At 46.9% G+C, this 72,089-nt stretch overlaps 2 protein-coding genes across 2 annotated transcripts; one reads left to right on the top strand and one right to left on the bottom strand.

The window, feature by feature from the left end:
- Positions 1 to 44,980: 44,980 nt before the first annotated feature.
- Positions 44,981 to 49,046, top strand: LOC123119407 (DEAD-box ATP-dependent RNA helicase 9). The gene is made up of 7 exons (XM_044539211.1): positions 44,981 to 45,476; positions 46,205 to 46,332; positions 46,439 to 46,847; positions 47,374 to 47,472; positions 47,577 to 47,801; positions 47,934 to 48,095; positions 48,176 to 49,046. The coding sequence occupies exons 1-7, from the start codon at positions 45,072 to 45,074 to the stop codon at positions 48,551 to 48,553; spliced, it is 1,806 nt and encodes a 601-aa protein (XP_044395146.1). The 5' UTR covers positions 44,981 to 45,071; the 3' UTR covers positions 48,554 to 49,046.
- Positions 49,047 to 49,382: 336 nt separating this feature from the next.
- Positions 49,383 to 54,089, bottom strand: LOC123119408 (uncharacterized). The gene is made up of 5 exons (XM_044539212.1): positions 52,952 to 54,089; positions 51,510 to 51,591; positions 50,479 to 51,007; positions 50,078 to 50,176; positions 49,383 to 49,576 (listed from the first exon to the last, which is right to left on the bottom strand). The coding sequence occupies exons 1-2, from the start codon at positions 54,069 to 54,071 to the stop codon at positions 51,548 to 51,550; spliced, it is 1,164 nt and encodes a 387-aa protein (XP_044395147.1). The 5' UTR covers positions 54,072 to 54,089; the 3' UTR covers positions 49,383 to 49,576; positions 50,078 to 50,176; positions 50,479 to 51,007; positions 51,510 to 51,547.
- Positions 54,090 to 72,089: the final 18,000 nt, after the last annotated feature.

The raw sequence follows: 72,089 nt of genomic DNA on the forward strand, positions 1-72,089 counted from the left end.
ACGCGCGATTTATCGTCATGGAAGTGGACACTTCCGTGATGATAATTTTGGTAATGTCATGGAACACTTCTACGGCAGCACGGGTATGACTATCTTGATTCTGTCATAAAATTGTCATGGATGTACATGCATGACAGAAAACGTGACCTACTGTGACAAACACGTATCATCACGGAAGTGTCTTTTTTTATAGTGTGACCAGGCCCTTCTATGTGCAGTGCAATTTTAGTGCCAGCTTTCAGTACATAAAACTTTACAATTTCATTCCAAAAGCCAGTGCCAAAAATAGGAGTCACCACGTTCATCAAGTCTTACAGTAGCAACGATTGTAAATCCATGGTTTGTGCGCCGTATGACATTCGTGGAGCCTTGATGTATGTAAAGGGAAAAATTGTGCACTACATAATCTGTTGCATAGCGAGGGGTGTCCTGCAGAAAATGGTAGGATTGTTAAAGAAAATATGGTAACATGCAAATATGGGCCCAAATTGAAAGAACTGTACAGCAGTTGAAATCGAGGGACAAAAGTCTATAATTAAACAGATAGGGTAAACATGATGTCATGGATATATGAGAGTAATCAAAAGAACAATACATCATTAATTTGCCTAATATAGAAAGAAGAGGGGGGAAATCCCCTTTGACGTATATGGTGCATGTGGCAACTTTTATCCAAATGTAGCAATATTTAGAATATGTTCAGGAAAGTAGGCCATGCCAACCGATTAAGGGTGAGATTGAACATACCGCGCGCGTCCTCAAGTTATCTGGTACAATGAGATGGAATCTCTGGCGGCGGTCGCCAAGTCCTGAAGTATCGGCGCACTGTACATTCTATGAATGAAAGAAAACCCTCAAATCAGCTCGAATAAAAATGAATTCACGGCGATTTCCGCCGGGTGATTAAAGGAGGCAGATGAACTGGGATAAGAGATGAGATAATATCTCGTTAAATTAGTTACCTTGTCATCCATGAGAAAGAACCCTCAGTACGGCAGATTCCCCAACCGAGCGGAGTTGGGTCGACCGCGAGGAGCGTCGAGAAAGTCGATGGTGATAGGCGGCGGCAAGCGGAAGTGGCGAAAGTCGATGGCGATAGGCGGCAGGCGTCGAGCTAAGTGTTTACCGCCGCGATAGGCGATGTCATGGCATAGACGCGGAGGAGCTTGTGCAGGTGTGAATGGGGAACGTACCGGAGGGGCCAAGGGGGTGGCGGGCGGGGTGAGGGTTTTGGTGACGTGGGGATGGTGAGGGTTTTCTTTTTTCTTTTTTGAATTGGGTGGTGAGGGTTTTCTGTCCCACAAAGAATTTTGGGGGCGACGGTTTGCTAGAGCGAACCGTGTGTGATTGACGCAGCAGGCAGAATGATAGTCATTGCACACGGTTCCAATTTTGGGAACCGTGTGTGATTGACATACTACCTCCGTCCTGGTTTATTGGTCCCCCGTTGTATTTTTTACCAAAATTTGGCGAAATATTTAACATACTCAGACATAGATAATAAGCATACACGTACATAAGCATAGTTCAACCATAAGTACATAGTTCAACCATCATTAAGCATACTCAAGCGTACATAGTTCGATCCATCCCACATCTCATCTCACATGCGGCCGGCACGATCCTAAAGCTTCTCTAGGTACTTGGCGTATGCGTCGTGTGCCACCCTGCGGGAATACTTCTGCTTGAAGGAGCCAACGGACCGTCCTCTTGCATGCGCCATAACACTTAGATACGCGTCATGAATCTTGTGGTTGCAAAATGGGCATCCATAGCCGTCGTTCCAGGTCCTAATACGCCTGTTATGCATTCCCGCATAAAGCTCCCTCAGGATTCACCTCTTGTACCTCCTCTGGGCATCTTCATCCTCGCTGTCCACATCGTCAGACAGCACCTATACATATAGTAAAACAAATTTGGCATCAAATCACTGATTACATGTCGTGAAGTAGGATTAGGAATTTATGGCTATTTATTTATACATATTCAGAGATTATGGTTCGATTTTTAAGCACATTCGTCTATGTACAGACCAATCTTGAAGAAAATAATGGCACAAACATATGTAGATCATTCAAAATCAATTGTCAAGTCCTGGCTAGGAATTATTAGCACGAACACTAACCCTAGTCGGATTACTAGCAGAAATCATGTGCACAGATGAAACAACTAATCACTTATCACCTGTACCATTCAAACAATCAATACACTACACGGATCTAACGAAACTTACTCAGATTTCATGGATTGGGAGAACATAACCACAGGATTTCTATTCCAAAAAGGGGGAGGCAGGAGTAACCAGAGAAACCCTATGATCTATTCGACACATAAATGGGTATAGATGACTAACCAGCTAACCGTCGTCGTCGGAGTCATCGCCGGAGTGGTCATTAGAGTCGGTGTGGAACTCCGCCTCCAGCTGTGGAAGCTCGACACCATCGACGACGTCAGGGTGTAGCGATAACTCACCGGCGGTGACGGCAACCTCTATCTCCATCTCCACGCCGTGCTCCGGTGCTTTAGCAGCCCCAGCGTCGCCACTCTCTCCGATGGGGTGCTTCAGTGGCATCCTCATACACTGACGGCTTTGAGGACTGAGAGCGGCATCGAGGATGCAAGCGAAGAGAGAGGATTGTGTGTGCGTAGCGAGGATGGGGGGTGCGGCCGCTCGGGCGCACCATTAATATGGAGTAGTGGGAGTTGTGGGAGAGAGGCGGGCGGCGGTCAAACCGATGGCTCGCCTCCCGGTGAGCCTGCGCACCGGACTGCTGGCATGCCTACCAAAGTTTCACACAGCTACTCGCACGCCTCCCAATGACACTGTGCAGCGAGCACGCCTCCGTCAATTCACACACCTGCACGCACGCCTCCCCATTTGCCTGCGCGGCGGACTGCTCGCATGCGTCCCGTCAACTCACGGCTGCTCGCACGCCACACAGGTCGCGCGGCGGCACGTATATTGTTTTTCTATTTGGATGATTAATGCTGCCGCTTTATTGCTTAACCGAAGCATGGCATGTATCCATTATTGGTCTAACGCTCACGGTTCGAATAAATAATCCGTTTGGGATATTGGTTCCCAATTATTAATAATCTCCCGTCTGTAATTAGATAAAGATTACATCAAAATTGGTCTCAAATTTGACCAAAAAAAGTACAATGCCACTTTGTATTGGTGTCCATATGAAAACACGATAAGTTTCATGAACTTCAAATAAGTTTTGGATGTACTAGAATTTAAAAATCAAGATTCTCAATGTTTGAAATTTTTTGCACGGGAACTAAACATGCACCTAGTGAGACACATGTGTTTTTGCAATCCATTTAGGTGCACTATCACGTGTGCATGTAGCTCAAATTTGATTTTTGCACATTATACCCATAGAAAATCAATCAATCAATGTACCAAAACGTCTTAATGATCTATGCGATTTTTTTGAAATTAAAACGTCCCTCCTTTGGTAACATGTATGTTCACCGCGGGATAATTAATTTAACATGCATCGTAGTTGCGGTGGATTCGTGGTGTGTGTGTGGGTGTGTGCGTCTGGGGGTGGCGGGTGGCTCGCAGTACACTACGAGTTGTGAGCCACCGTGTGGGTTGGCCGTTTTGTTAGGCAGGCTCTTGCCACATCAGAGTCGTGAAATTGTTATTTAAAACATTACACAACCCTTTCATACATAAATGTTTTGGCCACATGCAGTTGATGGTTGTCCTACATGACACTCGATACTCGCGTGTGACGCTTTCTGTGGGCCCGCGAGGTCGTCGTCCATCACTTTGAGGAACAGCCGGCAGTGAGGTTAATTTGACCAGCAAGGTAGAATCTTTTTTATTTGTGTAGTACGCGTCGAAGAGGTGGGAGGGGACTAGCATATATACTATACGTATGCGTTCGTGAACAAGTACACCTCACTCAGTGTCGGGACTTTTTGGTTACCGAGGCACGTGCCACATCAAAATTGTGAAATTGGTTATTCAAACATCACACAACACCTTTTTGGGCCACATGCATATATATCCTAGTTAGGACACTCACGTGTGACGCTTCCATCTGTGGGCCCACGAGGCCATCGTCGATGCATGCATGCATGCATCACTTTGACCTACATTGGGAGAGGTTAATTAATTTCACTATTGATGAGGATTCTTTTGGGTTGTACATATATTACGGCAGGAGCATATAGTATGCAGTGAAGAGGGGGGAAGGGGACCATCATATGTAGTACGCTTGATATGAACCTCGCTCTGTGTGGGTGCATGGTTTACGGTTTTTGAGGCATGTGGCACATCAAAGTTGTGCATTTTGGGTATTCAACATATATATGTTTGGCCCACATGAAAAGCGGTGGTGGTTGTCCTCTCGCACCCACTTAAGCGGTTATCAGCGATATCGATCCTTTCCATCTGTGGCCCCGCTTGGTCCATCACTTCTTTTTGCCTAACAACAAGAGAGGTTAATTTTACTTAGGAGGGGATTATTATTTTTTCTCTGGGATGACATGCATGATACACTTTGAGCACACACACATGCATGTGTACGCATGAATCCCTCCCATCGAGTCAAAGTGGTTAGTACAACGACACCATTATGAACCGATCTCGCTCTGTGTGGGGAGCTAGTGTACGATTTTTGACACACGCACCAGATCAATGTTGTGTATTCAAACATGCATGCACGCATCACCTCCATACATATGCATGTGGTGGTTGCCTTCGAACGATACACTCCCTCGCGTGATTATCGGCGACAAGCCTATATATTCGTGGGCCCGTGTGGACATCCATGATCACCTTGACCAACAACAAGATAGGTTACCATGGCGGATTCTTCAGTTGGTTCGTGTTATCGTAGTCTAGGTCATGGTGAGATTCAGACCTAATTAAGTTTGAGCGCATATACTATGCACGCATGCATGCATATATGAATCCCCGTCGTTGGCTTGAAGTGTGGTGTAACATACATATGCATCGTCAACCTAACCCTCACTTAGTGTGGGGATTTCTAGTTCGAAATCACGGTGCCACGTCAAATTTGTTCATTGTTACTCAAAAACACACCTCTCCATACATATGTTTGGGCCACACGCATGCAGTGGTTGTCTTCGGGGACTAGCTACTTGTGTGATTATTGGTGAGCTAGCCCATCTCCGGGGTCGCATGGACGTCCATCACTTTGACCAACAACAAGAGAGAGGTTGTATGACCAAGGTGGATTATTCTTGGTTCGTTTTACGGTCCATCTTGGTGAGATATATGCCTCTCTGGCCTGCCGACTGAAAGTGTGTGTGTGGGGGGGGGGGGTTGCTACATCGCACTTTGCTAAGTGAACCTCGGTTGGGGGGCATGCATTCATAGCTTAATTAGGATTCCCTTCGTGGCGACACGAGGAGGGTGGGGGCTGCTAGCTACTTCGCACTTTGCTAGGTGAACCTCGGTTGGGGGGAGGGGGCATGCTCATAGCTTAGGATTCCCTTCGTGTCGACACGAGGGGGCTGCTAGCTACTTCACACTTTGCTAGGTGAACCTCGGTTGGGGGGCATGTGCATTCATAGCTTAGGATTCCCTTCGTGCTGACATGAGGGAGAGGTGGCTGCTAGCTACTTCGCACTTTGCTAGGGTGAACCTCGGTTGGGGGGAGGGCATGCATTCATAGCTTAGCTAGGATTCCCTTCATGCCGACACGAGGGAGGGGGGCTGCTAGCTACTTCGCACTTTGCTAGGTGAACCTCGGTTGGGGGGGCATGCATTCATAGCTTAGGAATCCCTTCGTGCCAACACGAGGGAGGGGGGCTGCTAGCTCTACTTCACACTTTGCTAGGTGAACCTCGGTTGGGGGGCATGCATTCATAGCTTAGGATTCCCTTCGTGCCGACACGAGGGAGGGGGGCTGCTAGCTACTTCGCACTTTGCTATGGTGAACCTCGGTTGGGGGGGCATGCATTCATATATAGCTTAGGATTCCCTTCGTGCCGGCACGAGGGAGGAGGGGGGCTGCTAGCTACTTCGCACTTTGCTAGGTGAACCTCGGTTGAGGGGGAGGGGCATGCATTCATAGCTTAGGATTCCCTTTGTGCCGACACGAGAGGGTGGGAGCAAGCAATACCGTGTGCTTTGCGAGAGAGGTGCCACATCGAAGTTGCATTTGGTATTTGAAAATCAAACCACCCTTTTGATACATAAATTTGGTCCACATGCAAGTGTGTTCGTGTTCTGACCCTCTCACGCGTCATTTTTCGCCAAATTTATGAACATTAGACAAGTCGGATGACGGAACAGACACGGTTCACTCAAACTAACCGTGTGCCACGCCGGTGCACCTATCACGCACATCCGCACAGTACATTGGACTCCACGAGGCTCCCCCTCTCAAAAATATCTGCCCGCTTCTAGGGTTCTTCTGTTTCATAACACACGGTTGTTATCTCCGGACCGTGTGCCATGTTTCTTGTTCCCTATCCCGTCTGCATCAAAAATAGCTGCCCGCCTCAAGGGTTTTTCTTTTTCATAACACACGGTTGTTATCTCTGGACCATGTGCGATGCACTATCATCAAAATTTTCAATAGCCCGGCATTTCACTCCCACGTTTGACTCCCGCGTAGTAAAATTTTCAGTACCCGCGTCATTTCCTCAAACACCCCGCGCCCCCCCTCCAAACACACACACACACACCAAAACCTCCTCGGGCGTGCGCGCGCGCACACACACACACACACCTCCCTCGCTCGAACCCTAGCAAAGTCCCCGCCGCCGCTGCCGCCGCCGCCGCAAGGCCACCATTGTCAACATCTGCCGGTTTGCCCGTGTAGCTTACCCACCGATCACCATACCCAGGCCGCCCTGAGTTTCTTAGATGACGCCTGCCAAACGCCCCCTTTCCCACAGATCCCCATCCCTGTTGGGGATAGTACTACTGAGTATAAACCGGCCAGGAGGGGCCGGGTTATGCCCATAAGGAGTTAGTCATATTTGAAGCCCATGAAGGCAAGGAGTATGGCGCTTTATGGAGGAGATATAACATGGAGGCCCAGGGCCCAAATGCGGATTAGGGCCCGTAGACATAAACCGCCAGGTGATATGTAACTTGTGTTGTAAGATAAAAAGGGTAGAAACCGAGCCGGACACGTTTATGAGCTGGCCTCGGGATTCTGCAAACCGCCGGGCGTCAACCTGTGTATATAAAGGGACGACCCAGCGGCGGTTTAGGGAGAACAGACAACAACTCGAGAGCCAGGCATAGCGGATTTGCTCCCTGGTCATCGAAACCCTAGCAATTCCACAACAACTGGATTAGGCCTTTACCTTCACCGCAAGGGGCCGAACCAGTATAAACTCCTTGTGTCCTTTGTCCCGCTTTAGCCCCTTTAAGCTAACCCATCGCGATGGCTCCACGACTAAGTCCTTTCACTAGGACATCTGCCGTGACAAAACCATGACAGTCGGCGCCCACCGTGGGGCTATCGCACGATGGTTTCAAGTTCTTAGAGGGCAGCTTCGAAGGGCTGAAGGGATACGCGGTGGGTCGGATGACCAAGAGTCGTCGCGGCAAGCTCTACATCGATGGCGTAGGCTGGGGCCCCGAGGCCGGCTCAATTTAGTACGGGTACTGGGTCCCCTTCAGCGGCATTCATGTCTTCATTGGCAAGATCGGCGAACCGGGCCCTGAGCTGGACATCTGCACCGACATCGTCGAAACGGCTCAGCGTGCAAGACCCGCACGGGTTCAGCCTGCTATGAAACGTGCCTTCGTGGGAGTTATCCACGGAGCGGAATCTGAGGATAGATCGGCATCTGGTGGTGAAACCGTCGTTTACTCTGATTACGAGTCATCTACCGGAGAGACTGAGTCATTGTACCAGCTGCAAGATGGGCGGTTTGGGGGCTGTTCCGATGGCGACAGTATTCCGGACCCCTTTGATCCGTCGAGCCGGGTTGCGATCTTCATGGCCGGTACACAACCTGCGCAGCACTCTTCGACCGCGGCAGCAATGATTTCCGAATCAGTAGCAGCGACAATAGCCGGGGCAGGAGGCCCTGCACGATCGCCAGCTCAGGTTTTATCCGACTTATTTGACGCTTTGGCAACGCTACTAGCGGCAGAAGTTAATCCGGTGAATCAGGATGAGCATAACGCGGAAGTTGCAAAGTTGAAGGATCAGATAGCTCGGGCCAAGGCAGACCTGGCAGCCGAAGACACCAGGATGGCCGCAGAGCGGGCCGAGCTGGAGGCACAGGCTTACCGGCTTATGTTGGACCAGTGCGCGTCAAACGATGTCATGAGGAGAAGGTACCGGTCTCACCTGCCTCCGGTTTATGAGGCAAGGAATCTCTTTAACACACCAGGAGCAGGAACCAGTAATCAGCCAGTGGTAAACCGGGTGAAGGCACCTGGAACGGGGGCGCCGGTTCAGCCGCGCCCGATGGATCTGCCTCGTCAGAACAATGTTCTATCGCCGCACGTCCCAACACCACCGGGTCATTACTCTAACCCGTTGGATAACATTGTTGCCGCCGCTTCACGGTTGACAGCTCTCCCGATCGAAGGCGAGTCTCCAGTAGCAGTTGAGACACGACGGGCTAGGGAGCTCCTTCAGACAGCCTTGACTCAGCAGCAGGCTTATTCATACAGCCGCGAGAGGATTCATTCCACTCCTCGCCCAAGCCGGAGTTACAGCAGGCGCATTGATGAACCGGCTGTGTCAAGCAGTGCGCGGAACCGTAATCCACCTCATGGCCATAACCCGGCGGGTGGTGGTGCTGATGCTCAGAACATGGTGGACCAAAGGAGAGCATGTCAAGAAGCCGAGTTAGCGGCGCAGTACACGGCCCGTCAGCTTACTCTGGTTCGTCCAACAACTTCGGTGGAGGCAGGAGTTACCTCCAGTTCTTTGGGGGTGTCGTGTCTCACCCCGGCTTTACGTAATGTACGGCTACCCAAGGATTTCAAGAGTCCGCGAAAAGTGCCCAATTACACCGCCGATTTATCCCCTGAGTCATGGGTTGAAAGCTATGAGATGGCAATGGAGATGCTGGATGTGGATGATGCGGCATGTGCAAAATACTTCACCATGATGTTGGAAGGAACAACTCGCACTTGGTTGAAAAACTTGCCAGCTAACTCCATTGGGTCATGGGCCGAGTTAAGGGCCCGGTTTATTCAAAATTTCAAGGACATGTGCAAGCAGCACATGTCAATTGTGGACTTAGCTGCCTGTGTGCAGGAGGAAGGAGAGTCGACAACCCATTGGGTGCGCCGGGTTTCAGAAATTTTGCATTCATCGGACCGCATCAACGCTGATACCGCAGTTTTAACGTTGGAAGGCAATTGCCGGTTCACACCTCTAAAGTTGAAGTTGGGACGGCTCAAACGTCACTGCAATGACATGGGGACGCTTATGGCAGCTCTGGTCAAGTATGCCGACTCTGATAGTACCAAGGACCCTGAGTCTAACGAGGAAAAGACGGGAAAGGGAAAGAAGAGTGTTGGGTAACGTAGCAATAATTCAAAATTTTCCTACGTGTCACCAAGATCAATCTAGGAGATGCTAGCAACGAGAGAGAGGGAGTGCATCTTCATACCCTTGAAGATCGCTAAGCGGAAGCATTACAAGAACGCGGTTGATGGAGTCGTACTCGCAGCGATTCAAATCGCGGAAGATCCGATCTAGCGCCGAATGAACAGCGCCTCCGCGTTCAACACACGTACAGCCTGGGGACGTCTCCTCCTTCTTGATCCAGCAAGGGGAGAGGAGAAGTTGAGGGAGAACTCCAGCAGCACGACGGCGTGGTGGCAATGGAGCTCGTGGTTCTCCGGCAGAGCTTCGCTAAGCACTACGGAGGAGGAGGAGGAGTTGGAGGAGGAGAGGGCTGCGCCAGGCCAGGGGTGTGGGGCCTTGCCCCCACTACCCACGTTCATGTGGGTCCCCCCATGCAGGTGGGCCCCACTTCGGAACCTTCTAGAACCTTCCCGGTACAATACCGAAAAATCTCGAACATTTTCCGGTGGCCAAAATAGGACTTCCCATATATAAATCTTTACCTCCGGACCATTCCGGAACTCCTCGTGACGTCTGGGATCTTATCCGGCACTCCGAACAACTTTCGGTTAACCGCATACTAATATCTCTACAACTCTAGCGTCACTGAACCTTAAGTGTGTAGACCCTACGGGTTCGGGAGACATGCAGACATGACCGAGACGACTCTCTGGTCAATAACCAACAGCGGGATCTGGATACCCATGTTGGCTCCCACATGTTCCACGATGATCTCATCGGATGAACCACGATGTCGAGGATTCAATCAATCCCGTATACAATTCTCTTTGTCAATCGGTACGTTACTTGCCCGAGATTCGATCGTCGGTATCCCAATACCTTGTTCAATCTCGTTACCGGCAAGTCACTTTACTCGTACCATAACGCATGATCCCGTGGCTAACTCCTTAGTCGCATTGAGCTCATTATGATGATGCATTACCGAGTGGGCCCAGAGATACCTCTCCGTCATACGGAGTGACAAATCCCAGTCTCGATTCGTGCCAACCCAACAGACACTTTCGGAGATACCTGTAGTGCACCTTTATAGCCACCCAGTTACTTTGTGACGTTTGGTACACCCAAAGCATTCCTACGGTATCCAGGAGTTGCACAATCTCATGGTCTAAGGAAATGATACTTGACATTAGAAAAGCTCTAGCAAACGAACTACACGATCTTGTGCTATGCTTAGGATTGGGTCTTGTCCATCACATCATTCTCCTAATGATGTGATCCCGTTATCAATGACATCCAATGTCCATGGTTAGGAAACCATAACCATCTATTGATCAACGAGCTAGTCAACTAGAGGCTTACTAGGGACATGTTGTGGTCTATGTATTCACACATGTATTACGGTTTCCAGTTAATACAATTATAGCATGAACAATAGACAATTATCATGAACAAGGAAATACAATAATAACCATTTTATTATTGCCTCTAGGGCATATTTCCAACAATCTCCCACTTGCACTAGAGTCAATAATCTAGTTCACATCACTATGTGATTGTAATGAATCCAACACCCTTGGGGTTTGTTCATATCTCGCTTGTGAGATAGGTTATTAGTCAACGGGTCTGCAACATTCAGATCCGTGTGTGCTTTACAAATCTCTATGTCATCTTGTAGATGCAGCTACCACGCGCTACTTGGAGCTATTCCAAATAACTGCTCTACTATACGAATCCGGTTTACTACTCAGAGTCATCCGGATTAGTGTCAAAGTTTGCATCGACGTAACCCTTTACGACGAACTCCTTTTCCACCTCCATATTCGAGAAAATTCCTTAGTACACTAGATACTAAGGATAAGTTCGACCGCTATCATGTGATCCCTTCCTGGATCACTATTGTACCCCTTGACTAACTCATGGCAAGGCACACTTCAGGTGCGGTACACAGCATAGCATATTGTAGAGCCTACGTCTAAAGCATAGGGGACGACCTTCGTCCTTCCTCTCTCTTCTGCCGTGGTCAGGTCTTGAGTCTTACTCAATACTCACACCTTGTAACACAGCCAAGGACTCCTTTGCTGATCTATTTTGAACTCCTTCAAAATCTTGTCACGGTATGTATTCATTTGAAAGTACTATTAAGCGTTTTTGATCTATCCTTATAGATCTTGATGCTCAATGTTCAAGTAGCTTAATCCAGGTTTTCCATTGAAAAAACACTTTTCAAATAACCTTGGATTCTTTCCAGAAATTCTACATCATTTCTGATCAACAATATGTTAACAACATATACTCATCAACAATTCTATAGTGCTCCCACTCACTTCTTTGGAAATATAAGTTTCTCATAAACTTTGTATAAACCCAAAATCTTTGATCATCTCATCAAAGCGTACATTCCAACTCCGAGATGCTTACTCTAGTCCTTAGAAGGATTGTTGGAGCTTTGCATACTTGTTAGCATCTTTCAGGATTGACAAAACCTTCTGGTTGTATCACATACAACCTTTCCTCAAGAAAATCATCGAGGAAACAATGTTTTGACATCCTATCTGCAAGATTTCATAAATAATGCAGTAACTGCTAATATAATTCCAACAGACTCTTAGCATCGCTACAAGTGAGAAAGTCTCATCGCAGTCAACTCCTTGAACTTGCCAGAAAACATCTTAACGACAAGTCGAGCTTTCTTAATGGTGACACTTACCATCATTGTCTGTCTTCCTTTTAAAATCCATCTGCACCCAACAGCCTTACGACCATCAAGTAGTTCTTCCAAAGTCTATACTTTGTTTTTATACATGGATCCTCTCTCGGATTTTATGGCCTCGAGCCATTCGTCGGAATCCGGGCCCATCATCGCTTCTCCATAGCTCGTAGGTTCATTGTTGTCTAGCAACATGACTTCCAAGACAGGATTACGTACCACTCTGAAGTAGCATGCATCCTTGTCGTCCTACGAGGTTTGGTAGTGACTTGATCCGAAGTTTCATGATCACTATCATAAGCTTCCACTTCAATTGGTGTAGGTGCCACAGGAACAACTTCCTGTGCCCTGCTACACACTAGTTGAAGTCATGGTTCAATAACCTCATCAAGTCTCCACCATCCTCCCACTCAATTCTTTCGAGAGAAACTTTTCCTCGAGAAAGGACCTATTTCTAGAAATAATCGCTTTGCTTCTGGATCTGAAATAGGAGGTATGCCCAACTGTTTTGGGTATTCTACGAAGATGCATTTATCCGCTTTGGGTTCGAGCTTATCAGCCTGAAACTTTTCCACATAAGCGTCGCAGCCCCAAACTTTTAAGAAACGACAGCTTAGGTTTCTCTAAACCATAGTTCATACGGTGTCGTCTCAACGGAATTGCGTGGTGCCCTATTTCAAGTGAATGCGGTTGTCTCTAATGCCTAACCCATAAACGATAGTGTAATTCGATAAGAGACATCATGGTATGCACTATATCCAATAGGGTGCAGTTATGATGTTCAGACACACCATCACACTATAGTGTTCCAGGTGGTATTAGTCATGAAACAATTTCCACAATTTCTTAATTGTGTGCCAAACTCGTAACTCAGATATTCATCTCTGTGAACATATCACGGACATTTTATCCTCTTGTCACGATGATCTTCAACTTCACTCTGAAATTACTTGAACCTTTCAATAATTCAGACTTGTGTTTCATCAAGTAAATACACTCAGCATCTACTCAAATCATCTGTGAAGTAAGAACATAACGATATCCACTTCATGCCTCAGCACTCATTGGACAGCGCACATCAAAATGTATTACTTCCAACAAGTTGCTTTCTTGTTCCATCTTACTGAAAACAAGGCCTTTCAGTCATCTTGTCCATGTGGTATGATTTGCATGTCTCAAGTGATTCAAAATCAAGTGAGTCCAAACGATCCATTTGTATGGACTTTCTTCATACTAATAGACATGGTTCGCATGTCTCAATCTTTTCAAAAACGAGTGAGTCCAAAGATCCATCAACATGGAGCTTCTTCATGCGTTTTATACCAATATGACTCAAATGGCAGTGCCACAAGTATGTGGTACTATCATTACTATCTTATATCTTTTGGCATGAACATGTGTATCACTACGATCGAGATTCAATAAACCATTCATTTTAGGTGCAAGACCATTGAAGGTATTATTCAAATAGACAGAGTAACCATTATTCTCCTTAAAATGAATAACCGTATTGCGATAAACATAATCCAATCATGTCTATGCTCAACGCAAACACCAAATAACAATTATTTAGGTTTAACACCAATCTCGATGGTAGAGGGAGCATGCGATGCTTGATCACATCAACCTTGGAAACACTTCCAACACATATCGTCGTCTCACCTTTAGCTAGTCTCCGTTTATTTCGTAGCCTTTTATTTCGAGTTACCAACACTTAGCAACCGAACCGGTATCTAATACCCTGGTGCTACTAGGAGTACTAGTAAAGTACACATTAATATAATGTAGATCCAATATACTTCTGTCGACCTTGCCTACCTTCTCATCTACCAAGTATCTAGGGTAGTTCTGCTTCAGTGACCGTTCCCCTCATTACAGAAGCATTTAGTCTCGGGTTTGGGTTCAACCTTGGGTTTCTTCACTAGAGCAGCAACTAATTTGCCGTTTCATGAAGTATCCCTTCTTTCCCTTGCCCTTCTTGAAACTAGTGGTTTTACTAACCATCAACAATTGATGCTCCTACTTGATTTCTACTTTCGTGGTGTCAAACATCGCGAATAGCTCAAGGGTCATCATATCTATCCCTGATTTGTTATAGTTCATCACGAAGCTCTAGTAGCTTGGTGGCAGTGACTTTGGAGAACCATCACTATCTCATCTGGAAGATTAACTCCCACTCAATTCAAGAGATTGTAGTACTCAGACAATCTGAGCACATGCTCAACGATTGAGCTTTTCTCCCTTAGTTTGCAGGCTTAAGACACTTGTCAGAGGTCTCATACCTCTTGACGTGGGCATTAGTCTGAAATCCCAATTTCAGTCTTTGGAACATCTCATATGTTCTGCGACGTTTCAAAACCGTCCTTGGTGCCACAATTTTAAACCGTTAGCATCACACACTGAACTATCACGTAGTCATCAAAACGTGTATGTCAGATGTTTCATAACATCTACAGACAACGCTCAAGGTTCAGCACACCGAGCGGTGCATTAAGGACATAAGCCTTCTGTGCAGAAATGAGGACAATCCTCAGTTTATGGACCCAGTCCGCATAATTGCTACTATCAACTTTCAACTAAATTTTCTCTAGGAACATATCTTAGTAGAACTAAAGCGTAAGCTACGACATAATTTACAAAGACCTTTTGACTATGTTCATGATAATTAAGTTCATCTAATCAAATTATTTAATGAACTCCCACTCAGATAGACATCCCTCTAGTCATCTAAGTGATACATGATCCGAGTCAACTAGGCCGTGTCCGATCATCACGTGAGACGGACTAGTCATCATCGGTGAACATCTCCATGTTGATCGTATCTACTATACGACTCATGTTCGACCTTTCGGTCTCTTGTGTTCCGAGGCCATGTCTGTACATGCTAGGCTCATCAAGTCAACCTAAGTGTTTCGCATGTGTAAATCCGGCTTACACCCGTTGTATGCGAACGTTAGAATCTATCACACCCGATCATCACGTGGTGCTTCGAAACAACGAACCTTCGCAACGGTGCACAGTTAGGGGGAACACGTCTCTTGAAATTTTAGTGAGGGATCATCTTATTTATGCTACCGTCGTTCTAAGCAAATAACATGTAAACATGACAAACATCACATGCAAATCATAAAGTGACATGATATGGCCAATATCATCTTGCGCCTTTGATCTCCATCTTCGTGGCGCGGCATGATCACCTTCGTCACCGGCATGACACCATGATCTCCATCATCGTCTCTTCATGAAGTTGTCTCGCCAACTATTACTTCTACTACTATGGCTAACGGTTAGCAATAAAGTAAAGTAATTACATGGCGTTTTCATTGACACGCAGGTCATACAATAAATTAAGACAACTCCTATGGCTCCTGCCGGTTGTCATACTCATCGACATGCAAGTCGTGATTCCTATTACAAGAACATGATCAATCTCATACATCACATATATAATTCATCACATCCTTTTGGCCATATCACATCACATAGCATACCCTGCAAAAACAAGTTAGACGTCTTCTAATTGTTGTTGCATGTTTTACGTGGCTGCTATGGGTTTCTAGCAAGAATGTTTCTTACCTACGCAAAAGCCACAACGGTGATATGCCAATTGTTATTTACCCTTCATAAGGACCCTTTTCATCGAATCCGATCCGACTAAAGTGGGAGAGACAGACACCCGCTAGCCACCTTATGCATCAAGTGCATGTCAGTCGGTGGAACCTGTCTCACGTAAGAGTACGTGTAAGGTCGGTCCGGGCCGCTTCATCCCACAATGCCGCCGAATCAAGATAAGACTACTAACGGTAAGCAAATTGAACAAATCGTCGCCCACAACTACTTTGTGTTCTACTCGTGCATAGAATCTACGCATAAACCAGGCTCATGATGCCACTGTTGGGTAACGTAGCAATAATTCAGAATTTTCCTACGTGTCACCAAGATCAATCTAGGAGATGCTAGCAACGAGAGAGAGGGAGTGCATCTTCATACCCTTGAAGATCGCTAAGCGGAAGCGTTACAAGAACGCGGTTGATGGAGTCGTACTCGCAGCGATTCAAATCGCGGAAGATCCGATCTGGCGCCGAACGGACAGCGCCTCCGCGTTCAACACACGTACAGCCCGGGGACGTCTCCTCCTTCTTGATCCAGCAAGGGGAGAGGAGAAGTTGAGGGAGAACTCCAGCAGCACGACGGCGTGGTGGCAATGGAGCTCGTGGTTCTCCGGCAGAGCTTCGCTAAGCACTACGGAGGAGGAGGAGGAGTTGGAGGAGGAGAGGGCTGCGCCAGGCCAGGGGTGTGGGGCCTTGCCCCCACTACCCACGTTCATGTGGGTCCCCCCATGCAGGTGGGCCCCACTTCAGAACCTTCTAGAACCTTCCCGGTACAATACCGAAAAATCCCGAACATTTTCCGGTGGCCAAAATAGGACTTCCCATATATAAATCTTTACCTCCGAACCATTCCGGAACTCCTCGTGACGTCCGGGATCTCATCCGGGACTCCGAACAAATTTCGGTTAACCGCATACTAATATCTCTACAACTCTAGCGTCACCGAACCTTAAGTGTGTAGACCCTACGGGTTCGGGAGACATGCAGACATGACCGAGACGACTCTCCGGTCAATAACCAACAGCGGGATCTGGATACCCATGTTGGCTCCCACATGTTCCACGATGATCTCATCGGATGAACCACGATGTCGAGGATTCAATCAATCCCGTATACAATTCTCTTTGTCAATCGGTACGTTACTTGCCCGAGATTCGATCGTCGGTATCCCAATACCTTGTTCAATCTCGTTACCGGCAAGTCACTTTACTCGTACCGTAACGCATGATCTCGTGGCTAACTCCTTAGTCACATTGAGCTCATTATGATGATGCATTACCGAGTGGGCCCAGAGATACCTCTCCGTCATACGGAGTGACAAATCCCAGTCTCGATTCGTGCCAACCCAACAGACACTTTCGGAGATACCTGTAGTGCACCTTTACAGCCACCCAGTTACTTTGTGACGTTTGGTACACCCAAAGCATTCCTACGGTATCCGGGAGTTGCACAATCTCATGGTCTAAGGAAATGATACTTGACATTAGAAAAGCTCTAGCAAACGAACTACACGATCTTGTGCTATGCTTAGGATTGGGTCTTGTCCATCACATCATTCTCCTAATGATGTGATCCCGTTATCAATGACATCCAATGTCCATGGTCAGGAAACCATAACCATCTATTGATCAACGAGCTAGTCAACTAGAGGCTTACTAGGGACATGTTGTGGTCTATGTATTCACACATGTATTATGGTTTCCAGTGAATACAATTATAGCATGAACAACAGACAATTATCATGAACAAGGAAATACAATAATAACCATTTTATTATTGCCTCTAGGGCATATTTCCAACAAAGAGCGGCAGCACCAAAGGGTAGCAGCATAACCCGGCGGGTCATGGAAACAGCGGTAAGCGTAAAGCGGATAACAGTTTAGATTTTGTGGCAAACACCAACACGCAGGATAATGGTCAGCGTCGTAAGGGTAAACCGCCCCCGCGGGGTGGAGGGTCAGGTCCCAATCTTGAGCGCCTGCTAAACCAGCCTTGCCCAAAGCACGGGTCGCGAGAAAGGCCAGCCACGCACCTCTGGAAGGATTGCTTTATTATGCGGGAGTTCAAAAATTCGGATCTTTTCCGATATGATCATGGACCGTCCGGCGGTTCAGGACCCAGTTCTCATGGGCCGGGTTATGGTGGAGGCAGTTCTGGCTCAGGATTTCAAGGTAATCAAAGCGGACATGGCAATCAAGGCAGTCAGGGCAACCAGGGTGGCTATAATCATCAGGGGAGTCAGTAGCAGTAGCAGCAGTCGGGTTACCAGAGCAACCCGAAGCAGTTGAATAGTGGGCAGTATCATGTCTTCACCACTAGCATGTGCAAGCGCGATCAGAAGCTTCATAAAAGGGCAGTGAACTCCGTTGAACCGGCGGTGCCCCATTACTTGCGCTGGTCGGAACAACCCATTGTGTGGAGTCGCGAGGATCATCCACCCCGGGTTGATAATCCGGGTCATCTAGCATTGGTGGTGGTGCCTCGGGTTGGAGGATATAAGTTTACCAAGGTACTCATGGATGGGGGGAGTGGTATCAACATCCTTTATTATGAAACCTTCCGTCGCATGGGGTTAACTGATAAAAATCTTAAACCATCAAACACTGTTCTTCATGGTGTGGTCCTTGGTAAATCGGCGTATCCAGTTGGTAAGATAGCTCTGGAGGTTGCTTTTGGAGATGAGCATGATTCAAGATCAGAAACATTGATTTTTGAAGTGGTGAAAATCAAGAGCCCGTATCATGCCCTGTTTGGACGGCCGGCTTATGCCAAGTTCATGGCAAGGCCCTGTTATGTTTATCTGCAGCTCAAGATGCCGGGTCATAAGGGGACCATCATAGTACATGGGAGCCGTAAGATCGCTTTGGAATGTGAGGAAGGTGATGCGGCTTACGCGGAGTCGGTTTGTGCAATAGAGGAGTTGAAGTTCTACAAGGACAATGTTGATCCGGCGGATATGACTTCTTTGAAAAAGCCAACTACAGAGCATGATCCGGCCTTGAAGTTTAAGTCGGCTGATGAGACTAAGCTAGTTGATTTTGTTCCTGGCGATTCATCGAAGCAGTTTAGCATCAGCGCTAACTTGGATCCGAAATAGGAAGGCGCGCTCATCGAGTTCATCCGTGAGAACCGGGATATCTTTGCATGGAAACCTTCTGGCATGCCAGGTGTACCAAGGGAACTCGCTGAGCACACTCTTAATGTCGATCCCAAGTTTAAACCGGTCAAGCAGTTTCTCCGCCGATTCAATGTAGAAATACGCAAGGCCATTGGTGAGGAGGTATCCAGGCTCTTGGCGACTGGGTTTATCATTGAAGTATTTCATCCTAAGTGGTTGGCTAATCCGGTGCTAGTACTTAAGAAGAATGGCACTTGGCGTATGTGTGTGGACTACACAGATTTGAACAAGGCTTGTCCAACGGATCCTTTTGCTCTCCCTCGTATTGATCAAATCATTGATGCTACGGCGGGTTGTGAGCGTTTGAGTTTTCTGGATGCTTATTCTGGTTATCATCAGATCAAAATGGCAATTAAGGACCAGGAGAAGACATCTTTTATAACCCCCTTTGGAGCCTTCTGTTATGTATCTATGCCTTTTGGGCTCAAGAGTGCCCAGGCGACTTATCAGCGCTGTGTGCAGAATTGTCTTCATAATCAGATCGGGTGCAATGTTCATGCTTATGTGGATGATATCGTGGTAAAGTCCAGGAAAGAGGAGACATTGATAGATGATTCGAAGGAGACTTTCGATAATCTCCGGGTTTATAAGATGATGCTTAATCCGGCTAAGTGTGTTTTTGGTGTACCGGCGGGCAAGCTCTTGGGGTTTTTGGTGTCTAACAGGGGCATTGAAGCTAATCCGGAGAAGATCAAGGCTATTACTTCTCTAGCTAAACCAAAGTGTGTCAATGATGTTCAACGCTTGGCAGGTCGGATTGCAGCCTTAAGCCGGTTTATCACTCGCCTTGGGGAGAAAGCCATCCCTTTGTATCAGATGCTGAAGAAGACGGATGACTTCGTCTGGAGTGATGCCGCCAATGAAGCGTTTGAGGATCTAAAGCGGCAGCTAGCTGAGCCGCATGTCCTTGCTGCTCCTGTTGATAAAGAGCCCTTGTTGTTATATGTGGCTGCTAGTGCCCGGCTGTTAGTGTGGCTATTGTGGTGGAGCGCAAAGAGGCTGGAAAGGAGTATCCGGTTCAACGGCCGGTTTATTATATCAGTGAGGTGCTTATTGAGTCCAAGCAGAGGTACCCACATTGGCAGAAGCTGGTGTATGGAGTTTTTATGGCGAGTCGGAAGCTTAAGCAATATTTTCAGGGTCATCCCATCACTGTGGTTAGTTCTGCTCCTTTGGGGGATATAATCCAGAACATGGAAGCAACTGGCCGGGTTGCCAAGTGGACCATTGAGCTTGGACCTCATGGGTTAAAATGTATGCCTCAGACGGCAATCAAGTCCCAAGTGCTGGTGGATTTCATCAATGACTGGACAGAGTTACAGGCGCCAGAAGAGAAGTCGGATCATACTTATTGGACTATTCATTTTTATGGGTCCAGGCAATTGGAGGGCTCGGGGGCTGGAGTCGTATTAACTTCCCCACGAGGTGATAAGTTTTGTTATGTTCTCCGTTTAATGTTCCCTTGCACTAACAATGCTGTTGAATATGAAGCCTTACTCCATGGTCTTCGAATGGCTAAGGAGATGAATTTAAGCCGGGTTAAGTGCTTCGGTGACTCGGACCTGGTGGCTCAACAAGTGTCTGGTACTTAGGGTCGTCGAGAGGTGGATATTGTTGCAGGTCACTTCAAAGGTTCAGGTTAGCCATGTGGACCGGTGAAAGAACGAAGCGGCGGACGCTTTAAGCCGTTTGGGTTCCCAACGTAAACCGGTTCCACCCAATGTTTTTCTGGATGTGTTACATAATCCGTCAGTCAAGCTCCCCATAGAGGAGGATCTGGCTGTTCCTGATCCGGAGGCTCAGTTGGTGGCGGCTCTTCACATCATCCCGGAGTGGACGGTCCCATATTTGGCGTATATGAACTGGGGCGAGTTACCGGAGGATGAAACTTTGGCCAGGCAGATAATCCGGCGGTCCAAGTCAATGACTATTGTCAATGGAGAATTGCATCATTGCAGTGTGACAGGGGCGTTTCAGCGTTGCATGTCTCCTGAAGAAGGCCGTGAGATTTTGCATGAGATCCACGAAGGAGATTGTGGTCACCACACCGGTTCAAAGTATCTGGTAGCCAAGGCCTTTCGTCATGGCTTCTATTGGCTAACGGCTCATGCGAATGCTGAAGACTTGGTCAAAAAGTGTGATGGCTGTCAAAAAATTTCACGCCGAGCTCATGTTCTGGCTCAAGAACTGAGGATGATTCCAATCACTTGGCCATTTGCAACTTGGGGGCTGGATATGGTTGGGCCCTTTAAGAGATCCAAGGATAAGAAGACCCATCTTTTGGTGGCGGTTGATAAGTTCACTAAGTGGGTGGAAGCAGAGCCAGTTAGTAATTAAGTGTGATGCAGCCACGGCGGTTCAATTCATCAAGAAGGTGATTTTCAGGTTTGGTTTTCCACACAGCATCATAACTGATAATGGCACTAATCTGTCCAAGGGTGCTATGAAATAATTTTGTCAGCGTGAGCACATCCGGCTTGACGTGTCATCAGTGGCTCACCCCCAATCTAATGGTCAAGCGGAGAGGGCCAATCAAGAGATCCTGAGAGGCATCAAGCCCCGGCTTATGGTTCCCATGCAGAGGACGCCGGGTTGTTGGGTGGAAGAGTTACCTTCCGTGTTATGGAGCATTAATACCACCCCAACAGATCTATGGGTTACACGCCTTTTTTCATGGTTAACGGAGCAGAGGCGGTTCTCCCTAGTGACATCCATCATGACTCGCCTCGTGTGGGTGCCTCTTGATCGCCGCAAGGCCGCCAGGGACATCACTTGGGGGCTTGGTCGTATTCAAACCATAGCTACACCTCTTGATCGGCGTAAGGCCACCAGGGAAATCACTTGGGGCCAAAGAGAGTGTTGCAAAAGCACAACTCAAACATAGGCACCCACTGAGCACAGCTCAAAATATTGCTCGGGGGATCTTTGTTTCTCAAAGAACAAAGAGTCTACACCCTTGTAATAGGCTTTCAAGCCAGGCTTGGAAGCCAGGTGTATTCACCTAAAACCTGGGTTATCCTGCCTTCTTTAAGTAAGCCACTCCGTCCAGGTAATCCTGGTATGACCCGCCGAACGTTTGGCAAGTCAATCTCATAGACCCTGAACTTGTCAAAGTTAAAACGACGATCGGTTAATGTGAGGTCCATCTTAAAAGGCTTTGTAAAATGGTTTAACTCAGTGGCCTGGCAGCCCAAGAAAAGCCTCGATTTTGGGCCTGGCAGCCCATGAAAAGCCTCACATGTTCTTTTTATGCTTTGGTTTGTCAAAGTTTTTCTCTTTTGATGAGGTTTATAATATTTTATGATAAACCGGCGTTTATTGACCCGGCTTGGCATTCAACTACAAGTTGTTAGTACATGATCAGTTATAATCCGGCGCTTATTGACCCGGTCTGGTTTCGACTACAAGTCGCCAGTGTTATATATGGATAATCCGCTGTTTATTACAACCCGGTACGGTTTTATCATAAGTCGGCAATATATGGAAGGAGTTATCTGTACTCAAGATTGGGGTTATCACCCTTACTACAAAAAAGTTGGTCAACCAACGATGTGATTCAATGTCACAGGTATCATCTATTTCATATTTGATTATTTTCAAATACAGCCTTGGTTATCAACCCTGGCTATATATTTGGGCATCATGACCCGTCCGGCGGTAAACCGCCAGGACACTTTTCAACTTCTTGTATGCAGGAACAGCTTGAATAAACCGCTACGGATTATTAACATAATATATCCTAAGCATGGTGGATTAACAGTGTCAGGCAAAATAAATATGTGCGATGGCATAGCAGACCAAGTGTTTGAACTAGCCTATTACAAGGCGCTTTAATGCCCAAAAGAATAATTGTTTTCAGCAAGTGTTGCAGTACGCAAAAGGCTAAACCGGCCTCCGGATCATGACTCGTCACCGGGCTGACTTGATGGCTGTGGATGATCCTGCGCCGGTTCATCCTCCTCCTCTCTACCCAGTGGCTGGAAGTCAATGGTTGCCCAATCGATCCCAGTTAGGGCTTGGAATATAGCCTCATCGCTTATAAGTGTGGACGGTTCAACGTCAGGGGCATAGGTATGCTTACGGATTGGTGGGATAAGATTTTGAGCATCAGGAGTTGGTGCAGCAACTCCTTTGTTGTTGACGTCATAAGTTGCCTGATAGTGTGAAAGATCACTTTCTTCAGCCAATTGGCAAGCCAGTGGACGCATTTCCCTGGTTATGGCTCGGAGGTCATCATTGTCAAAGTCTGATCCGTCTTCCCTTAAGCTTGGATAGCCTTTACCCACATCCTCCGGATCAAGATCAGGCACCTATGCTTTAGCCTGGGTTAGCGCGGTCAGAGCACCTGCCCTTGCAGCCGATATTTTTAACTCTTCAACCTGGGCAGGCAGCATTGACAACCTTTCTAAGGTTTCCTTGATTAAGGTTGGGGCGGCTTGTTATGAGAAGCAGTGCATATGATCCGTTGCGCGCCGGTATATAATTGCTCTATAAGAGTATAGGAAGCCTTCAATTTCTTCTGCATGTCAGAGCCCAGATGGGTAATGCGAGTTCCTACATCATTACGAGCGTCAGTAAATCGGCAACTGATGGGATAATATATGTTAAAAACTTAAAGCGAGGATATTTACCAAACACAGCAGTGGTCATGGCATTTATCTGCCGCTTTAAACCAGTCAGCTCTTCTGCCACCGGTTTAAGGGTTGCTTCTGCATTCTCAGCTCTCTTTTGCAATGTGGTTTTCTCTATGTCCCAATCCGCCCGCTCCTTCTTGAAATTTTCCTTCAGCTTCTCCATGGCTGCTAAGGCACTGGTCAGCTCATCTTTGGCTTTGGAGGTTTCTGCTTGCTGGGACTTGATGTTTTCTTGAGGATCAGCGGTTTGGGCTTCCTTTTTGCTCAGATTAGCCTATAAGAGACAGACATATCATGAGTTGGCAGTACACATTTGAAGTACCAAGCACATAACAAGTTAGACACTTGGTACTTGGGGGCTAATGCCTATTCGCTTGTTATCAGAAATTTTTACAAGTCCCAAGCACAATACAAGTATTATTCTTGGCACTTGGGGGCTAATGTATATTTGCTCAAAGTAACATTATGGGTAAAAGTTTCGGTCCAGCTTCAAAAGATAAACCAGCCCTTGGGGACTACACAGGCGAAAGTTACAAGATTACAATTCTAAAGTACCGGTTCATCTTAAAAAGATAAATCGGCCCTTGGAGGCTAAGCACGCAAAGTTGAGGTATTACAAAGTCCCGGTTTAGATTGACATCATAAACCGGCCCTTGGGGGCTACTGGAGTTAATATTAGAAATTGGACACACGAGAGAAACAGTTATGCAGTTACCTCATATCGCTCTTTCATCAGATTCACTAAACCGGCTTCATAGTCGCGGCTTGTATACAGACGGTTCAAAAAACCAAAATGAATGTCTTGGGTGTTGAGGTGGGCATAGCTTGACAAATCTGCATTCCATTTTCCTTTGCCCATAGCAGAAAGCTCTTCCTTGGCACTATGCTTTGATAAAGCAATAAGATTGCCAGGGGTGGTGTGGCCAAAGCCAGTAATCATAATGTCATCCTCCTTGTCATCAGCAGCCTTCACTGGAGTTGACGGTTTATCAGCAGCCTTAGTTGGGCTTGACGGTTCATCAGCAGCTCGGATTGGGCTTGTCGGTTTATCGGCATGGACCGTTGGATCAATTTCCACTTGTTCAACAAAAATGTCATTATCTTGCGGTGGCGGATCATTAAGCATAGCGTCAGTATTGGTCCCTTCCGGTTCTGGAGTTCTTTCCGGTTCAATGACCACATTGTCATCAGCCGTTTTATTTAACTTGGCCTTTTTGCTAGGTCTAGGCTTGGCACTGAGAAGAACAAACATAAAGATCGGTACAGTATGCAAACATAACATATCAAGGATAAAATTAAAGCATAACTCACCCAGGGACCGTCTTGAGGGTTGGAAGTTGTGTGGCCATTGACTCGCCAGAGGATGAATGAGGTGTTCCCTGATAATTTGAATCAGACGGATTAAGAGGTTGTCGGAAACAACCCGCCTTGGGGTAAGAAGTATCAGGAATATAAGAGACCTCTGATCGACGTTTCCGGACAGGAGTGTTCGGTAAACCGGCTGAGGTGACTACCTGGCCGCTGTGCCGGGTTGTGCGGCGAGCTTCGTGTTGCTGCTTCTTCAAAAGAAAGTTTGGGTCCAAGTGAGCTAGGGGTGAGAAAATCTTACTTTCCAGTTTGCTTGACGGATTTTCTGTGTTGGCAGAGGATCTGAACCGGAGGAAAGAATAATTACCTCTACATCATCAGCATGGCTGGCTTCAGCGGCATCCTGATAATAGTCATTGTCAATGAGGTGTATGAAAAAGGAGCCAAGTGAGTCAGGTTCTACCTCTGATTCCGGGTTTTCCGGATCATCATCAACATTTGGTTCAGAGGATTCAGTGGTTCTCTTCTTGGCAGGTTTTTTGGTAACCTTGGTCTTTGGGCGAGGTGTCTTTGCCGGTTTATCCTGTGGTTTTTTCTTCCAGAACAGATCATCACCCTGTCAAAGATGGACAAAATTTTGAGGGAATATTTAAAAAGGATCAGGTTAAAACAAAAATTATATGATTCTTACAGTCGGCGGTTTATTTGAAGCACAGAAAGGACTTAGCCCTGTCTTGCTGCAGACAGCCTCCGGTTCATTCAATATTTTCTTGACAGCCTTAGTAATTTCGGCTTGTGTTAGCTGAATGTTGATATGCCGTTGAGGGTCTTTTAAGTCCCCTGTGTACTCACACAGTAAACCGGGGCGCCGGCTTAAGGGCAGAATGCTCCAGGAGATCCAGCAACAAACAAAATCAACGCCTGTTAACCCGTTCGCAACGAAGGCCCGAAGCTTTGAAAGCTGTGGAGCATACTTGGATCGTTACTTGGCGCTAAGTCGTTGGGGAAATGGATGTGTATTACTAAGCCGGTGAGGACGATAACCCGGCAGAGGATTCTCATCAGTTGGAGACGTATCACGGCAATAAAACCAAGTCTGATTCTAGTCCTTGGGGTGACTATGAAGCTTGGCGTGAGGGAAGCTGACATCTTTCCTCTTCTGAATAGCCATTCCACCAAGTTCAGTATTGGGTCCGTCTATAAACTCGGTACGATGGTTCAAGTAGAAGAAATCCCTAAACAGTTCAACTGTGGGCTCCTCTTGAAGATAAGCCTCGCAAAATACTTGGAAATTGCAAACATTGGACACAGAGTTTGGTCCAATATCTTGAGGATGGAGTTGGAAGCTAGCAAGCACATCGCGGAAAAATTTTGATCCGGGAGGGCTAAACCCTCGACCCAGATGATCAACAAACACAACCACCTCTCCATCCTTAGGCTCAGGAGGATTTTCTAGACCTAGGGCCCTCCAGTGGATGACTTCCTTTTTTGCTAAAGCGCCGGTTGCGACGCATCCGTTTAGTTGCTCTTCAGTAACCCGGGAGGGGACCCAGTTACAAGCATAAGATTGTTTGGCCATTTCAATGAAAAGCTGGAAAAAGATCAATGCCGGTTTAAGACTCATGACTGACAGGTATAAAGCGACGCAAGATCAGAAAGAGAAGACAGAGGCGTATACACATTGTTAAACCGGAGTCTGACATTGGAGGGGTTATAAAGATAAACGAATCGGCGATTTAAGAGGGAACTAATGGTACCTCTGGATTATCATTTTCTAAAAAGTTAAACCGCCTATTTTGGTATGGAAGGTACAGATCTAAAATATCTAAGTAAGGGAAAAACAAGTTTCACAGATTGATATGGTAGTTTCAGATCTGCAGCGCGTTAGTAAACAAAACATATTCAGACCTAAGATACAGGTGCTTAAGCAGTTCCTCAGATCCAGATGAGATCATTTTATACAGAGAGGATGTGCTAAAAAGGAAAAAGGGGATTATAACTACGACCGCACGGGAAAATATAAGATCTAAATTTGCCATTTATGCCATGGAGAAGAACAGGGAAGAACAACTTCGAGCTTCGATGAACGCCGAAACCCTAATTGCGGATTTAGAGCAAGGAAAAGAGAAACTTACTGTTGCTGACGGAACAGCGAAGGCACGCCGCGTTTCTCTGGTACGTTCAGGTTGATGCAGCGGCCGGAGATGAGGTCGAGGGCGGAGCTTGACGACGGCGGCCGTGCGTGAGGGTCAGGTCCGCGCAAGGAAGAAGAAGATGCGAGGAGGCACAGGGGGAAAAATGAAAAGGACCCCCCCCCCCCGGTCTTATTTATAAGGCGAAGGGATAAGATGGCAAGCACGAGAATCGAGGAGCCCAAAAAAGGATATGTAACAGAGCTGTCGCCTCGATTTTCGAAGGCTCATTAATAAAAGTAAGGTATATACGGTTTTTTAATAACAGGTGACGTCATGGCGGTTTATTACGATATTGGAAGATGACGTCATGGCGGTTTACAAGGTTTATGCGAAGGCGCTAAAGGAGGAATTTTCCTAAGTGTTGAAGATTGACATGAACAGGTTCAAATCAATTTGGGGCCTAATGTTGGGGATAGTACTACTGAGTATAAACCGGCCAGGAGGGGCTGGGTTATGCCCATAAGGAGTTAGTCATATTTGAAGCCCATGAAGGCAAGGAGTATGGCACTTTATGGAGGAGATCTAACACGGAGGCCGAGGGCCCAAAGGTGGATTAGGGCCCGTAGACATAAACCGCCGGGTGATATGTAACTTGTGTTGTAAGATAAGAAAGGGTAGAAACTGAGCCGGACACGTTTATGAGCCGACCTCGGGATTCTGTAAACCGTCGGGCGTCAACCTATGTATATAAAGGGACGACCCGGGGGCGATTTAGGGAGAACAGACAACAACTCGAGAGCCAGGCATAGCGGATTCGCTCCCTGGTCATCGAAACCCTAGCAATTCCACAACAACTGGATTAGGCCTTTACCTTCACCGCAAGGGGCCGAACCAGTATAAACTCCTTGTGTCCTTTGTCCCGCTTTAACCCCTTTAAGCTAACCCATCGCGATGGCTCCACAACTAAGTCCTTTCACTAGGACATCTGCCGTGACAAAACCACGACAATCCCCATCCCCATCCCCCACTCTAGAGCGTCGCAGCCTAAGCCCGACTACGCTTCTCGTGGAGCTCGAGGAGCGACTGGCCCAAAAGAGGTGTATAGCGGTCTCTTCGCCCGACGTCGCCGAGGAAGCTGACGACCATTACTGGCGGCAGACACTACGCAGCGGGCTAGAGTATGCAGGCATGTCTCGTCCGCCGGCTACGACACCGAGGTCATTGACAGCGACGCCCTGAGGCAAGCTGTGTCACAGGTTAAGTGGCCCACCCCCAACCCCTCGGGTTCAACCGCCGTCGATCTCATCCATGGCCCCGCCGCTGATCTCCTCTGGCTCGCTATCAACAATTTGCCATTCTACATCGCCATTGAGCCCCTTTTGTCATTTCTGAAGGACACGTTCTGCGACGCTGGCTTGGGATGCACAGCTTCCAAGTCAGACCTCATCGACGGCGACCACGAGGAGGGCACCCTCTCCAGCTCTTCCAAGGGGAAAGAGCCCATCTGATCTTCCAAGGGGAAAGCGCCCGTCTGCGACTTCAGGGAGGGCACCCTACAGTCGTGCTCTTCCAAGGGGAAGGAGCCCATCTGCGACAACATGGAGCACATCTAGGGTCCGTGCTCTTCCCACGGGAAGGAGCCCATCTGTGACAAGTGAGGAAACCCATGATTTGTTTATTTCAGTTGTTCACAATGTGATGCTCTATATGTGCAATTATTTAATGTGCACTACATTTCATCAATCCAGTTTTAAACATACCGATAGGAATGCATATATTTGCTTGCTGTTAAGCCTGTTATAGCTAGCATATGCCTCTTTTAAAGTTTTTTGATTGTTCGGTTGTTTGTAGTTAGCATATGTTCAGTTTCAAATGCTATCTTTGGTTGTTCATAGTATGCCCTGTTTATTTCAGTTATTCACAACGTGATGTTCTATATGTGCAAGTTTGAACTGTGCAGTTCAATTTCATCAGTACCAGTTTCAACAATACCACTATGAATGACTACAATTGGTTGCTGCATCTTGTAGTTAACACGCCTTTCCATTTTTATTTAACCATAACCAGTGTACTTAGACCGGCACAATACCCGTTTGAATAACCATGTTTGCTTGTTGTTAAATGTTAGGCCTGTTGCAGTTAGCACACCTTTCCACTTGTTTTGCTTTACTAGCGTGATAAAACCTGCACACTGCAGCTATCTTTTGGAGATTATTTTGTCTGCCATGTGTTATTTTGGTTGATGTTCAGCCTGTTGTGCTTAACATGCTTCTTGATGTACCTACACAGGACAATTTTGGGAACGACTGCTGTTTTCCATCGAGGTTAGTTTCATCCCATGGCTTATATCTGCTCACTGATATCCGTAGCTGGTACCATACAGGCCGGCGGCTGATAAGGGACTAATCGGTGAGTCGGACTTTTAACTGAATATATCTTCAACCCATTTTTCCTTAGGTTAACTAGGGCCATATGTAATATATCTGAGGCTACATAGCAACATGCACTGTACAATCCTAGGCTACATAGCAACAAGGAAGAGTGTTACATTAATGTTCTAATGATGTCTAGATATACGTAGAAGAGCAGCAACAACACAGCATTGTTTGGATACTCAACTTAGCTAGAGGTCAGAGTTAGTTTCTAGCTCATTACTAACCCTGAACTAACTCCATCCAAAGAGTTGTTTGGATGCCAGGGTTAGATTGACAATAAATGCACTAGGAGAACTAGCTCCAATTAGCACCTCTTGGGTTGGATACTAGTTTTTTTGGTGGGTTATAGATGCAACTAGCTCAAACTAGCCCTCATGTTTATATATACTTTAGGGCTATTTGAGCCCAGACTAACTCAAACTAACTGTAACCCGTGGATATAGCAGCAGATAATTTTTAAGAATGAACTAAACTCCTTCCGGCCCATAATATAAGATGTTAATTCATCTAATATGTGAGTATATTGGATGCTATAAGATACTCCCTCCGTTCCTAAATATTTGTCTTTTTAGAGATTTCAAATGGACTACCACATACGGATGTATATAGACGTATTATAAAAGAGTGTTGTACTACATCATTGTGCAATTGCTGTTTAGCTTCTAATATTAACTTGGTGCTTTTAGGTACATATGTCATTGGTAAAGATCCGCGTTTCGACCCTTTCTGCGTATGGGGCAATGAGATATCGATGAACTAGCATCAAGTGAGGAAGTTGATAAAGATTGTTAGTAAAATGGATCCAAAGATGGCAATTAAACTATTTCTTTACACTTTATCCAAGACAACAACGAACTGTAGGATGGTAAGTAAGAACTCTGCAGCCTTCTTTTTACTACCCATATTGAGTTGTGTTAGATGACAATGTCTGAAATCTTATTCCTTTGCAGTGGTTGCCAAAGCAGTTTACTCAAGATTACCTCTCAAACTACATGATTGGTGGGCATGCAAAGGTTAAAGTATTTCTACCAGAACACGATGATTATCTAGATGTTTTCATGAAGACCGTGAAGGATGGGCGGTTGGCCATCACAAGGGGTTGGACTAGAGTCGTGCGTGCCTTCTGCATGGAGGAGGGCACAATATGGGCATTCCGCTTCACCTTGTTCAGCAACCAGAATATATTTCGCCTCTTTCTTTACCGTCTTTAATAGTACAAGTATACAACTGTAGTTCATCATTCTTTATTTGGTTCTTATGTAATTCTTGAACATATGTACCTATGAATCGAATAATGCTTGGTTGTTTGAACCTGATGGGTATGAATAAAGCTGTAACATACATTCAGATTCAAATCCAAATCCGCTACAATTTGGAAAAGCAGCAATTAAATTACGGTGAAATTACGCTCTACAGGTTGTTATGGCACACATGGTTGGTAAAACACATACGTTTGCGATATGCACCAGAATCCGAGACGGTTCACGGAGAGGAAACTTGTGCAAGCATGCACACAGTTGCTGTTTGCAAAGCGTGTGCGATGTCAGACAATATCACAAACGGTGCGGGCAAACTAAACGTTTGTGTTAGTTGCCTTATCGTACACGATTCGCAACCATGAACTGTTTCTGATGAAGTATGCATCGTAAACGTTGCACCACAGAATAGCGTGTGCGATAGTTGTCGTGTACGACGATGTTACGATGGTCCGACGTTTCGTAATCCTGTCCGACACTCGTACGACGATTAGCTAATCACTACAGGAAACAGCTATTTTGCCGTCTTCCATGGCGGACGGCAAAGGCACGAACGGCGGACGGCAAAGGCCTTTGCCGTCAGCCGCGGACGGCAAAAGGCTCCGGCAAAGTAGGCTACGGTAAACAGCTGCTTTGCCGTCTGCTTCCTGGCGGTTGACGGCAAAGGCCCTTTGCCGTCTGCCGCGGACGGCAAAGAGAGCGGACGGCAATAATTGCGCTGTCAGTCCGTTAAGTGGCTAACTGCAGGCGCCGCTGACGGCAAAATTTCTAGTGTCTTTGCCGTCCGCCGTATGATGTCATCTACACGTCACTAGATGGCAGGTTCTTTGCCGTCTGCCACTGATGGCAAAGTGCAGGTTCTTTGCCGTCTGCCACTGATGGCAAAGTCTTTGCCGTCTGCCACTGTAGGCAAACTGACCAAATGGGTCAGCTCCCAGGAAGCACAGTTGGCTGCCACGTGGCTTCTTTGCCGTCTGCGGCTGACGGCAAAGAGCCCGTTGCCGTCGGTGGCGGACGGCAAAGAGCCTGCATATTGGCTCTTTTTTCTGTTTTTTATTAAATCCAACAATTTTCATCACAAATATATATGACATATATAGATATATTTCACAGCAAACATATAAGATATATATGATATATATGACAACAATTTTCACAGCAAAGTGCAAACATATAAGATATCCATCCAACATGCAGAGTTCCATCATACATAGTTCCATCACATATGTTCCATCCAACTAGCAAGTTCCATCATACATAGCATAGTTCATCCAACTACCAAGATACATGCATAGTTCAACGATACAAAAGAAACAGAGAAAGGGATAAGGAGCACTCCATCTATGCAAGCTTTCGTCAAGTGAATGAAATCTGCAAAATGAAAAATAAGAAAGTTAGAAATAGGTGACTAGAACAAGAAGAAGACTAGAACAAGAAGAGTATGTCATTTATGGGCTAACTTACGTGAAATGGATCATATATGAGCTAACTAAGTTGAAATGGGTCGTTTATGCGCTAACTAAGGTCAAATGGATCGTTTTTGAGGTAACTAAGGTGAAATGGATCGTTTTTTAGCTCACTTAGGTCAAATGGATCATTTATGAGCTAACTTAGTTGAAATGGATCGTTTTTGAGCTAACTTTGTTGAAATGGATCATTTTTGAGCTAATTTAGTTGAAATGGATCTTTTTGAGCTAACTTTGTTGAAATGGATCATTTATGAGCTAATTTAGTTGAAATGGATCTTTTTGAGCTAACTTAGGTGAAATGGATCATTTAAGAGCTAATTTAGGTGAAATGGATCGTTTTTTAGCTCACTTAGGTCAAATGGATCATTTATGAGCTAAATTAGTTGAAATGGATCGTTTATGAGATAACCTAGGTAAGATGGGTCATTTTGGAGTTAACCTAGGTGAAATGGGCCATTTTAAAGCTAACGTAGGTAAAATGGATCATTTAGGAGCTAATCTAGGTAAAATGGGTCATTTTTGAGCTAACTTGGATGAACTGCATCATTTATAAGCTAACCTAGGTAAAATGGGTCATTTTGGAGGAAAAGAAGCTAACTCTAGGTCATTATGGTAAGCATATTGGAGGAAATAAAGCTAAGTCTAGGTCTTTATGCATTTGTTAAGCAAAACACTAGAGAAACTTACCGTGATCAGGGAGGTGTAGGAGCGGGGTGGCTAGTGCCGCTACCTGGAGAAGGATCGTGCGATGCGTTTCTGGAGTTAAGCTGCACCAAAGATCATTTCCAATGTCTCGTTAGCATTATGACACTCAAATGTTAAGACTAGCAAGTAATGTCCATTCAAATTAAACTCACCGTGCTCCCAGGAGCAATCACTGGCATCGGCGGAGCGGGCTGACCGGACTTCTCGCACACAGACTGCACATTTGGTTTTCACAACAGAGTCATACTAGTTAGTAATGAGACTCAAATGTTAAGACTAGCAAGTAATCTGCAGAAGAAACTTACCACAAGGAGCTCGTACATGGCCCTTGCCTGCATGTCATTCCGTGCCCTCTCCTCCTCCATCATCTTTCTCGTCCTCTCCTCCATCTCCCGCTGCCTCTCCGCCGCCTCCGCCAGAAGTTTCTCCGTTCTATCTCTCTCAGTCTGTATAGCAGCCTGCAACACCACTCACATGACCATTTGTAATCATTGATGGAAGCGCACACAATGTAATGGAGAAAGATAACTGAGTACGTATCACTAACCTTGATGGCGAGTTGCACTGGCCGTTCACGAGGCCTTATCTCAGGAGCGGAGCTCGACTGGCGCGCCTTGATCTCCGGGAGAGTGCTAGGACAACGGATAAGTCCATCTCCAATGGCTATGGAGCCATGGGACCTCCCGCCACCAGATATCATCACCAGCTCTGGATCAATGGGACCCTGGCTCGGGTTAAAGTCCTCCCCTTTCCTCGCCTTCCCCTCATCTCTATATCTCACGAGCTTGTTGTGGGAGGAGATGTTGGTGAAGTTGTTTGCATCATCGAGGTCAGACTGAGAGAAAGCCTTGACTTTCTTGAAAGAGGCAGTGTGGGCCATGGCATACAGGTCGTACACCTCTGGCACCTTATCCGCCTTATTGTAGCGTGCCTGAAAGAGAGAAACAATGAAAATTAGTAATTAAAGGGCTCAAGCTAGCATGATGAATGAATTGCATGAATCATGAAGCAAACCACATACCCAGTTGCGCCCGAACTGATATAAGTTGGAGCTGCCTTGATGGTGTGGCACACCTTCCATTTGGGCACGTTTGTCCTTGGCCTCGTTGTGGAGGGCTAGCCATTCTTTTGAGCACCACTCATCGACCAACACCTCCCAACAATCCATCCGATCCGCACACCATCTCGGAGGCGCCTAAGTTAGCAAATAGAAACTTGAGCGCTACGGCTAAGAATTACTAAATGAAGGAACTTAAGTAGAAGGCCTTAAGAATTACCTTCATGTACTGCTCCTTACTCAGGAACTTATCGCGGCACGCCGGCTTGGTCTTCTTGATACCACGCAAGGCGTAGTAGTCTCGAACAGCCTGCACCCGAGCCTCGTGCCGTAAGTTCTGGAGTAGGCGCTTGCAGACGTTCTGGATAACATTTGCCGCGTCCTCCTCGTATCCCTCCTCACACCTGTAGAATGTCTGCAATCAAATGAGACAATATTGATTAGTACAATTAATAACTAGCTAGTTGAAGATTTTGAAATGTGTAAAGGAGAAATTACCCAGAACGTCCTGATCACCATGTCTGCCCTCGTGTCGCACACGACACCGTCGATAATGACATCCGGCGGGGCCGGGGCAGCCACGTAGTGCTCCCAGCTCAACCCAAGCTCTGGAAGCCGACCCTCACCAGGCAACGTGACAAACCCCGGGAAGTTTTGCCGGCAAAGAACTCCAAGGACGGAGTTGGGCCGGCGGACACTATGATGGTGGTCCCAACCCCTGCAGCATGACAAGGCCAACGCATTAGTTATTTGAAGAAACGTGAATGCAGAAGGTACAAAAATATTAAATGCACTTACGTACCTCTCCCCATCAGGGAAAATCAACCACCTCTGCTCGCGGGTCGCCGGCACGGACGGGAGCCGTGTAGCACCACGCTGGTAGACGGTGCCACCCTCCTCCTCAAGATCAGTCGGCTCCCCGCCATCATCAGCATGGCCACTCGGCTCCTCGGGCTGATCCGGCCAGGTACCCCATCCGGACGTGTGCTCCTCCGGGGTCTCGTGGGCCGAACTCTCGTGGGCCGAAGGCCAGTCGACCCGAGGCTCGTGGGCCCAAGACCCGTGGACCGGAGGCTCGTGGACCGGAGTCCGTGTAGCCTCCTCCTCGGACGAGTCCACCCTAGCAGTCACGTGCTCGGGTGAAACAGCTGGGGGTGGCGGCGAGGAAGGCGCCGTAGCAGTCACCCTACCTCCTCTCCCGCGACCACGTGCCCCACCTCCTCTCTTCCTACCTCGTCCCCTGCTGGGCACCGCGGTCGACGAAGAAGGGCCCGGCGGTGTGGACATACTGTCCAGCAACGCTCGGCGGAGAGGTGCGTCTGGAATCGAAGACCTCAGACCACGCGCCGACGAAGAAGGGGCCTTGGCGCGCTCCCGACCAGCGCCCACCATCTTTCAACACCTGCCATGACAAACAGTAAACGAAATTAGTACAACATAAAAAAAAGACCGACATGAATAATAATATGTGTATCACTTAAGTGTATCATCATCAAGTACAACATTAAAAAATTTAATACCTGACACTACTAATAATCTCGATCAGTATCATCAATAAATGCATAATCATCATCATCACTATAATCAATGACGGGCTCATAGGGTTCAGTGGCATCAACATGTGGAAGGCCACCTTGACGTAATCGGTCAAGCAATGACAGGTCATCCGCAGCAGTAACCTCTTCTTGTTCCGGCTCTTCTTGTTCCTCCTCTGGGGTGATGTCGGATTCACTGTCGCTGTCTACTTCAATGTTTTGGGGTGAAGTATAGCGGTTCTTGAAACGCTTTTTGGAAAGACGTGTCTCTTGGAAGAATTCTCCTTCATATGTGTCTGGGTTAATGTGAGGTTCATAATCCTCTTCCTTTGGGGGAGATAGTCTAGCACGTGGCGGCACTTCATAAACGACATCCCAACCTTTCAGATTTGGATTAGTTTGGCAGGCCCACGGTAGATAGAATACTTGGGTCGCCTGTTGAGCCGTAATATAGACATCAGGAACATCTAAATGGGTGCTTTGGTTGATTTCAACTAGCCCTATATGTTCATGAGTCCTTCTAGTCTCCTTCGGCTGAAACCAATAACATTTGAAGACTACGACATTCGGTGGGTTTTCACCATAGAATAGAAGTTCATAAATTGCTTCAACTCTCCCATAATACTCGGTACCTCCTTCGCCGATAGCAGATACACAACAATTTGTAGACTTTCGGTCGGCCATAGATAGCTCTTTGCCATAGGTACGAAAGCGATACCCGTTGATGTCGTATTTGTCAAATGAACGGACCTTATAGTCAAAACCATTAGCGACTTGTCTCAATTCGGCGTCCATAGACTCTGAATTAGCCTACAAGTTTAATATGAAAGGATTGTTGCATTACGCACAAATTAGCGAATGAAACCGGGATAGCCGCCTACAAATTAGCCTACAAGTCTAATAGAAATTACCGTTTGTTTGAACCAAGAGATGAAACCGGGATAGCCGCCTCCTTGCTTTGCGAGAAGCTCATACTCTTCGACAGAATCCTTTTGGATCACCGCTCCATACGAGAATAAGGCGACGTATCGACTGTATGAAATATCCAGGAATAAGAGCAGTTCAAAGGAAATAGAAGTTGCGAAACTATGTACCGAGAACTTACTCGATGTACGGCCGCACTTCTATCAGGTTGTTGAAGATATACAACGAAATGGTCCGCCATTGTTCGTTATCCAAAGATACTGGATTTGAAACACTGGCTGGTGCGAGATTCCCTTTGAATAGGCTGAGGTTGGATCCACCCTTTTTAGGGTCGTCAGCATTGTACCGAGGCTTCGGATTATGCAAATGACGATTTTTGGCTTCGTAGTGTGCTGTCACGAAGTTTGCCGCCTCCTCAGTGATGAATGCCTCAGCCATCGATGCTTCAATTCTACGTTTATTTTTACATTTTTGTCGAAGCGTCTTCTGCATCCTCTCAGTTGGGTAGCACCAACGATTTTGCACGGGCCCCCCCAATCTTGCCTCGGTCGGGAGATGCAAAATCAAATGTTGCATTGGATTAAAGAAGCCCGGTGGAAAGATCTTCTCTAACTTGCAGATCAACTCCGGCGCCAACTCTTCCATTTCTTCTAGCACGCCAGGCGATAGTTCTTTCGCACAAAGAACACGGAAGAAATAGCTGAGTTCTGCCAGTACTAGCCATTCATCCTCAGGGATGAAGCCACGCAACATCACCGGCATTACCCGCTCAATCCATATGTGCCAATCATGACTCTTGAGACCAAATATCTTCAATTTATCAAGACTGGCTCCCCTCTGTAGATTCGCTGCATACCCATCGGGGAACATCAACTGCATTTTCACCCACAAGATAATTTCCCTCATAGCTGGCCTTCCAAGATTGAACCATGCCTTTGGCTTCGTCCAGTTCTGCTTTCCTTTCGGTTCTTTCATGTTTTGTAACGGCCTATCACATAGCGCCTCCAGATCGACTCTAGCCTTAGTATTATCCTTTGACTTCCCATCTATGCCGAACAATGTACCAAAAAGTGCCTCGGCGATATTCTTCTCAGTGTGCATCACGTCGATGTTGTGTGGGCAAAGGAGGTCTTTGAAGTAAGGCAGATCCCATAAGCATGTTTTGTGAGTCCAGGCGTGCTTAGAATTATACCCCTTGAAGTACCCTGGACGCTCTGGATCTGGCTCGAGAGCGTTTAACTGATCCAGGGTCTGTTGGCCTGTCAATGCAGGTGGTGCAGAGTTTTTGACAACTCTACCTCTGATGAAGTTCTTCTTGTCTTTCCTGAACTTATGGCGAGGATTCAGGAACTGTCTATGCATGTCGAAGCAAGAAAACTTGCGACCGGCCTGAAGCCAACGAAACTCAAGAGCTCCCTTGCATGTGGGGCACGGGAACCTTCCATGCACACACCAGCCAACGAATAGCGCATACGCCGGCAAGTCATGCGTCGAGTACATGTACCAGACACGCATTATGAAGTTCCGTTTGCTATAGGCATCGTATGTCTTGAACCCATTATCCCAGGCTTCTTGCAATTCGTCCTTAAGCGGTTGCATGTACACATTCATATTTTTCCCCGGATAGTTGGGCCCTGGAATTATCAACGTCAGGAAAATGTTCTTTCTTTGCATAATCTGTCCGGGGGGGAGATTGAGTGGAAAGACAAATACGGGCCAACAACTGTATTGGGCTGCCGTCATACCAAACACACTGAACCCATCCGTGCTGATGCCGACTCGAGGATGCCTCGGATCTGCCGCTTTGTCACCATGTAATTCATCAAACTTTTTCCACGCAACACCATCCGATGTGTGTACAATCATCAGATTCCCATCTGCATCTAGTTCGGTTCTTTTGCCCGTTTTGTGCCATGTCATCTGTCTGGCCGTCTCTTCGACCATGAAAAGACGTTGAAGTCTTGGTACGATTGGCATATACCGAAGAACACTAACGGGGATTTTGGTCTGTGTCTTCTCACCCATACCGTTGTCTACCACAACATACCTGGAAGACTTGCAAATGGGACAATAGTTCAAGTCCGCATAGTCAAGCCTAAACAAGACACATCCTTTCTCACAGGCATGTATCTTATCATAGGGCATCTTCAGTGCACGGAGGATTTTGTCCGACTGGTACAGGTTTGCAGGCATTACATGGCCTTTGGGTAGAAAGCGTCCAAATACTGTCATCATTGCATCGTAGCATTCTCTGCCCAAGTTGAACTGAGCCTTCAGAGCCATTACTTGTGAGATGGCATCCAACTGACAAAGCTCAGTGTGCTCATGGAGCGGACGTTTTGAAGACTCCAACATTTCATTGAAGGCCTTTGCAGATTCCTCCATCTCCTCGTCCGAATCCCGAGCATCATCAAAGTCTTGCACCATGTTTTCCATCCCGGTACCATGCTCGTCGGTGCGACGACGATCCACCTCAGCTCGGTCACGTTGGGCAGACTCACCATGAAATGTCCACACCGTATAATCGGGCGTAAAACCACTCTTCTGCAGGTGTTTGCCCATTTCAGCCTCTGTCCTCTTTTCCCAATTGCCGCACCGTAAACAGGGGCACCAGGTTTTCCTCTGGCCATTTGCAAATGCGGCTCGCACAAACCCCTTGGTTTTTGTGAACCATTCAGTGCTCCATTTGTTCTGACCAGTGTGACCGGTGTACATCCACGCACGATCACTCATCTTGACTTTCAGAGCTACTAGACACACAACAAATATATATATATATAATTCACCATGTATATATTCATCAGTTGATCTACTTTGTCAATTTTATTACGTCCATGCAACCTACACTCTAATAGGTAATGATAGGTCCTAATCCCACCCGAGTATGTTTAGATTGGGTTCATTTTCCCATGCTATGCTCCGGATCCTACGCAAAATTTCGGCAGCACCTCCCCGCTGTTCTCCTGATACACGTCTCTGCAATAAACAGAGAGGATGTGTACCCGGAGAACAACAGGGGAGGCACTGACGAAATTTATGCGTCGGATCCGGAGCAAAGCATATGGGAAAACGAACCCAATCTAAACATACTCGGGCTGTCCATGGATAGCGTTGGACAATTCGAAAGAATCAAGGTTATAAATATGCAAATGCATGCATATTTATAACTATGACGCTTTCGAACGGGAGACACATATTGGTTACGCATACTGATGATTCAAGACACATATATAGCTAGCTATCAAGTTTCATCGGAATAGATCAAATAATTAATGGGGGAGGAGGACATGTCATTTGTGCTCACCCACGAACGAAGGGGCAGAGCTCGTCAAACGCACGGCGAGGTCGTCGAACACCAAACCTCGCAGCGATGAAACAACTGCACATTTAAAACTACCCGATCAACACAATTATATATGATGTTTTTCATAACAAAATCGAAAGATATATGACCTAACTAATAATTCACAAATATATGACCCCGTCGGCTTCTGGAAGGCCAAAGAACACCTTTTCGGGAGGTGTCGGGGGTCGGGGTGTCGTGTCGGTCTCGGGGTGCCGTGTCGGGGTCGGGGTCGGGGTCTTCGGGGTCGGGGTGTCGGGTCGGGGTGCCGGGTCGGGGTCGGGGTGCCGTGTCGGTGTCGGGGGGTGTCGGGTCAGGCTCGGGTCGGGGTGTCGGGGTCGGGGTCGGGGTCTCGGGGTCGGGGTGCCGGGTCGGGGTCGGGGTGCCGTGTCGGTGTCGGGGTCGGGGTGTCGGGTCAGGCTCGGGGTCGGGGTGCCGGGTCGGGGGTCGGGGTGCCGTGTCGGTGTCGGGGTCGGGGTGTCGGGTCAGGTCGGGTCGGGGTTCGGGGTCGGGGTGTGGGTCGGGTACCGGGTCGGGGTGTCGGGTCGGGTGTCGGGTCGGGTGTCGGGTCGGGGTCGGGGTGCCGTGTCAAGTGTCGGGGTAAGGGTGGGTGTGGTGTCAGGGTGTCGGTGTCGGGGTGTCGTGTCGGTGTCGGGGTCGGGGTCTCGGGGTCGGGGTGTCGGGTCGGGGTGCCGGGTCGGGGTCGGGGTGCCGTGTCGGTGTCGGTGTCGAGGTCGGGGTGTCGGGTCAGGCTCGGGGTCGGGGTGTCGGGGTTCGGGGTCGGGGTGCCGGGGGTGCCGTGTCGGTGTCGGGGTCGGGGTGTCGGGTCAGGCTCGGGGTCGGGGTGTCGGGGTCGGGGTTGGGGTCGGGGTGTCGGGGTCGGGGTCTAGGGGTCGGGGTGTCGTGTCGGGGTGCCGGGTCGGGTCGGGGTGCCCGTGTCGGGTCGGGGTTTTTTTTCTTCTTTTTTCCTTTTCTTCTTCTTCCTATTCTTCCTCTTCTTCTTTTTCTTCTCCTCCTCCTCTTCTTCTTCTTCCTTTCCTTTTTCCTCTTCTTCTTCTCCTCCTCTCCTCTTTTTTCTTCTTCTTCTTCTTCTTCTTCTTCTTCCTCTTCTTCTTTTTTCTTCTCCTCCTCCTCTTCTTCTTCTTCCTTTCCTTTTTCCTCTTCTTCTTCTCCCCGTCTCCTCTTTTTTCTTCTTCTTCTTCCTCTTCTTCTTTTTCTTCTCCTCCTCCTCTTCTTCTTCTTCCTTTCCTTTTTCCTCTTCTTCTTCTCCTCCTCTCCTCTTTTTCTCTTCTTCTTCTTCTTTCCTCAAACTAAACTAAACCTAAAACTAAACCTAAAACTAAAACTAAACTAAAACTAAACCTAAAACTAAAACTAAATCTAAATCTAAACTAAAACTAAAACTAAAAAGAAAAAAAACAGAACAAAACATAAAAAAACAAAAAAAAGGGGGGCTCACCTGGGGCGCAGGGCCGGTGGAGGAGGCCGGTGGAGGAGGGGGCGGGGCGGTGGAGGAGGCGGCCTGGGGCGGCGGGGGGGCCGGGGCGAGGGGGTCGGGGCGGCGGGGGGCCGGGGCGGGGCGGTGGAGGAGGCGGCCTGGGGCGGCGATGGGGCGCGGGGCGGCGGGGGCCAGGGCGTGAGGGGGCCGGGGCGGCGGGGGGCCGGGGCGGGGGGCGACGGGGCGGTGCGGCGGCGGGGAGCCGGGGCGGTGGGGCGACGGGGCGGCGGCGCGCGGAGGGCGGCGGCGGCGGGGGCGGGGTGGGAGGAGAGAACGGCCGGCGAGGAGAAAGTGAGTAACGGGCGGGGGGGTACGGGCCGTTAGGTAGTGCCCTCTTTGCCGTCCGCCTCTCTTTGCCGTCCGCTTTTTTGCCTCTTTGTCGTCTGCTAGCGGACGGCAAAGAGGTGGCCCGTTAAGTTTTTCCCAAACGGGCGGGGGGTGGGGGCCACCTCACTCTTTGCCGTCCGCCAGCGGACGGCAAAGATTCTTTGCTGTCCGCTGGCAGAGGGCAAAGAGCTGGCAGATGGCAAAGAGCTTCTTTGCCGTCTGCCCTTTTCTTTGCCGTCTGATTTTGGGTAGCTGATGGCAAAGAGCTTCTTTGCCGTCAGCTAGCAGACGGCAAAGAGCTGGCAGATGGCAAATTAGCTGATTCCAGTAGTGAATCTTCTTAACGGTGAACCGTTTGTGATGGGCCGCACATCATACACGTTCTATAATAGTGAACTGTTTGTGATGGGCCGCGCATCGTAAACGTAGCACCACAGAATACCAACTGCGATGGCGATGCGAGCAGAAACGAGTAGGAATACTGTAGGGGCCCTATCCCCGACGTTTTCTGGGTCGTCTGGGAAGGACCCCCTATCGCCCACACTCACTTGGTGACGGTTCCAAATGCCGTCGCGGAAAGGGGTTTTAAACCGTTTGTTTAGGACCAACGCGCACCAGTGGGAGCCAAATTTGGTTGCATTGGGGGGGTCTAGGAAATGCATATAAAGTTGGGTAGGTCAGAAGGCTCTGTCTGAGAGCACGCTATTTCTTGACATCCTTAAAATGACCTCAATTTGTTATGGCCTTGTACGACTAATTCAAGGCATCATGCCAAGTTGTTTTTGTTTTCGACAAATTTGGCATTTTATGTGGTTTTCTCGGTCAGAAAGGTCGATAAATGGCTGGACGTGTGGCAACTTGCATACGGTGTCGAAAGTCGTTCAAATCAGGCATGGATGCCTACCATGGTCATGCCCACCTTTTTGCAAATTTGAGGTCATTTGAAAGATGTAAAAAAATAGACCATACACAATGGAGGGTGTTTGGATAGGGCCAGAAGGGACTGCTTGAAACTACATTATTTTTCAACATCCATCAAATGGCCCCAAAAAATTTCCACCCACTTCTAAGACGAATTCAAGGTATCATGCCAAATTGTTTGGATTTTGACAAGTTTTGCATTTTCTGTAGTTTTCTCGGTGAAAAAGGATCAATAAATGGCCGGACGTGTCGCAACATGCAAACAACGTCAGAAGTCGTTCAAACCTGGCATCGATGCCTCATATCACGCTGCTGCGTGGGGTCATTTATCCATAGTCCAAAAAAATACCAGTTTTGTGAGTGTGCTAGACTAGGCGAGAGGGTGTATCCGAGAGCATGTAGTTTCCTCTAATTTGAATGCCTATGTTATTCCAAAAATATTTCAAATTTTTAACAAGTTTCAAAAAGAATAATAAAGTTTTAAAAGAAGAAAAATGAATTAACGATGTCCAGGCCTTGGTTCAACTAGGCGACGACATCGCTCCCGCCGGGTGCCTGTTGGGCCGACCCAAGTGTTTGCGGATTCAAAAGAAGTTCATCAATTTTGAAACCAAATGTTCACAGATTTGAAAAAAAATATCGCGGGCTTTGACAAATGATCGTAAAAGTTGAAAGAGTACATGGATTGAAGAAAAGTTCACCGATTTAGAAACAAAGTTCACAAATCTAAGAAAATATTCATGAATCTAAAAAGTTCATGGATTTAAGAACAGGGTTGATGATTTAAAAATAGTTCACAAATTTAATAAATAAAAGAAAATGAAAAAGAGAGAAAAGTGAAAAATAGAAGAAAAACGAGACAAACAAAAACCAAAAAATTAAAATCACAACATGTTTCGAAAGGTGTTCAGAAATTGTTCATGTTTTGATTTTTTTTTCAAATTTCAGAAAAATGTTTGCTAAAATTTCGTTCATATATTCAAAACTATTGGGAATTTCAAAAAAATTCACATTTTTAAATATTTTTTGATTTTTTTCACAAAAAATTTCATTTATATTAATTCTTTTGTGTTTTCTTACATATTTCGAGCTTGATTATACCTCAAGTGGCAGTGGAGTGCCTATCAGTGCTTGACTTCAAGTGGGAGCTCTTGAGTTTGAGTCTACATGTACTCTTTTGTTTCTCGGTATTTTTATGTCACTTATATTAAACATGATAGGTGGGACATGGCTTAATGGGCCGGCTGAGTTGCAAGCAAGTACGTAATTCTTATACGAGCTTATTTTTAATTGCATGAACTTATTTTAAAATTTGATGAACTTTAAGAAAATAATAATATTTTTCTGCTTTTGTGAACATTTTTTAAATCGATGATTTTTTTCACAATCGATGAACTTTCTTTCAAAATTAACGATTTTTTTTCATTTTTGTGATTTTTCCCCAAAATCCGTGAACTTTTTCCAATGTAATGAACTTCTTTTAAAATTTTTGATGAACTTTTTTCAATATCGATGAACTTCTTTTCAAATTCATGAACTTTTTAAGTTTGTGAACTTTCTTTTCAAAAACCGTGAACACTTTTGAAGTATGTGTCCCCTCGACGCAAATCTATCCCAAATTTGGAGTGAAAATGGGTCGAAACGGGCACAAAACAGACATACAAATGAAATGGGTTGCTGCGTTGGTCCGTGTTTTTTGTTCGTGCAAACCCAAATGGACACAGCCAGACAAAATGGGTCCGTGCATTGTAGTTGGCCTTAGCTTTCCTCCCTTCCATCTTTGTTGTTTCATACACAAAGACCAAGGAGGGCGCTTGCGGCCTCACGATATTGTGAAGCTCAGGAACTATCTCTGCATTTCTATGCTCGTGACAGCTGAAGCTAAGCAGCTAATTCTTGATCACAACACCTACAAACGCTATATAAATTTGAGCATGTTTTCTCCTAAAAAAATCAAACTACAAACTAAAATAATTTTGAGCACCTGACAACCGGCCCATTCAAAAGAAATCGCCACGACATTCAACAGCCCATGGGAAACAACCCAGTCGAGCAATAAAGCCCAGGGCCTCCAAAACCGTCATAGCTTTTCCTCCAAGCAATGCGTCGTCATAAACCTTTTCCTACCCTTCGCCCACTGACACCCGGGCTCACGGAACTCGGGCTCCACGAGTCATTCCCTACGTCTGACCTCCCCTCCGCACTCCCGCGCAACCTCTTCACTCACCCCAGCTACTGCTAGAGGCACCCGTAACAACCCCTGGCAACCTGCATTCTTTCACAGACAAATGGGCCCCACTTGGTTGGTGACCTCCTGACCCCACCTGTCGGTGTCCGTGGGAGCAGGAGATATTTCCATCCCGTACGCGCGCGCCGGAGCCGCAGAAATATCTCTCGTGGCCGCCTATTAACCCCATTCCCTCTCTCCCCCTCTCCACTCCTCGTCCCCTCCCACCCCTCCTCAGAACCCTAAACCCCGCCGCCGCCATAAACCCTAGCCGCCGCCGCAGCCAGGGCCAGCCAGGATGTACGCCATGATCCGCCGCGCGGATCCCCTCCGGAGGCGCGCCGCGTCGGCCATCCTGGCCGCGCTGCTGCAGCACCCGGCGGGCCCCTCCGCCGCCGGGGCGTCGGCGTCGGCCCTGCCGCTGCGGTCGCCGCTCCCGCCGCCGGCGATGTGGTTCCACTCCAAGCCGGCCCCGCTCGGGTTCCGGGAGACGGGGGCCGCGCGGGCTGGGGCGCACGCTCAGTTCGCGGCGGACGAGGGGTGGAACTACGAGGATAAGAGGAAGCCCGCGGGGGGCGTGGCTGGGGCCGGCGCCGGCGCCGGCGCCAAGGAGGAGGGGCTGGAGATCGCAAAGCTCGGGATCTCGTCCGAGATCGTCGACAAGCTCTCCGCCAAGGGCATCACCAAGCTGTTCCCCATCCAGGTAAGGGGAGCAGGCAGGCACGCAGCCTTTCCCCCCTCCCTTCGATTGGAACGTGATTACTGCTCTCTTTATCTTCCGTGGATTGTTTGCTCTGTGGACACACTGCTTGATTGATTGCTGCACAGTTAATTATTATTTTTAGGAACAAGGACATCTCCTCTTGATGGAGTGTTGCAATTTCTGCTCAGTTAATTAATTTTGAGCATAGCTCTATGTGTGGAATTGCGGAGCATTTCTTACCCACTATGATAGTTTTCTGTGGTTTTCCACTACCTCACTGACCTATGCGAGGCAACTGTGATCTTTCCGTTCCGAATGGACAGATGTTTTATTGCTAGTGAAATTTATACACTATAAGTTAGTCTATAGAACCTTAATTAATTTGTAATTTGTAATAAGAGACAAAAATTTAAGGTTGCGTGATATTGTTCAGCAGTTCATTAGCTGTTGCAACTATCACTCTGTATTATTATGTGTGCTCGCGTGTCACTTTCTCTTGTGACAATAGTTATGCATGCTCAGCTGTTTTTTACTTCTGCTTCTAGATTGGGTCAATCAAATCATCCCTGTATAGGTCCAATTTTATTTTCTTTTTGCTTACCTTTATGTTGTCATCTTCAATATTCTCCTGGCAGTAGGGTAGATTGTTTACTGCTTACATGATCACACAATTAGTGGATGCCTTGCGTTTTGGATGTTAAAATTCCCTTCCTTTCTCTGATGTGTAGAGAGCTGTCCTTGAGCCAGCAATGCAAGGCAAGGATATGGTTGGCCGTGCCAAAACGGGGACAGGGAAAACTTTGGCATTCGGAATCCCCATAATGGATGCAATTATTCGCCATAACGCAGCTAACAAGTAAGTTTGGACATTTTTTGCATCAATCATTATTCATTTTCCCTCTACCCCTTTTAGTGCCATCTTGTGTTGTATTGTCACCTCAATTGAATCTCTGGATCCACAGACCTGGAATACATCCCCTGGCGATATGTTTGGCACCAACACGGGAACTTGCAAAACAAGTTGAGAAAGAATTTGTTGATTCTTCCCGGCTGGATACACTGTGTGTATATGGAGGCACTCCAATTCAGCAACAAATGAGAGTTCTTAGCCAGGGCGTTGATGTAGTTGTTGGGACACCTGGACGGGTAATTGATCTGCTAAATAGACGTGCTCTGAATTTGTCAAATGTCCAGTTTGTTGTTCTCGATGAGGCAGACCAGATGCTGTCAGTGGGTTTTGATGAAGCTGTTGAGACAATTTTGCAAAATGTGCCTGCAAAACGTCAAACCTTGATGTTCTCCGCAACAATGCCACCCTGGATACGCAAGCTGATGCAGAAATACCTCAAAGATCCTGTCATAGTCGATCTTGTGAGTGATGCTTACCCATGTTTTACTGAACACTGCAACTATGATTTCATTGCAAAATTTGTGTATACATATCTGACCTTATTTGTCATGCATTTGCTATTTCGACTTGCATTTAACTTATCACTAGAAGTAACTTCAATTTTGTTATGTTCGCTGGTTGGTTCGGACTTTTGTTGTTTCGTTGCTAGTAAGATAAGCATTAGTGTTAGTATGAAGATGCATATTAAGAAAATTATTCTGGCGGTGTAAATGCATAGACACCTTAATTTTTTTGAAAACATGCATAGTCTATTTCAGGTTTTGATAATGTGTGGATGTGCCTGCAAAGATCTCCTAGTCTTTACCTGAAGATCTGTATATCGTTAAATCATTTTTAAGTTACTAACTGCAAAATTATGAACTAGGAAAAAATTACAGGTTAAGTTTGCTCTTTGTTGCTCCTGCATGACATTATAATCACATTGTTTAGTTAAGAAAATACATAGTTACTAGTTGGATTTGATTTATGATGCTATTTCTTTTCTAGGTGGGTGAAGATGACCAGAAGCTAGCAGAAGGGATTAGTCTGTTGTCTATTGCTACAGAGAATCATGCAAAACCTGCTGTCCTTGGACAATTGATTCAGGCAAGGATGTTCTCTCTGTAGTACCAATGGAATATTTTTTCTTAAGTGCTATCTAAGTTTCTTTCTGCACTCTATGACGTAATGTGTGTGTGAGTTCATTGCAGGACCATGCTAAAGGTGGCAAGTGCATTGTATTTACGCAAACAAAAAGGGATGCTGATCGGTTGTCATACACTATGGGTCGAAGTGTCCAGTGTCAGGCTCTTCATGGAGATATTACACAACAACAAAGAGAGAGGACACTTCAAGGATTTCGTGAAGGGCGCTTTAATACTTTGATTGCCACTGATGTTGCTGCTCGTGGTTTGGATATTCCAAATGTTGATCTGGTTAGTGTTTTTCTGTCCTTTCCTTTACTTTTGTCATTTAGAACTGTGTTATTAATCTGTTTAAAGCTGGCAACATTATCTCATTGCAACATCTGCTGTCAAACCCCTTACTGGCTGTGTTTCCTTGTTCAGGTGATACACTATGAATTGCCAAACAATTCAGAGATATTCGTTCACAGGTCTGGCCGTACTGGCCGTGCTGGGAAGAAGGGCACTGCAATTGTGATGTACAGCTACAACCAAAGTAGAGCTGTCAGGGGCATTGAGAATGACGTTGGAGGCAAGTTTAAGGAGGTGAGATTTTCCATCATTTTAAGTCGCTGCTCGAGTTTGTTCTTATGGCATTTATGCTCAAAGTGTTCTCTTTTTCGCAGCTTCCAAAGATCAACGTTGAAGGTTCTGACTTGACAATGGCTAGTGGTTATGATTCATTCGGAGGTGGAGGCGGAGGTGGGCGCTCACGCGGTGGCGGTTTCGGTGGCCGCGATTCTGGGTTTGGTCGTTCAGGTGGTGGGTTTGGTCGTTCAGGCGGCGGCGGCGGATTTGGCGATTCAGGGTTTGGCCGATCAGGTGGTGGTGGTGGATTCGGCGATTCAGGGTTTGGCCGATCAGGTGGTGGTGGAGGTGGATTTGGCTCAAGTGGTGGGTTTGGGGATTCTGGTTCAGGGCGGTCTGGTGGGTTTGGTGGCGGCTCTGGTAGCTCTGGCTCTAGCTGGGGTGGATTCGGCAGCTTTGGAGGCAAAAGCTCTTGATTGATCAACCCCCCATAGCCCAGCAAATTTTTGGTTGGAGCGGAAGGCAACCGGGTTAACCGGTTCAGCTTGATGGTTCTTATATATGGAAAGCCCTCTGTCAGAAGAGGTAAATTAACATGGTCTGATTCTTGTTGGGTATTTCAAGGTCGAATTTCTAGCGTGGACAACATACGCTTATATTGCCTGGAGCCGCCAACTTTGAAGGCAGATGGAAATAATCACGAGGCTTTCTTCTTTTTACGTTTCCTGCCGCAAGCTATCTGCAGCAGGGTTCCTTGTAAAATATATGCAATGTGTCTTGTCTTCTGCGGATCACAATATATCTGTTTTTTTAGCAGTAGTTTTTGTATTGTATTGTCAAGCCTTTTGTGGACCTTATCTAATGGCCAGAACTTTAGTCTCTAGAAGCAAATGTTAAGATCTATGCATCAGATACCATGACTAGTTATTGCTAATCGCTAAGCTGCCAGCTCGCGGCGTGTAAACCATCTCTGCTCTGTTGGCTTTTACATACTTTTTGCTATACATTGCTTCTGAGTTAAAAACCAAGAATAAGTTTGTTGAGTGGCTCAGGGTGGTGTTTTGCCAAAATAAATAAATAAATAAGACAAGCAAAAGACACAATGCTCCACCGCCCGAACAGAATTTACTACTACTAGTCTACTTGTTTTTCAGTGGGGTTTGCGAACACCTAAGTTTCTATCTGTTACAATGGTTGGATTATGTTCAGTTTGTTTGATGATAGTTAAGAGTTAGAAATACACTCGAAAACTCTCAACTGGCTGACGAGAAGGGCTGCAAAGAACAAGCATCTAACATAAACAGATACAACGGAATACAACTTCCATATTACTCGGGGAGATACAACCAAAAATTAGGTTTTTCAAAAGCATCTTGGTACATTAGAAACTTAGCACACATTCAGTAAGTTCGGGTAGGTAACTTCTAAATTCTGCCAAACATATTGATGCGATGCGACAGAAACAGCTAGAACTGCACCAGCCCGTTACTTCACCTGTCCTGGAGAAAGCAAAAACGTCAATCCATCAGTAACCTGATTGGCATTGCTAATGCATAGCCTCCAACTTATTGATGTTTATAATAACAAAATGGACTATTAATGTATAGCTCTAGAAATCATCAACCCAGATTTCTACATTTTCAACTTGTAGCAGCCATTATGACTGATGTTTATAACAACAAAATGGAATAGTAATTCATTGATTTTGAAACAGCTAAACCAACGAGAACTCTAGCAATGCCCAGATAGGCACACATAGTTTCGACATCCACATGATATTCAACATCTGGATATCATTTACAGTTTAACGAGAGTCATTTTATTTTTGGCATCACCGTCATTTTAGTTGACGTGTATGTTATTCACATGTGTGAACCCCTATAGCCAAATTGACAATATTTTGGGAGTGCATGTTATCCATGTTGGCAGCCAGATATTTCCCATAGAGAAAAAACTGAATGGTCCATATCTCTTAAGCTATATCGAGAAGATATTCTTACATGTTGACCCATTTCAGCATTAGCACATCAAAATAGATAATCATCCAATGTGTTGTGCAGCGTTTTCAGCTCCATTAGATCCACCAGCAATGGCTATGCCTATTTAAGAAGGTAAACGGAAGTTGTTATCATTGACTAAAAAATCAAGATTAAAAAACAGTTAAACAGAAAGAAGTATCGGATAAAAAAAATACAACTAGTTTGAGATTCCACACATGCCAACTAAGTGGCATTTGATTTTGCATTTTTACTCGTTTGACATTTGATATGGATCTTCCAAGAATAAAGACAACTAGTGATAACACAAAATAAAATAAAGCCATGAGTTAATTTTGTCCATCTATCAAAGGGACGATTGTTGATTAAGCTTAACTTGTTACCGACTTAAGAGACATGCTCACCTGGTGGATGATTTGGAAGGAGAGGAACTCTCTGTGTATTTGATAACAATTAACAAAGCCATCGGTGCGACTCAGCTCGCAGACAAGATTCTGCAAGAACTGAGATGTTGGCATCAGGGCAAGATCGGAGCTATAGCCCCATTCTTCATCCATGAGCCTCCCTGAACTGTATTCTCTGCATTCTTGTTTCTTCTTGTTTCTTTCACTTTCGTTGCTCTGGTCGTTTGCCCATATGTTTATAGTCCCTCCGTTCCAGTATCTCCCATGCACTCTGTATGGCTCTGCCAGTTCTCTTAATGAATGAAAAGTAGCACTCGCTACATTTTGTCAACAAAAAAAAAAGAGATTTGACATGACCACAACCATATCACCCGGGGAAGCTGAAATCCCCTCTATTAACACGGTTACATTCGAAACTTTGGTAGACTAGCACCATTCAGCAAGTTTGTTTAGATATTTTATAAATTTTGTCGAACACATTGATGTGATGCGATGAACTCAGCGAGAACTGCAGCAGCCGCTCCTTCACCTGGAGAAAGCAAAAATACCAATCCATTAGTAACCTGATAGGCACTACTAATATATAGCCTCCAACTTACTGATGTTTATATAATAAAAGGAAAGAAAATGGACTACTAATGTATAGCTGGAAAAACCAAAACCGTCAATCCAGATTCTGCACTCCCAACTTGCAGTAGCCGCCTATGGCTGCTGTTTATAGAAGAAAATAGCCCAACGGAATATCGATTTGAAACGGCTAAGCCAAGGAGAACTTGTATGAATGCCCACATAGGCACACACACATGTAATTCAACATCCACACTCCATATTCAACTCTGTATATCATGTACGATCCAAAAAGGAGTCATTTTAGATTGGCATCATCATCCATTTTAGTTCTTCTATGTGCATGTGTTCCTTATAGCCAAATGGACAATAGCTTGTCAGTGCATGTTACCCATGATGCAGCCAGATATTTTACGCAGGAAAAAACAATCTAAATCTCACAAGCTATAAGAAGATTTTCTTACATGTTGAACCCTTTCAGCACATCCACACATCAAACCAGTCAGCCATCCCCATCTTCATTATATCCACCAGCAATGGCTGTGCCTGGAGACACAAGAAGTCAGCCAATTAAAAACAGTTCCAAGGAAAAGACAGATGGATAGCTAGAAACACCACTTGAGCGAAAGAACTCACTTTTGTAACTCACATTTTATAGATGATTTATAGCTCATTTTTATACTAACAAGGAATATCTAGAAACAGTACACTTAGCCAATAAGAAAAACCAAGACATGGTACAGAATTTATCTCATGTAAACTCGTCCCTAGTCATGGCAAGTTGTCAACCAACACAATTAGAACACCAAACTAATAAACTTTAGCAACAAATTTGACTTTAGGTATGCAGTTTTAAATAATTGGAGCATGATTAGAGCCAAGAAATGCAATTTATTTTGTATGCTACCAATATACTCCATCCATCGTGCTTATTGGGTCAGCGGGCCAACCAACGACGCCCAAGTTTGCTAGGCCACGTGCAATGAAATTAATTAGGAAATACTTTTTTTGCGACGAAATTAGGGAAGTGCTGCATGCAACGGAATTAGTTAGCGATGGGGGCATAGAAAGGTGCAAGGCGTGCACACCACGTTCGGCTTACCTGCAGAGGTAGTAGATTTTTTTATGCAATGCAAGCTAATTAATTAGCAACAAACAAGCTCATACTCTAGTTTTCCTTCCCAACATGGTCCCAGAGTTTCGGCTAGCAGGCCTAATAAACGCGGACAGAGGGACTACTAGTCACTTGCAAGAGGGTCTACAAGTGGCAAAAAGTAAGTACTATATTCTCATATGCAGGCGTATTAGGTTCATTAAGATGAGGCTTTGATGATGAATTACTTTGTTAATATGCCTTTTTATGACATGAACTTGGTGCCACTTGATTTGTTTTCAAAAGCGTGTGCTGAGAATTGCAATATTACATCATATAAACCATGCGGTAAAGGAGTAATTCTTGGTCAAAGTGTTTCTTTTGCGACCAAGTCAAAGTCTTGTCTTAGCAAAACATAATAAGCCCAAGATATCGGAATGGCAGGAATATCATTTAAGAAGGTATGGATTCAACCGAAGTTGTTATTATCGAGTTTAAAAAGTAACGGATAAAAGAGTATAATTAGCTTTGATATTCAAAACATCCCAATTAAGTTACTAAGTGACATTTGATTTTGCAATTTTAACCATTTGACATTTGATTTGGACCTTCCAGGAATGAAGACAGCTGATGAGAACATAAGGAAAATATGGCTATAGATTAAGTTTGTCTATCTATCAAAGGGATAATTGCTGATTAGGGTTAAGTTGTCTGTGACTTAAGAGATACAATCAAGATGTTTGAGCAACAGTTTATGAAACATAACTGAATTTGGCAGCTCATACAATATTAGGACTAAGGACAAGCAATTACCTGGTGTATAGAAACTCATGAATGGATGGTAGGCACTTCTAAAACGCTTTCCAGGAATACTCTTGGATTGCATTGAATTAAGTTGAATCATGTAGACACTGACGTCCATATGTATAAAAATTACATCAGTATCCTCAACATAGCACATTATACCTCCCGTCCCCTTGACATAGTCCCAGCCTCGTGTTAATCGCGCCATCCTTCTGGTTCTCCCAATCTGAGGACGGGGCCCGAAAATGTTACGCAAATCAACGGTCTTCCATGGCACCCATGTGGCAACACCATGAGCATCGACGTTCCTTTGCCACGTTTGGAAGTGTGGGTAAGACATCATGGCGAAGCCAACAGCGCCATCCTCAGCCTGGATGATTCGATGGGTACCACCACCGGGGAAATCATCTGTAACGGGTGGCCCCTTGATCACAACTAGACTCTGCTCTTCCAAATCAAACTCAACAATGCCAGCCTCCATAGTTGTAAGCAACCAGTAAAGTGCTTTACCAACGAGTGAGCCATCCATACCAGCATCAAACAGTTGACATGGAGCCGCCGTCGAGACGAGATTGCTCCATGCCCCGGTATCTGAGGAGTAAACACTGGCGAGGGGCCTATAGTCATGTCTGCACAAGGATACCAAGGCCACCTTGAAGGGGCTGGAGTGGCATTCACCGTGCACGTGGCCAGGGTCGCCGGCAGCGCAGAGCACGGCCCCGTTGAGGTGGACCGTCTTGAACTCGGGCGGAACGGCCACGCGGCGCTGCTCGCCGGTGACGGGGGCGCACACGACGAGGTCCTTGCGCACATGGTCTAAGACGAGGACGCGTCCGTGGCGGAAGCCGAGCACGCCGTAGTCGCGGTGGTCGCTGTAGCGTCCCAGGTCGAAGCGCCCGGGAGGGATGCGGTCGGGACGGTCGAGCAAGGAGGTGAAGACGAGGTCGCCCTGGATGTACTCGAAGGCGCCGAGGAGCGGCGGCTTGCGGTGGTGCGCGCGGAAGCGGCCGAGGAATCTAGGATCGGTGGTGATGCTCCGCCACCGCCTGCAGACGGCGGAGGCACGGATGAGCGAGGAGGGCTGCGGAGGGAGAGGGCGGCCCCGGCGGCGGCGGGTCGTCTCACTCATGTCGTGTGGGACTTGGGACTGGAGTGGGGGAAAGTTTGGATTTTTTTTACTCGAGTCACTTGTGGTATTGGGCTGCCACATCGACGCCGCCAAACCGCTCGCAATGGGCTGTAGCTTGGGCGTATGCTCGATTTGTTAAACGGCCGCTGATCGCTGTAAATAATACACACGGCAAAAAAAAAACTGATTTAAAAATTGCCTCAAGAAAAAACTGATTTCAAAATGTTGCCAGATTGCTAAATTTTGTTATTTATTGTTCCCTCCGTCCCATAATATAAGAACGTTTTTCAAGCTGTGTTAGTTTAAAAAATGTTTTTATATTATGGGACAGAGGGAGTAGTGGAAGGGAATGCAATATGTTGTTTATCATACACATGTTTTTTTATGGATGGTTGTCATACACATAATATATCACAGTTAGAAGCTAGTGGTCAATTTTCGAAGTTAAGAATCTATGCAGCACCGTTCATTTGCTTGGGAAGGTGGCCAGTAGCGGCGGCAGGAAAAATCAACGCCCCAGGTAACCTTTGAGGTACTGTAGCACTGTAGCTACAGTAGTGCTATAGCATCCAAAGGAAATACATCTCACGCCCCAGGCAGCGGCCCGGTCTGCCTGGGGCCTGTCTCCGCCACTGAAGGTGGCGGTCCAAAAACTGGGATGGTGGCTCATGGATGGCAATTCTCGTGATGTGCTTCAGCAACATCGGTAGCCGACAACAGTTTCGGGATGTGAGGAGTACGAGTACGTTCCCGGTCAATGCGCTACAACGATTTCGGCTCCACCGACGATGGGCCTCTCAATCAGCTCACGGAGCCAAATCAAGGCGATGGTACTTCTTCAGCTCCGGTGAGGGCATGTGGTGGTGATGGCAATTGCAATGATTCCTAGAGACTTCTCTTATTTTCTATTTTCCGTGGAGGAGTTTTCTACTAATATTTGTGGGCGCATATCCTCATTCGCCCTTTCTGAAGGATTCCACGTGTGTGCATTGTATCGTGACTTCTGATGAATAGGCAATCTTATGAAAAATTGAATTTATTATTTATTTTAGTATATTTTCAATTTTTTATTAGGATTGTGCAGGCCGTATAGACAACCTTGCAAGAGTAAATGTGATATTTAATGTGTTCCCTGGTAAACTTTTTCAAAATCACTGCTTTTAGAGTAGGGCGTTTTGGTGCCCAGGCTCATCTGCACCTGGTTAGAAAAAAATCATAAAAAATCAAAACAAATTCAAAAAATTCCAAATAAAATTTGTGTGGTAGAAAATTTGATGCGTGAGGTCCGCTCCGAATTTCAAGTCATTTGGACATATGAGTAGCTCTCAGCAAAAAAGACAAATCGGGCTAAAACAGTACATGAACAGTAAACATTTTTACAGACCCCCAATTTGTCTTTTTTGCTGAGAGCTGCTCATATGTCCAAATGACTTGAAATTTGGAGCGGGCCTCACGCAGCAAATTGTCTACCACACAAATTTTATTTGGAATTGTTTAAATTTTTCTAGTATTTGTTTTGATTTTTTTCGTCGGCGCGGGTGCAGATGAGCTCGGGTGCAGAAATGGATTTTCGCTGCTTTTATTATTTTACTAATTAGTAGTATTTGTTAATGCTTATTAATTTGACTCTTGAGTAGAAATCTAATAATGCCATGATACAATACCAATTCTTGAGAATTTTGTAATACTACTTTAGGGAAATAATGTATCTTGTAAGAAAAATGAGAATTTCATGGTACTAATTCTAAAAATATCATGATACTAAATTCCATGAAATTTTGTGACACTAATTCTTGGGATACTAATTTCCGAATATTTTAGACACGCCTGCTCGTCCTGAGCGTTTTGAGCAGTCATATACCGAAAGTTTTTGTCTAGTTGGATGCAAAAAAATTGCTTCTTATCTAAATTCTAATTGGCCGAACGAAGATGCCAACAACCTCAACTTTATGATGTAGAAGGGTTGTGATAGCGACATGGTGGAACTTGATGAAAAGTGGTGAACAACACATATTATGATGGTGCGCCTGGAGGCCGTGACTTGGAACATAGCTCAAAACTCTACAGGGACTGGACACTAAGACCAATAACTCGACACGATAATGCAAATGTAAACTCAACGATGCAACACACTGGAAAATAAATATGGCAATGCCTTAGCGTATTCTATATGTGATGATCTAACCATACAGGGGTGGACAAACCATATCAAACATATAGTTTCCTAGGGCCCACATGTACTTTCACCAAGGTAAGCACTCATAGGAGATAATGATGATGGACACGTTAACATTAGGATCTTGCCGTAGCTAGAATAGTTACCTTGTACCAACCATCTCTTTTTCACATGCTCGGTTGCTCGTCTGTCGTGGAATGTCTTGAAGTGTTCCCTGATAATATAGATTCTTTAATTGGAACTTGGGCTAAAAAGTTTAACAAAATGGAGAGGGGTCTAGTGATGGTGGGGATCTCTGCTATATGCCGGACACTTTGGACATTACGCATTAGTGTCGTTTTTTATAACAGCAAGGTGCATGACCCTTGCGTTCCAGTTAATTTCTTCTTGATGTGGCTTCATGATTGACCATTTTGCAGAAAACCCCATGAGGAGTGAGATTATGACGGTAGGCGTGCGACAAGTCGGGAGAGTCATCGACGAGGTGTTCATGGCGGCTCATAGTTGGCATCGGGGAGGAAGGAGGATCACAGTTGGGTGATGGTCTTCTTCGGCAAAACACAGGATGTTCTTTCATGGGATGCATCTTTGAAGCCTCTTCTCTCAGCTGTCTTCCGTTGCTGTCATATTAGCAGTCTTTTGTAATAAATAAGAAAAGAGTGGGATGTAATATGTTTGAAACTAAGTGTTGTCGGCTCTGGGCCTAGCTGTGAGCCCAGGCCTTAGATCTGAGCTGGACTGGGGGGGGGGGGGGGGGGGGTGAGGGTGGAGGGATGGCTCCCCTCTCTCAATCTCCTCTATTTCAGGGTTCAGATGCGTGGTCTTTGTTTTCTGCTGTTTGGTTTCTTTTATGGTCGAAATCTTTGTAGTAAGACTTGGTGGTTTCTGTTAATAGAAATCGGAGAGGTAAGCTCTCTTTTATCCAAAAAAAGAGAGAATAATAACCCTATTTGGTAGTAGTAACATATCATATGTAGCACACTTGGAGGGCTCATATCAGATATATCACACTTGGAAGGCTTGGTTAATTGGTTTCGAGCTATTATCGCCGCATTGCGGTGCGACACATCTTCTAAGCTTGATTGAATAATACTAAAAACATATTTTGTAAAGCAGGGACACGATCCTCTTACGTCACCCTATCACCATGCCAAGGGCTGACTTACGATAGTATATGCATTGGAAGAAGACACAGCGCGCCCGTTTGGACCGGCCATGTCAGGGCGGCCTTTTTTAATTTTAATTATAATTTTTTATTTTTGTTTTATGTTTATGTTTTTTCTACTTTAAATAATACGGGACTTAAAAAAGTTCTGAAAGTCAAAAAAATGAGAATATTGTATTAAAGTGTTTATTAAATCATAAAATGTTTGTGGATTCCAAAAATATTCACGATTTTATAAAGAAATGTTTGCTATTTTTAAAATTTGAAAATTTGCAAATAAATGTTCGGGAAATCAAAAAATGTTCTTGATTTTTTAAAAAGTTCTTGTATTAAAAAATATTAATGAAATGGAACAAAATTTTGCCAATTCAAAAAATGTTCATCAATGGAAAAATATCCTAAAAATTCAAAAACTGTTCGTGACTATCAAAATAGTTTATTTATTCATAAAATGTTCACTAATTCAAAAGATGATCATGCATTTCAAAAAAATTTCACTAAAACAAAAACATGTTCGTGAATTTCAAAAATTGTTTCACCAATTTTCAGAACGATCTTCATCCATTCTAGAAATGTTCGCCGATTCAAGAAAATTGTAAAAAAAATCACATTTTTTAAAAAATGTTTGCAAATAGTATAAAATGTTCAGGAATTCAAAAAATGTTCTTTATTTTAGAAAATGTTCAAAAATTTGTAAAAGCGTTCATGAATTTGATAAATGTTCATAATTTCAACTATGCTCACGAGTTTAAAAAATTGTTCATTTTTTTCGAATGAAGATGCTAGGAGCATCCGGCTTTAAATTAATAAAGCCACAAGGAAGCATCTGTGACGCCCCCGATTCAATCGTACACTAATCAAGCACGCAAATGTGTACGATCAAGATCAAGGACTCACGGGAAGATATCACAACACAACCCTAGACACAAATAAAAATAATACAAGCTTTATGTTACAAGCCATGGGCCTCGAGGGCTCGAATACATAAGCTCGAATACACAAGAGTCAGCGGAAGCAACAATATTTGAGTACAGACATAAGTTACACAAGTTTGCCTTAAGAAGGCCAGCACAAAAGCATCTACGATCGAAAAGGCAAGGCCTCCTGCCTGGGAGCCTCCTAACTACTCCTGGTCATCGACGGTCTCCACGTAGTAGTATGCATCGGCGGTGGCATCTGGCTCCTGGGCTCCGACATCTGGTTGCATCAACTGGAAAGAAGAAGAAAGGGGGAAAAGGGGGAGCAAAGCAACCGTGAGTACTCATCCAAAGTACTCGCAAGTAAGGATCTACACTACATATGCATCGGTATCAATAAAATGGGCTGTATCTGTGGACTGGACTGCAGAATGCCAGAAGAGAAGGGAAAATCCTAGCCTATCGAAGACTAGCATCTTCAAGCATCTTGCAGCATTAGAAGAGATAAGAGTAGCATAAAGTAAAGTAGTAGTAGTGTTATCAACCTCGGCCAGAGATCCTTTCTCGACTCCCTGCGAGAAAGCATCCCAGAGCCATACTATCCAGTTATCACCTCAAGTATCCAGTTCTAGTTGTATCGATCGGGATACAACTCCAAGTGTCCGTTACCGTAGGACAGGCTATCGATAGATGTTTTCTTCCCTGCAGGGGTGCACCAACTTACCCACCACGCTCGATTAACTCCGGCCGGACACACTTTCCTGGGTCATGCCCGGCCTCGGCCAAACAATACGCCGCAACCCGACCTAGGCTTAATAGAGAGGTCAGCACGCCGGACTAAACCTATGCCCCCAGGGGTCATGGGCCATCGCCCCGGGAACTCCTGCACGTTGCGAACGCGGCCGGTGATCAGACCTAGCTACCTCCTTAAAAAGGCAGGTGCTTACCAGTCCAACCCGGCACGCGCCGCTCAGTCGCTGACGTGTATTAAGCTTGGGCTGATGCATACGACGCAGAACGCCCATACTATGCCCACGTGATGGTTAGTGCTATCAGGCCAGAGCCCCTATGATCAAATATCAAAATCGTAGTGGATTAGGAGCGCGCGGTAACAAGCAGAGACTCACGAAAGATGTGACCCCGTCGCCCCGTCTCGAGGACTTGCGGCAAGGGCTAAGAATGCCCGGCCACGCCTCGTAAGTATCTCGCGGGCACCTTCCAGGTCAACCCGTCTCCACAACACTCGCGGGTAACCCTCAGGGTCGACCTGCCTTTCCAAGTAACAGTTGTAAAGTCCAAGTATCCGTGTGTACAAACATCAAGGGTAAAACCCGAGGAATCACCCCCAGTGAATTCCACTCGATGTAATCATCAAGGTGAACGTAAGAGGATCCACCCTCGAGGTTCACACTTGAGGGGTTGCATGATAGAGTCGTATCGGAAGTGGTTAAGGAGGAAATCACCCTCGATGACCACGACCGAATAGCTACACTACAGAGATCTCATCAGGAGTGATGTATGAGGTTCCACCCTCGGCACTCGATGGTAACTCTGCAGAGTCGAGCAACAAACGGGGCGTGATGTGATGTGAGGTGTCAGGCTCTGGTCGTCGATCATGTTGATCGAGTCATCGATGATGAAGTAGGGGCAACAAGGACCAGGTGGGGGTCACCGATGGATCACTAACCAACCCTATGCTAAGCAGTTTAGGATAAGCAGGTAGGTAACAATAAGCAGGTTACAAAAGCAGGCTATGCATCAGAATAGGAGCAAACAATAACAGTAGCAAAATCTAATGCAAGCATGAGAGAATGGAATGGGCGATATCGGGATGATCAAACGGGGGGGGGGGGGCTTGCCTGGAAGCTCTGCTGAAAAAGAAGAAGTGTCGTCGTTGACGTAGTCGATCATAGGGGCTGCATCGGTCTCGGGGTCTACCGAAGAGAAGAGGGGGAAGAAACAGTAAATATAAAGCAAACATAGCATCATAAAGCATAGCATGGCAATATGATGTGCCGTGTGTGACCTAACGTATGGCTACACGATAAAGGTGAAGGGGAATTCAACCGGGAATGTTTTCCCGGTTCCGGACCTGTGTCAGACAGATGACTGGAGGGGGAATGTTCCATGTTCAGATAGTTAGAGGCATCTGACAGCTAAACAGACCGTGTATTCTGATTCGCTGGATTTTTCTGAGCAACTTTCATGTAGAAAACATTTTCATTGGAGTTACGGTTTAATTTCTATGAATTTTCAAAGTTTAAACAATATTCTGGAATTATTAAAATTAACAGAAAAGGAATATGACATCAGCATTGCATGGGGGTGACGTCAGCAGTCAACAGACTCGCTGACCAGGGTCAAACCTGACCTGTGGGTCTAGTGGGACCCACATGTCAGCCTCTGTTTGCTTAACAGTGGATTAAATTAATCTAGCAGGGTTAATTAGGGGTGTGGGCCCCGGGTGTCAGTGAGTGTTTAGGTTAATCTAACTAGTTTTAATTATAAAAACTGTTTAATTAGCGCGGGGCCCACATGTCAGTGGCAGTGGGCTGCCCAGTCAGCACGTTGACTCGGTCAACCCAGTCAACGGAGCCTGCAGGGCCCGCTGGTAGTGACCCAGGGGTGGCCCCAGGTGTGCCACATCGGCGGCGGTCGACGTTTCGCCGCCGGTGACCTCCAGACGCGGCGGAGGGCTCGGGCCGGCGTCGGAAATTGTCTACAGGCGGACGTTTCGCGCGCGCGAGGGTGCGTTCGAACGGGCGAACGACGCCGCGTCGAATGGTGGTAGAGGCACGGCCGGACTTGGTCGGTAACATCGGCGACGACGAGTACGGACGGCGGCGGCTTTCGGGCGGTCGACGAGGTGGAGCTACGGGCGTCGGCTCCGGCCGTTGTTGGGCTCGCCCAAACGAGTGGAGCGAGCTGCGCCCTCCTGTGGTGGCGGTGAGGCCGGAGGAGGCCCGTAGCGACGGCGACGAGCGGTGAGGGCGGCGGTCGGAATCGGACAAGGTAGGGGGCGACGCTGCGGGGCAAGAGGAGGTGCGTTCGTGCGCGCATTCGAGTCCTAGGAGCGCCAGGAGGTCGCCGCGGGGCTCGGGCATGCGTGAAAATGGCCCTAGCCTCGACGGCGGCGGGCGGGCGACGGTGAGCTTTGGCCGTGGCGGAGCTAACAGCAGCAACAGATCGAGGGGGGAACGGAGGGGAAAGGAGGCTAAGCTCATCGGGAAGGCACACGGAGGCCCGGTGGGTGACTAGGAGCAGTAGTGGCGCGGATTCGGGGCGGCGACGTTCGTCGGAGCCGAGGGCGAAGGCGAGGTCGTGGCGGTGCTGCGGGGCCGTCCCGGTCCGCGTGGTTCGGCGGGGAGGATGAGGAGGTCGAGGCAGAGCCTGGGGGCACGTCAGCGAGTCGAAGGCCGGCCGGTGGCCGCGGGATCGAGTGGAGGGCGGCGACGAGCTCACGGGCAAGGTGGGGAAAAGAGAGAGGCGAGGTGCGTGGGGCAAGTGGGGGCAGCTAGGGTTCGTCCGGGGCGGGGCGACCTAGTAGTCGCCGGGGAGCCGCCGGATGGCCGCCTCGTGGCCATCGGCAGCCACGGACGGCGCGCGCGTCCACCCAGCCCCTGGTGATCAGAGGTAGGGGACGGCAGGGTTAGGTGGGCTGGGCTGCACTGTTGCGCGGCTGAGCCAAGTGCACAGTGCAGCCTGGCCTTTTCTTTTTTTTTAACTTTTGCCTTTTATTTTAAAACTTTCTGTTTTAGCTATTTTAGGCCATTTAGACACTTTGCAGAAAAATGTTGGTTCACCAGCAATATTACCAGAAGAATACTTTCCACATGATGAACATTTTAGTTTTCATGTTTGATCATTTTTGAATTTCACACATAATTTGAAATTGAATTCAACTGGAATTTGAAAGAGATAAGAGACAATGATGAACAAACACTTGTTTAGCAAAAGGATTAACTTAACCCCAGGGATTACTGTAGCATCATTACACCGGGGTGTTACAACTCTCCTCCTCTAAAAGAGAATTAAGAGGTAGAAGGGAACATGTCGGGGTATTCAGCCCGGAGGTTATCTTCGCGTTCCCAAGTGGCTTCATCTTTAGTATGATTCGACCATTGCACCTTGAGGAACTTGGTAACCTTCTGGGGGGTTCGACATTCAGCTTCTTTAAGAATGCGGATAGGATGCTCTTTCTATGTGAGATAATCCTGAACTTCAATCAATTCCGGATCCTTGAAGCATCGACGAAGTTGCGACACGTGGAAGACGCCATGGACGTGAGAGAACTGAGGTGGCAACTCCAATTGATAAGCCACCAGTCCATGACGGGCGAGGATGCGGAAGGGACCAATGTAGCGCGGATCTAGCTTGCCCTTGACTCCGAACCGATGAGTGCCTCTCAAAGGAGTGACACGCAGATAAGCTTGTTTACCAGGTTGATAAGTTGAACCCCAGTGTTTCTGGTCATAGTTGCTCTTCTGGCGGGACTGGGCCACCTTGAGATTATCTCGGACAATGCGAACCTACTCTTCAGCTTGTTGAATAATGTCTGGACCAATGAGCGTCCGTTCCCCAGTTTCTGACCAATTCAGAGGGGTTCGACACTTACGTCCATAAAGCACTTCGAAGGGTGCCATTTTCAAGCTGGCTTGATAGCTGTTGTTATAAGAGAACTCCGCATAAGGGAGAGATTCTTCCCACTTCTTGCCGAAAGAAATAACACAAGCCCGAAGCCTGTCTTCAAGAATTTGATTGACTCGCTCGACTTGGCCTTGGGATTGGGGATGATAAGCAGTGCTCCAGGTAATATGAGTTCCCATTGCCTCTTGGAAACTATCCCAGAACTTTGAAGTGAATATACTGCCACGGTCTGAACTGATCTCCTTCGGACTGCCGTGGAGTGACACAATTCGGGAGATATACAAGTTTGCTAATTGACTAGCAGTGATTGTCTCCTTGACTGGCATAAAGTGAGAAACCTTCGAGAATTGGTCGATAACGACGAAGATAGCATCGTTACCTTTCTGAGACTTGGGAAGGCCAGTGACGAAGTCCATTTGGATCTTATCCCACTTCCATTCAGGAATCGGAAGCGGTTGTAGAAGTCCAGCCGGTTTCTGATGTTCTGCTTTGACGCGACGGCAAACGTCACATTCTTCGATATATCGAGCAATGTCTTGCTTCATTTTAGACCACCAGTACTTCTGACGGATGTCTAGATACATCTTGGTACTTCCCGGATGAATAGAGAGAGGGGTGTCATGCGCTTCTTTCATCACCTTCTCTGTCATACGCTCGAACCGGGGCACTACAATGCGATCTCTGAAGTATAAGGTTCCATCTTCACCAAGTGAGAAATCTCTGGATTTCTCTAAGGCAAGATCCTTTTTCATCAAATCAACGTGGGCATCTTTGGCTTGAGCATACTTAATTGCTTTCAGAAGAGTTGGTTCCAGGACAAGGTTATTCAGAGAACCCTGTGGAACTAGTTGAAGGTTCAGCTTGCATAGCTCTTCATAAAGGCGGGGTTGAGCTTTGTAGACCATGTGATTATTGCAATAAGACTTGCGGCTCAAGGCATCAGTCATTACATTAGCCTTGCCAGGGGTATAGGATATACCGTAGTTGTAGTCAGCAATAGCTTCCGTCCACCGCTGCTGACGAAGGTTCAGATCTAGCTAAGTAAACAGGTACTTCAGGCTCTGATGATCGGTGAAGATCTCGCAACGATTACCGAGAAGGTACTGTCGCCATAGCTTCAGTGCAAAGATAACCGCAGCAAGCTTGAGGTCATGAACTGGGTAGTTCTCTTCATGAGGACGCACTTGACGGGAGGCATAAGCAATCACTCTGCGCTCTTGCATTAGGACGCAGCCTAATCCTTGTCGTGAAGCGTCACAATAGATGACGAAGTCCTTGCGAGAATCAGGGGGAGCAAGCACTGGGGCAGAAGTCAACTTGTCCTTGAGTGCCTGGAAACTTTCCTGACACTTTTCAGTCCAATCAAACTTAACGCCTTTGTGTAGCAGATTGGTCAGTGGTTGGCGATCTTGGAGAAGTTCTCGACAAAGCGTCGACAATAGCTGGCTAGTCCGAGAAAGCTTCTAACTTGCTTGACAGTCTTCGGAGGGGTCCAGTCAAGAATATCCTGAACGCGCTTTGGGTTGATGTCAATACCATCCTTGGAGATAACATGGCCAAGGTAGGTGACTTCGGGTAACCAGAATTCGCACTTGGAATACTTGGCATAAAGTTGATGTTCTCGAAGCTTCTCTAGAACAAGTCGAAGATGTTCAACATGTTCCTCTTTGTTCTTCGAATATACCAGGATATCATCCAGATAGACTACGACGAACTTGTCGAGGTAATCCATGAATATGTAGTTCATCAAACGGGAGAATGTGGCTGGAGCATTGGTCAAGCCAAAAGACATGACGGTGTAATCGTAAGAACCATAACGAGTGACGAATGCGGTCTTTGGAATATCCTCTTCACGAACACGGATCTGGTGGTAACCCAACCTCAAGTCGAGTTTAGAGAATATCGATGAACCAGCCAGTTGATCATACAGATCATTTATCCGAGGAAGGGGATATTTGTTCTGAATTGTAGCTTGGTTGATAGGACGGTAGTCTTGGACCAAACGATTCATTCCGTCCTTCTTCTTGACGAAGAGAGAAGATGCTCCCCAAGCAGAGGAACTTGGACGAATGAAACCACTATGAAGAGATTTGTCGATTTCCTCCTTAAGTTCAAGGAGTTCATGAGGCGGCATCTTGTAGGGCCGTTTGGCGATAGGAACGGTGCCTGGTTTCAAGTCGATGACGAACTCGACAGCCTGAGCAGGGGGTATTCCTGGAAGTTCTTCTGGAAAGACATCTAGGAAGTCGCGAACAACTGGAATCTTTTCAATTCCCTCAAGAGGTGCTGCGTTCAACGCATTCAAGATATAAAGTCGTGCTTCGGCATTTTGAACCAGACGAGCATTGTAGCTTACTATCTCATCTGAAGGGTGTAGAAGGTGGACGGGTTTAGTGGTGCAAACGATAGAAGCCGTATGTGCTTTCAACCAATCCATTCCCAGAATGAGGTCAATATTGGAAGACTTCAGAATAATGGGGGAGGCAAAAATTCCAACCCTTTGATTTCAACTGAAATGTTGTGGCTAACCATGGAGGTTTGGCATTGGCCCGCAGGTTTTTTTTACCACTAGTGGAGTGTGCATCTCTTCATATTTAATGCCATGCACGAATGCAAAATCTTCTGATATGAAAGAATGTGATGCTCCTGAATCGAATAAAACAGAAGCCGGTACTGGATTAACGAGAAGAGTACCCATCACAGTGGCAGGCTGGTCTTGATCTTCATTCAGATCAACATGATTAGCCTGACCACGACCATAAGTCTGGCATTGCCGTTGCGGGGCTGGTTGTTACGGCCAGTTGAAGGCAGAGCTAGTTGGTTCTTTTTCTGAGTGCACTCTTTGGCAAGGTGACCTGGATGGCCACATCTGAAGCACAAACCATCATTGGGATTGGGAGTAGGAGCTTGGGGCGGTACAACTCGAAGAGGCTGCCTCTGCGGTGGAGGAGGCAGACGAGGTGCAACATAGGACTGTCTTGGTGTAGGTGCAGTTGGACGATACATGCTATGGGGAATCCATATCCGACGCTTCTGCGCTGACAGGCCTGAAGATGAGCCAGCGTCACGGCTGCGCCTGAGGGACCCCTGGTGTTCCTGAAGACCAGTCTCAACCTGAATAGCCTTGTTCACTATGGTGGCGAAATCAGCAAAGTCATGCACCAGGAGCGCTAGCTTGATATCAGGGTGAAGTCCGTCACGGAACTTCTCTTGCTTACGAGCATCAGTAGCAATGTCTTCCTCAGCGTAATGGGACAAGTCCAAGAATTCCCGCTGATAAGCATCTACATACTTGTTGCCTTGGGTGAGGTTGCGGAACTCTCGCTTCTTCTTGTCCATGATTCCCTGAGGAATGAAGCGGGCACAGAAAGCGGCTTGGAAATTCGGCCAAGTGATGACCGTTCCAGCAGGTAGGGTACACCTGTGGCTGTCCCACCATTGAGCAGCGGGACCCTTCATAAAGAATGATGCAAAGGTGACATAGCTAGCAAGGGCCACACTAGCAGATTCCATTTCATACGTGATGTCGCGAAGCCAGTCATCAGCATCAAGGGGCTGAGTTGAGCTGCGGTAAATAGTTGGGTTGAGGCGCATGAAGTCCTGCAGAGTTACTGGGGTTGGCTGTTGATTCATGTTCGGACGAGGAAACTGAGCCATCATTCCTTCCATGAACTGGCGGTTCAGCTCAAATTGTTGCATCATTCCGGCAAAGAATTCGGGCGGTGGTGGATCGTTGGCACCACGGCCACGACCAGCAGGTCTAACCATCCTGCTAACATGTAACAGGGGGTAGTTCAGCATTGAGCATTTTCAAAGACAAGGATCATTCATGATGAAACATGCATAATGAAAGAGGTACGATGGATACCACATAGTAATCAACACGACAGTGTGTGTACTATTCAAAATACTATTCTAAGGAATAGCTATGGCTTATCCAACTTTGCGGTGAATGTGATCACGGGATCCTAATGTTAGAGTTAGTAAGTTCGTTTAACCCGAATGGAAGAGACATCAGTCCTAGAGTATAGATGAGGAGTAAAAGATCCTAATACCACCCAATGGCGACGTGGGCCCGTAAGACACACATCCATGTTAGTAAAAGTTTTTCAGTGACTAGACTCAACTTCGGCCAAGGAGTTGGAAAGGGGGCTAACTACAGGCAGTCGGCTCTGATACCAACTTGTGATGCCCCTGATTCAATCGTACACTAATCAAGCACGCAAATGTGTATGATCAAGATCAAGGAATCACGGGAAGATATCACAACACAACTCTAGACACAAATAAAAATAATACAAGCTTTATGTTACAAGCCATGGGCCTCGAGGGCTCGAATACATAAGCTCAAATACACAAGAGTCAGCGAAAGCAACAATATCCGAGTACATACATAAGTTAGACAAGTTTGCTTTAAGAAGGCCAGCACAAAAGCATCTACGATCGAAAAGGCAAGGCCTCCTGCCTGGGAGCCTCCTAACTACTCCTGGTCGTCGACGGTCTCCACGTAGTAGTATGCATCGGCGGTGGCATCTCGCTCCTGGGCTCCGACATCTGGTTGCATCAACCGGAAAGAAGAAGAAAGGGGGAAAAGGGGGAGCAAAGCAACCGTGAGTACTCATCCAAAGTACTTGCAAGCAAGGATCTACACTACGTATGCATCGGTATCAATGAAATGGGCCGTATCTGTGGACTGGACTGCAGAATGCCAGAAGAGAAGGGGAAATCCTAGCCTATCGAAGACTAGCATCTTCAAGCATCTTGCAGCATCAGAAGAGATAAGAGTAGCATAAAGTAAAGTAGTAGTAGTGTTATCAACCTCGGCCAGAGATCCTTTCTCGACTCCCTGCGAGAAAGCATCCCAGAGCCATACTATCCAGTTATCACCTCAAGTATCCAGTTCTAGTTGTATCGATCGGGATACAACTCCAAGTGTCCGTTACCGTAGGACAGGCTATCGATAGATGTTTTCTTCCCTGCAAGGGTGCACCAACTTACCCACCACGCTCGCTTAACTCCGGCCGGACACACTTTACTGGGGCATGCCCGGCCTCGGCCAAACAATACGCCGCAACCCGACCTAGGCTTAATAGAGAGGTCAACACGCCGGACTAAACCTATGCCCCCAGGGGTCATGGGCCATCGCCCCGGGAACTCCTGCACGTTGCGAACGCGGCCGGTGAGCAGACCTAGCTACCTCCTTAAAAAGGCAGGTGCTTACCAGTCCAACCCGGCACGCGCCGCTCAGTCGCTGACGTGTATTAAGCTTGGGCTGATGCATACAACGCAGAACGTCCATACTATGCCCACGTGATGGTTAGTGCTATCAGGCTAGAGGCCCCTAGGATCAAATATCTAAATCATAGTGGATTAGGAGCGCGTGGTAACAAGCATAGACTCACGAAAGATGTGATCCCGTCGCCCCGTCTCGAGGACTTGCGGCAAGGGCTAAGAATGCCCGGCCACGCCTCGTAAGTATCTCGCGGGCACCTTCCAGGTCAACCCGTCTCCACATCACTCGCGGGTACCCCTCAGGGTCGACCCTCCTTTCCAAGTAACAGTTGTAAAGTCGAAGTATCTGTGTGTCCAAACATCAAGGGAAAAACCCGAGGAATCACCCCCGTTGAATTCCACTCGATGTAATCATCAAGGTGAACGTAAGAGGATCCACCCTCAAGGTTCACACTTGAGGGGTTGCACAACAGAGTCATATCGGAAGTGGTTAAGGAGGAAATCACCCTCGATGAACACGAGCTACACTACAGAGATCTCATCAGGAGTGATGTATGAGGTTCCACCCTCGGCACTCGATGGTAACTCTGTAGAGTTGAGCAACAAAAGGGGCGTGATGTGATGTGAGGTGTCGGGCTCTGGTCGTCGATCACGTTGATCGAGTCGTCGATGATGAAGCAGGGGCAACAAGGACCAGGTCGGGGTCACTGATGGATCACTAACCAACCTATACTAAGCAGTTTAGGATAAGCAGGTAGGTAACAATAAGCAGGTTACAAAAGCAGGCTATGCATCAGAATAGGAGCAAACAATAACAGTAGCAAAATCTAATGCAAGCATGAGAGAATGGAATGTGCGATATCGGGATGATCAAAGGGGGGGCTTGCCTGGAAGCTCTGCTGAAAAAGAAGAAGTGTCGTCGTTGACGTAGTCGATCACACGGGCAGCATCGGTCTCGGGGTCTACCGAAGAGAAGAGGGGGAAGAAACAGTAAATATAAAGCAAACATAGCATCACAAAGCATAACATGGCAATATGATGTGCAGTGTGTGACCTAACATATGGCTAGACGATAAAGGTGAAGGGGGAATTCAACCGGGAATGTTTTCCCGGTTCCGGACCTGTGTCAGACAGATGATTGGAGGGGGAATGTTCCATGTTCAGATAGTTAGAGGCATCTGACAGCTAAACAGACCGCGTATTCGGATTCGTTGGATTTTTCTGAGCAACTTTCATGTAGAAAACATTTTCATCAGAGTTACGGTTTAATTTCTATGAATTTTCAAAGTTTAAACAATATTATGGAATTATTAAAATTAACAGAAAAGGAATATGACATCAGCATTGCATGGGGGTGACGTCAGCAATCAACACACTCGCTGACCAGGGTCAAACCTGACCTGTGGGTCCAGTGGGACCCACATGTCAGGCTTTGTTGGCTTAACATTAGATTAAATTAATCTAGGAGGGTTAATTAGGGGTGTGGGCCCCGTGTGTCGGTGAGTGTTTAGGTTAATCTAACTAGTTTTAATTATAAAACCTGTTTAATTAGCGCAGGGCCCACATGTCAGTGGCAGTGGGCTGCCCAGTCAGCACGTTGACTCGGTCAACCCAGTCAACGGGGCCTGCGGGCCCGCTGGCAGTGACCCAGGGGTGGCCCCAGGTGTGCCACGTCGGCGGCGGTCGGCGTTACGCCGCCGGTGACCTCCAGACGCGGCGGAGGGCTCGGGCCGGCGTCGGAAATCGTCTACAGGCGGCCGTTTCGCGCGCGCGAGGGTGCGTTCGAGCGGGCGAACGACGCCGCGTCGAATGGTGGTAGAGGCACGACCGGACTTGGACGGTAACGTCGGCGACGACGAGTACGGACGGCGGCGGATTTCGGGCGGTCGACGAGGTGGAGCTACGGGCGTCGGCTCCGGGCGTTGTCGGGCTCGCCCGAACGAGCGGAGCGAGCTGCGCCCTCCTGTGGTGGCGGTGAGGCCGGATGAGGCCCGTAGCGACGGCGACGAGCGGTGAGGGCAGCGGTCGGAATCGGACAAGGTAGGGGGCGACGCTGCGGGGCAAGAGGAGGTGCGTGCGTGCGCGCATTCGTGTCCTAGGAGCGCCAGGAGGTCGCCGCGGGGCTCGGGCATGCGTGAAAATGGCCCTAGCCTCGACGGCGGCGGGCGGGCGGCGGTGAGCTTTGGCCACGACGGAGCTAGCAGCAGCAGCAGATCGAGGGGGGCAACGGAGGGGAAAGGAGGCTGAGCTCACCGAGAAGGCACACGGAGGCCCGGTGGGTGACTAGGAGCAGCAGTGGCGCGGATTCGGGCGGCGGTGTTCGTCGGAGCCGAGGGCGAAGGCGAGGTCGTGGGGGTGCTGCGGGGCTGTCCCGGTCCGTGTGGCTCGGCGAGGAGGATGAGGAAGTCGAGGCAGAGCCTGGGGGCACGTCGGCAAGGCGAAGGCCGGCCGGTGGCCGCGGGATCGAGCAGAGGGCGGCTACGAGCTCACGGGCAAGGTGGGTTAAAGAGAGAGGCGAGGTGCGTGGGGCAAGTGGGGGCAGCTAGGGTTCGTCCGGGGCGGGGTGACCTAGTAGTCGCCGGGGAGCCGCCGGATGGCCGCCTCGGGGCCATCGGCAGCCACGGACGGCGCGCGCGCTTCCACCCAGCCCCTGGTGAACAGAGGTAGGGGACGGCAGGGTTAGGTGGGCTGGGCTGCACTGTTGCGCGGCTGGGCCAAGTGCACAGTGCAGCCTGGCCTTTTATTTATTTATCTTTTGCCTTTTCTTTTAAAACTTTCTGTTTTAGCTATTTTAGGCCATTTAGACACTTTGCCAAAAAATGTTGGTTCACCACGAATATTACCAAAAGAATACTTTCCACATGATGAACATTTTAGTTTTCATGTTTGAGCATTTTTGAATTTCACACATAATTTGAAATTGAATTCAACTGGAATTTGAAAGAGATAAGAGACAATGATGAACAAACACTTGTTTAGCAAAAGGATTAACTTAACCCAGGGATTACTGTAGCATCATTACACCGGGTGTTACAGCATCCAACATGGTTCAATGCGTACAAACCAACACAAAGCTAAATATACATCACATTGGAATAGGTCCAAAAAGCATGAAGGCTGACACATAAACATAGCTAGATGACCAACAAGTCCAGCCTCCGGCAGCGAGAAGAGACTCCAAAAACATGCTCAATCGTGCATCGCGGCTTGGCCAGCCAACACCAGGGTGCATCGGATCCGCTCCATGATCTTCAACATGCGCTCAGCATCGTGCTGCTTCTTCAACGGTGTTCACGTCTGTAGGAAAAGATGGCATTTGAAAATAACATCAGCCGGATGTACCCGGAATTTCTTCTCAATCGTGATCGTCCAGATAGACCAAAGAAGTGCCTCTACGCAATGCCACCCTATCCTTGCATTAGACCCCCTCTGAGCTTGCAACAGGGTGAGCAGATCCGCACCCGACGAGGGGTTCCAGTTCTGCTGAAACGTTTCTCTAACGACACTCCACGCAAACCTGGCTAGATGACAACGAAAGAAAACATGGTTTGTGTCCTCCCATAGGCTACACACGGCGCAAGACCCATCGGTCGGACCATTACGTTTAGCCACATTGTCAGACGTCGGGAGGCGGTTTCTGAACATTTGCCACAAGAAAATTTTGATCTTAAGTGGTGGCCCGGCCTTCCATAGCCCCTAGTTATGTCCAGCGAGTTCCCCTCGGTCAACTTACTGTACAAGGATTTGACCGAAATTTCCCGAACGCATGCAAACTCCGAGCTACAGAATCAGCCCCCAAGCTGAGCGACATTCCATCGATCCTGGCGACCAAGTCATCCCAACACGCCCCTTCGGCCGGAGAGACGGTGCACATAAAGTGG

This window comes from Triticum aestivum, chromosome 5D (genome assembly GCF_018294505.1).
Source record: "Triticum aestivum cultivar Chinese Spring chromosome 5D, IWGSC CS RefSeq v2.1, whole genome shotgun sequence".
Taxonomy (NCBI): domain Eukaryota; kingdom Viridiplantae; phylum Streptophyta; class Magnoliopsida; order Poales; family Poaceae; genus Triticum; species Triticum aestivum.

Coding starts and splice junctions, on each gene's coding strand:
- LOC123119407 (XM_044539211.1), top strand. CDS start 45,072: ATGTACGCCATGATCCGCCGCGCGGATCCCCTCCGGAGGCGCGCCGCG. Junction 46,333..46,438: donor CGCCATAACGCAGCTAACAA/GTAAGTTTGGAC, acceptor CTGGATCCACAG/ACCTGGAATACATCCCCTGG. Junction 47,802..47,933: donor ATATTCCAAATGTTGATCTG/GTTAGTGTTTTT, acceptor TTCCTTGTTCAG/GTGATACACTATGAATTGCC.
- LOC123119408 (XM_044539212.1), bottom strand. CDS start 54,071: ATGAGTGAGACGACCCGCCGCCGCCGGGGCCGCCCTCTCCCTCCGCAG. Junction 51,592..52,951: donor CATGAGTTTCTATACACCAG/GTAATTGCTTGT, acceptor TTGTGTCTCCAG/GCACAGCCATTGCTGGTGGA.